The sequence below is a fragment of the Macaca fascicularis genome, chromosome 15, assembly GCF_037993035.2.
Source record: "Macaca fascicularis isolate 582-1 chromosome 15, T2T-MFA8v1.1".
NCBI lineage: Eukaryota > Metazoa > Chordata > Mammalia > Primates > Cercopithecidae > Macaca > Macaca fascicularis.
Genome location: NC_088389.1, coordinates 50,489,019 through 50,560,699, shown reverse-complemented (window position 1 = coordinate 50,560,699; position 71,681 = coordinate 50,489,019). Strand labels below are relative to the sequence as shown.

The following is a 71,681-nucleotide window of genomic DNA, read 5'->3' as shown; positions in this document are numbered from 1 at the left end:
ACCCAGCTAATTTTTGTATTTTTAGTAGAGATGGGGTTTCACCATGTTGGCCAGGCTGGTCTGAGACTCCTGACCTCAAGTGATCCACCTGCCTCGGCCTCCCAAAGTGCTGGGATTATAGGCGTGAGCCACCGCTCTCGGCCATCCATTCACTTTTATCTATCTGTTTACTCATCCATCTAATCATCTCCCTGCTCACTCACTCTTCAGCTACATTCAAGTTCCTAGTCCCCAAAGAGCTTGTTTGATATTTTTGTTATTATCCCATGGACATGGACTCACTACATTGTAGCTATTTTATGATTACTTAATCAGTTGAATTTGCCAAGATTTGGGGGCTTTCTCTGTGCAGTTATTACTGAGGATACAGTAATTAGCCTGAATTGAATCTCCAAGTTTGAGTAAGCATTTTACAGGTGCAGAAATTACAGCTGATTCTTGAACAACGTGGCACTGAACTGTGCAGGTCTAATTCTAGGAGGATTTTCTTCTGCCTCTGCCACCTCTGAGACAGCAAGACCAACCCCCTGCTTCCTCCCCCTCCTCAGCCTATTCAGTGTGAAAATCACAAGGATGAAGACCTTTATGATGATACATTTTCACTTAATGAATAGTAGGTACATTTTTTTCTCTTATTTATTTATTTATTTATTTATTTTTTCCAAACAGGGTTTTGCTCTGTCACCCAGGCTGGAATGCTGTGGTGTGATCACGGCTCACTGCAGCCTCCATCTCCTGGGCTCAAGTGATTCAATCCTCCTAACTCAGCCTCCTGAGTAGCCGGGACTAGAGAAATGTGGCACCGTGCTTGACTACTTTTGTAATTCTTGTAGCGACAGGGTCTTGCTGTGTTGCCCAAGCTGGTTTTGAACTCCTGGGCTCAAGGGTCTGCCCACCTTGGCCTCCAAAAGTGCTGGCATTGTAGGCATCAGCCACCATGTCCAGTGGCTCATGCCACCCAGTGGGTCAGTGGATAGATAGATAATTGTTTTTCTAACTTCATTGTAAGAATACAGTATATAATACATATAACCTACAAAATATGTGTTAATCGACTACATTATCAGAAAGGCTTCTGGCCAACAGTAGGCTATTAGTAATGAAGTTTTGGGGGAGTCAGGATTTTTGTGGATTTTTGACTATGTGGGGTTGTGGGAGAGGTTGGCTCTCACAACTCCTGTGTTGTACAAGGGTCAACTGTAGAGCTAAGTGTGGGAAAAAGCCTTCCAGGCACAAGGAATAGCTAGTGCAAAGTCTTGGAGGTGAGAGCCAGTGTGGCTTACCGGAAGCTGTGGGTAGTTTCTAATGTCAGGGTAGCAGGATGGGAGGCAGAGAGCCTCCAGCAATCAAGACTGGAGAGATGAGAGAAGGCCAGTTGGTAAAGGGTGCTGTGTGTCATGCCAAGAAGTCTAGAGCTGTTGGAGGAATTGCAGCTTGCAGTTGCATCTGAAATTGACTTGACTATTTTGTTTGAAACCAGAAATGGTTGATCTCTCCAGGTTCAGTAGATGGAAGATCTCAGAGACACATTTCATAGACTGGGCCTGGGAACCAGGACTGCTGGACTGTGGGGCCAGTGTTCTCTTCTACCACCCTGTGCTGCCACCCCTCCTTCTGACTCATTCTCCTTTTCCCCATATCTAATCTCTTTCATTCCTCAGTTTCTAATACAGGTCTGTAAATCCAGTCAGAGCTCAATAAATGTTTGTTGAATGACTCACTGATTCCTGTGGAAGACATGTACATGCATGTATGCACGCACATGGGAGGCCTCTTTGAATTTCTTCCACCACTCCAGGCCCAGTTAGAGTTGCACTGGTAGAAAGGGAATGGATTAGCAACTGAAAAAATCAGGCTGTGGACTCTGCGTCGCCCACTGACAGGCCATGTCTCTTGGCCAAGTCTCCATATGCTCTCCAGGCCTCTGCTGCTGCGCATCTATGAGATGGAATTGGTGGCCTCTGACCTGGGGTATTTGGGAGCTGTGGATAAGTCCGTGCTGAGAAAAGGCTTTGTTGCTGTCGAGTGCTTTACATTCACAAGGTAATGTTCCCACTCCTCTCCTAGTTTAGGAGACTGTCATGTTGTATTTCTTTTTTTTTTTTTTTTTTTTTTTTTGAGACGGAGTCTCACGCTGTTGCCCAGGCTGGAGTGCAGTGGCGCGATCTCGGCTCACCGCAAGCTCCGCCTCCCGGGTTCCCGCCATTCTCCTGCCTCAGCCTCCTGAGTAGCTGGGACTACAGGCGCCCGCCACCGCGCCCGGCTAATTTTTTGTATTTTTAGTAGAGACGGGGTTTCACTGTGGTCTCGATCTCCTGACCTTGTGATCCGCCCGCCTCGGCCTCCCAAAGTGCTGGGATTACAGGCTTGAGCCACCGCGCCCGGCCGTCATGTTGTATTTCTTTCGTTCTTGTTTTGTTTTGTTTTTAGACTGAGTCGCTCTGTTGCCCAGGCTGGAGTGCAGTGGCGCAATCTCTGTTCATTGCAACCTCCGTCTCCTGGGTTCAAGCGATTCTCATGCGTCAGCCTCCCCAGTAGCTGGGATAATAGGGGCCACCACCACACCTGGCTAATGTTTTTGTATCTTTAGTAGAGATGGGGTTTCACTATGTTTACCAGGCTGGTCTTGAACTCCTGACCTCAAGTGATCTGCCTACCTTGGCCTCCTAAGGTGCTGGGATTACAGGCATGAGCCACCATGCCTCATGTTGTATTTGGATAATGAAAAAACCCCTCCATGCTGCTGTATCAGTCATGGTCCCAGCAGGGTACAGAGGATACCTTTGGGGGTATTTAATAAAACAACTTTTATGGAAGGTTGGTAGGGCTTGGGAAAACCAAAAAGCATTACTTTGAGACTGATAACAGAGGGCACCTCATCCACTCCCCCTGACTTGAAGGGTCAAGAGGAAGGAGAGAGGGAGAGCAGGGGATATACATACCAGCCTTTCTCCTCACCTCCCATCTCCTGCCGGTGTCTTCCATAGGCAGAATCTGACCAGAAGCCAGGGTCAAGGTTATCATGAATGTAGTCCATGAAGTTCAACTGCCTGGGGCACAGAGCAAAGTGCTGAAATGTGCAGAGTGGATCTGGGGGTCAGATGAGAGGTGTCCAGCACCCCATCCTACTCACATTTGTTCTCCCTCCCCTCCAAAGATGTTCCCATTGCTGTAAGTGCCCTTGCAGACCCGTCTTTATCTGCATCACTCCTACCTGTCAGTCTTTCAGTCAGATCTGCTTCCTCCAAAAAACCTTCCTGGGCTCCTTTCCATCACAGTTTTTTGTTTTGTTTTGTTTTTGAGACAGAGTCTCACTCTGTCATGCAGGCTGGAGTGCAGAGGCCCAATCTCAGCTCACTGCAACCTACAACTTCTGAATTCAAGCAATTCTCCTGCCTCAGCCTCCCCGGTAGCTGGGACTACAGGCACGCGCCACCATGCCCGGCTAATTTTTGTATTTTTAGTAGAGACAGGGTTTCACCGTGTTGGCCAGGCTGGTCTCGAACTCCTGACCTCAGGTGATCTGCCTGCCTCTGCCTCCCAAAGTGCTAGGGTTACAGGCATGAGCCACCGTGCCTGGCCCCATCACAGTATTTGTCATACTGTGGGGATAATTTGTTCTCTGGGAACAGGAACTCTATCTTTCTTTAGTCACCTCAAGCCTGTGCCTAGCACAAGATCCGTGTGGAGCAAACCCTAGAAAGTGTTTGTTGCTCCGAGATGAACTCTGACCTTGAAGCACAGTGCTTCGTTGGTTTCTCCTCTCCTACAAAACTCTTGGCAGTTCCCCATTTTCTGCAAGTCATACAAATCCCAAACCCTTTTCTCTGCTGTCTGAGGAGCCTCACCATCTGCCCTTATTGTCAGATCTCTGACCCCCGGCGCCCGAGACAACCAAAGGGCTGAGTTCGGGGATTCCTATCTTCCATTGCCATGTGTGAGCCCGCTTGTGATTCATTCCCATTTGGCTTGTTTTGGAAATTAGCATTTCTCGGCCACGCACCTGATACCGGGTCACTTAGGCAACTCTGGTAGTTTGGGAGAATCGGAACTGACAACACAACAGTACTTTAAAACACACATTCTCCTCCCCATCCAAACACACTTATCTCCTCTGTTACCCAGAGGATGGGCTGTCCTCTCCAGCTCCGGGCTGAAAAGCTGCTAATTAGCCTCTGCCTGACTAGTTGCCTTGCGTGGGGTACTGGACAGGCAAAAGAGAGGTCTGTGGATTCATTGGTTACTTCTTTCAGTAGCCGTGACCTCAAATGAGAACCTTTGTTTCCTACTTTTTAAAAATTATATTTTTGGGGCCAGGCATGGTGGCTCATGCCTGTAATTCCCAGCACTTGGAAAGGCCAAGGCAGGAGGATCTCTTGAGCCCAGGAGTTCAAGGCCACCTGGGCAACATAGTAATACTCCATCGCTACAAAAAATAAAAAATAAAAAAATGGGGCAGGAGGATCATTTGAGCCTGGGAGATGGAGGCTGCAATGAGCCGTGATTGTGTCACTGCACTCCTGCCTCGGTAACAGTGAAATCCTGTCTCCAAAACCAAATTTTTGTTCTAAATTTTCTTTTCTTGTATTATAGAGGACTAAATGTTACCTGTTTTTTCAAGAAGAGAGTCATATTATCCTCTTTCTGGGCAATTCTGGAAACCCCATGAGGATTTTATGCAGACACTTTAAATGGAATAGCCTTAAGGAAATGGAGTCTGCTGTACTGGAGACATCCTACTTTTTTTTTTTTTTTTTCTTCTGAGGTGAGTCTCGGTCTGTTGCCCAGTCTGGAGTGCAGTGGCACGAACTCGGCTTGCTGCCATCTGGATTCAAGCGATTCTCCTGCCTCAGCCTCCTGAGTAGGTGGTACTACTGGCATGAGCCACCATGCCCAGCTAACTTTTGTATTTTTAGTAGAGATGAGGTTTCACCATGTTGGCCAAGCTGGTCTCCAACTCCTGACCTCAAGTGATCTGCTCGACTCAGCCTCCCAAAGTGTTGGCATTACAGGCATGAGCAACTGTGCCTGGCCTCCATTTCGCATTGCTGTTAATTTTCTTTTCTTCTTCTTCTTCTTTTTTTTTGTTTCTTTTGAGACAGAGTCTCGCTCTGTTGCCCAGGCTGGAGTGCAGTGGTACAAACACAGCTCACTGCAGCCTTAACCTCCTAGGCTCAAGCTATCCACCCACTTCAGCCTCCCAAGGAGCTGGACCACAGGCATGCATCATCACACCTGGCTAACTAAAAGACTTTTTTTTGTATAGACAGGGTCTTCCTATGTGTCCCAGGCTGGTTTCAAACTTCTGGGCTCAAGCAAGCCTGTCTGAGTCTCACAAAGTGCTGGCATTACAGGCATGAGCCACCACATCTGGTCCATTTATTTTCTTAATTATTTATTTATTTTTGAGGGTTTTTTTTCTTTTTTGTTTTGTTTGTTTGTTTCTTTTAGACAGGAGTCTCACTATGTTGTCCAGAATAGTCTTGAACCCCTGGGCTCAAGCGATCCACCTGCTTTGGCCTCCCAATATGCTGGGATTATAGGTGTGAGCCATTGCGTCTTGTCCCATTTCTTAAAGGCAATAGATTCCATTTCATTTGGTCTCTGCTGATGTGGGGCATTGGGTGTGCATATGTTATGTGTGTTGTATATGCAAATCACAAATATTTCATATCCAATGAAAGTAATAGTAGATTTACCAAATATAATATATGCTCATTTCTATGACTTAGAAATTAGACTTACCATCAGATCTCATTATTTAATGCAATAACAAAGACGCCTATGCTATAATATCACAAATTTGGTTTTGAGTATTTTGATGATTGGATTTTTACACAACCTTTTCTTTGTCATCTTTTTTTTTTTTTTTTTTTTTTTTTTGAGACAGGCTCTCAGTCTGTCAGCCAGGCTGGAGTGCAGTGGCGTGATCTCGGCTCACCACGACCTCTGCCTCCTGGGTTCAAGCGATTCTCTTGCCTCAGCCTCACAAGCAGCTGGGATTACAGGCGCCCACCACCATGCCCAGCTATTTTTTGTATTTTTAGTAGAGACGGGGTTTCACCATGTTGGCCAGGCTGGTCTCGAACTCCTGACCTCGTGATTCGCCCACCTCAGCCTCCCAAAGTGCTGGGATTACAGGCATGAGCCACCGCACCTGGCCGTGGCCTCGTTTTATATTTTAAATGACAAATACTATTATCGTTGTTGCTTTCATAGAGTCAATATTCACTTATGTTTACCCTTTTCCTTGCATTTCCATTATTTCATATGGAATTATTTTTCTTCTGCCTGAAGAACCTTATTGCACCTTCATTTAAAAAGCCTGTTTCCTTTTTTTTTCTTTTTTCTTTTCTTTTTGCCTTTTTTGTGAGACAGGGTCTCACTCTGTCCCAGGCTGAAGTGCAGTGGTACGATTTCAGCTCACTGCAACCTCCACCTCCTGGGCTCCAGCAATCCTCCCACCTCAGCCTTTCAGAGTAGCTGGGACTACAGACATGTGCCACCATACCTCGTTAATTTTAAAAATATTTTCAGTAGAGACAGGGTTTTGCCATGTTGCCCAGGCTGGTCTCAAACTCCTGGGTTCAAGCAGTCTTCCTGCCTCAGCCTCCCAAAGTGCTGGGATCACAGTTGTGAGCCGGTGGGCCTCGCCAAAAAACTTTCACTGGGTATGGAATTTTAGATTGGCAGTGTTTTCTGCCCTCGCCCCTTACTCCCAGCATTTAAAAGATGCTCGTATATTGTCTCAACACATTGTTTTGAAAAGAGGTACATCCACAAACACAGACACACAAACCCTAAAATCCCTTAAGAATCCAGTCTTAGATTGGAGAAACACCCTCAGGGGAAACTGCTAGAACCCAAGTTTCTGATTACTGTTAACTACAGATGCTCCAGGAAAAACAGGAAGAAGTTTAGAAATACAAAGCAGGGGAAATTACATAAATATATATACATACATATATATACACGTATACACAGGAATATAATAAAACAAATTTAGAGAAGCAGAGGAAGGAGAGGAAGAGCTCTGGGGCTTCAATCCCATCTGCCTTTGGTTTGTCCTGTGATTTTGAACAAATTCCTTCACCTCTTTGAACTTATTCTCATCTGTGAAATAGAGATAATAGTACCTGCCTTGTGAGATGTAATAATGGTGATAGGAAAGAAATGTGGCTGGGCTTGGTAGCTCATATCCAACATTTTGAGAGGCCAAGGGGGAGGAACTGCTTGAGGTTAGGAGCTCAAGACCAACCTGGACAACACAGTCAGACCCAATTTTTTTTTTTTTTTTTTTTTTTTTGAGACAGAATCTTGCTCTGTCACTCAGGCTGGAGTGCAGTGGTGTGATCTTGGCCCACTGCAACCTCTGCCTCCCACCTTCCAGAGATTCTCCTGTGTCAGCCTCCTGAGTAGCTGGGATTACAGGCACACACTGCCACACCTGGCTACTTTTTTATTATTAGTAGAGATGGGGTTTCACCACGTTGGCCAGGCTGGCCTCAAATTCCTGACCTTAGGTAATCTGACTGCCTCAGCCTCCCAAAGTGCTTGGTTTACAGGTGTGAGCCACTGTACCCAGCTATGAGACCCCATTTTTACAACAAAATTAAAAAATTGGTCCTCTCGTGGAGCACACATGTAGGTCTAGCTACTCAGGAGGCTGAGGCAGGAGGATTGCTTGAGCCCAGGAGTTTGAGGCTGCAGTGAGCTATGACTGTATCACTGAATGCCAACAAGACTGTCTCTAAAAAAAATAAAATGGTGGGTGCTGTGGATCACACCTGTAATCCCAACACTTTGGGAGGCCGAGGCGGGCGGATCACCTGAGGTCAGGAGTTTGAGACCAGCCTGGGCAATATAGCAAGAGCCCATTGTTTACAAAAATAATTTTTAAAAAATTAGCTGGGCGTAGTGGTGCACTTGTAGTCCCAGCTACTCAGGAGGCAACATGGCAAAACCTCAACTCTACACAATACAAAAAAATTAGCTGAGCGTGGTGGTATGGGTCTATAGTTCCAGCTACTTGGGGGGCTGAGGTGGGGGGGATTGTTTGAGCCCAGAAGTTCGAGGCTGCAGTGAGTTAAGATCGTGCCATTGTGCTCCTGACTGGGCAACAAGTAACACCCTGTCTTTAATAAAAAAGATACATGTGATGTGCCTTCTGCTGAGCCTGACCCTGCCTGACACAGCCAGGCCAGTTCATGAAACAGGAAAAGAGGGAAGGAGGAGAGTGAGCTTTGTGCCTTCTGGGAAGTTAGAGGGGTAGGAAGTCACTTCACCTCCACACATGGCAACCTAGGGACAGTCCCCATGAGCCCGAGAGGATGCTGACCACCAGAAGTCTGGAGTGCTCAGAGCTGGCACTCGGGGTCTGAACAACTGAGAAAAATCTGCTTGCTTGAGTGCCAAGACCTGGGCTCTTCAAAGGCCCCTGGTGCCCTGTGGTGGTCAGACTCCGTGGGGCATTGAGGTTAGACTTAGTCTGCTTCTTCTCCACTTAAGGGAAAACAGGCCGTTAATGGGGCTGCAGTGGTCGGGCCTGGAATTTCAAGGTCGTGTGGGCATCTTGTCCTCAACTCACCTGGGCCTGCCTGTGGCTGAGGCCCTGGAGATCCCCAGGCAGCAGGCTCAGACAGGGGTCACATTGGATGATCCTACCTGCTTTGCCGGTGGTCACGGCCGACTCCTAGGGTGAACAGTTTTTAAGAAGGCCCTCTCTCTCAGAAGGCCCATCTCACACTTGCACGCCCTTGAGAATGAGGTCCTCCTTAAAAATTCACTCTGGTTCTTCTCCTGCCTCGCTTAAGTCCAGGCCCTGGGTCAAGGAGTGAGAGGTGAACTCACAAGCCAGCTGTTCCCAGATTTGACTTCACACTGAACCACCTGAAAAGCGTGTGACAATGCAGAATTCCTCCTGAATCAGAATCTCTGCAGGTAGGGCCTCAGAATCTGTATATGTCAATATCCTCTTGGGTCGTTATCACAAGGCCAACCCCAGGCAGATCCAGGGATGGCCGTTGCAGAGAGCCCTGAGATTTAGGTAAATTCTGCAGATCTTTGCAGTTTATGAATCACTTTTCCATGCACAGAACTTATTTGATTTTCACAACATCCAGGGCATTTTTCAAAGAGGAAAATCACATCAGTGATCACGTGGCAGAGCCAGAAGCAGCACTGATTTATTCCATCAATCAGTCATTCACATTTTGCAAACATAGCTTAAATGTCTACTAAGCCACCAACAAGGAAATTGTCACCTAGTAGGGCGTACACACATATATACACATAGACTACTTAAAATACGAGGGCTGGCCAGCACAGTGGCTCACACCTGTAATCCTAGCTCTTTGGGAGGCTGAGGCGGGTGGATCACCTGAGGTCAGGAGTTCGAGACCAGCCTGGCCAACATGGTGAAACCCCGTCTCTACTAAAAATACAAAAATTAGCCGGGCGTGGTGGCGGGCGCCTGTAATCCCAGCTACTCAGGAGGCTGAGGCAGGAGAATCACTTGAACCCGGGACACGGAGGTTGAGTGAGCCAAGATGGTGCCATTGCAGTCCAGCCTGGGGGACAAGAGTGAGACTACATCTCAAACAAAACAAAGCAAAACAGACAAACAAACAAAACTAGGGCTGTGGAGCTCAGAGGAAGGAGAAGTAGGGAGTGTGTTGGGAGGAGGAGACCAAGCAGATTTCTTGGAGGAGTATTTGGGTCGGGGTTTTTTTTTTATTTTGAAACTAGGTCTCACTTTGTTACCCAGGCTAGAGTGCAGTGGCTCGATCTCGGCTCACTGCAGCCTCAACCTCCTGGGCTCAAGCGATCCTCCAGCCTCAGCCCCCACAAGTAGCTGGGACTACAGGCCCGTGCCACCATGCCCAGCTAATTTTTTTTTTGTATTTTTGTAGAGATGGGGTTTTGACATGTTGCCCAGGCTGGTCTTGAACTCCTGAGTTCAAGCGATCTGCCCACCTCAGCCTCCCAAAGTGCTAGGATTACAGGTGTGAGCCATTGTGCCTGGCCTGGGTTGGGTTTTGAAGGTTGAATGTGATTTCCCCATTTGTGGAAAGGCATTCTTGCAGTGGAAACTGCACATACAAAGTTGTGCTTTGTTGGGCTTGAGAAAGCCTTAATGTATTCAAGTAATGATAAATAGGTGAAACAGGGTCTCGCTATATTGTCCAGGCTGGTCTCAAACTCTTGGGCTGAAGCAATTCTCTCGCCTTGGCCTCCCAAAGTGCTAGGGTTACAGGTGTGAGCTACCACGCCCGGTCCCCAGTGCTTCTTAAACATAGTGTGCAAGTAGATTACCTGGGGATCTTGTTAAAATGCAGATTCTGATTTCATATATCTGGGATGAGGCGTTCTGAATTTTTAACAAGTTCCCAGGGGTATGCAAAGGCTACTGGTCCCTGAATTATACTTGAAGTAGAAATATTTTAGGTAGCTATACTTAAAGTCAGTGTGGAAGATCGGCTGAGGAGGGAAAAGACTAGACACAGGATAAATATCAAAAAAGGCACTGGGGGTGGTGGCTTCTTAAGAACACTGTTGCTTCTCCCGTTACTTTTGGAAGCAGCCCCCATCAGCCCTGGGTTATGTCATGCCCTGTATTTTCCCCTCCCAGAACAGGGTAGGAGATGGGAGGGGTCAGAACTCAGCTGTGCACACATCTGTACAGCTGGTGAATTTCGGAAACTGACATCACAATGCTCCTAGGGGATCGTCACAACCTATTGATATTCACTCCATCATGGGACTTGGAACAGTTTTGCTAGCAGAAAATACGACTCTCTTCTACGCTGTGGTAAAATAGTACAACCACAAGCCCAGGATCCATAGAATGTGACCAGCTGTTTCAGTAGTTTTCTGTTACTATTTGTGCAGTCTTCATTCTTGTCATCTCTAGCAGAAGAGTGGTGCCAGTTGCCAGAGGTTTGAGGAAAAAGAAGTCATGGGAGAATTTACATTTGAGAAAATTCCATTCATTGACTTAATTATTTCTGGGAATTCAGAAAAGACCACCATGATCCTTTAGCCGCGAAAACACTTAAGCCAGTTTTGGAAATGCTAGAATCCTGCAGGAGAAACTGTTGAGAAATTCAGTACTGTGCAGTGTTGTAGCCCGAATACTTTGCTAGTATGTGAAGTTTTTGAGATATTGAACTGTGCTATACCAACACAAGGTGAAATTAACCCAAGGTGAAATTAACACAAGGTGAAATTAACACATTATTTTCACCCCTGAAAATAATTACAACCAGAGAGACAGTTATCAATCTCACAGTCATCACCTTGCCACACTTACTCTTACATGTCAATGTTTTTTGTTTTTTGTTTTTTTTGGTTTTGTTTTGCTTTCCTGGTCCTTATTCTTAGGCAGCTTTATTTATTTATTTATTTTTTGGGGGCACTGGCAATTACATTCAATTCCGTGTCCTGCTTTTTCTGCTTAACATTGCAGCATAACTATTTTTCCATGCTGTTACCCAGACCCCATTAGAAAGTTCATGGGCTGTATAATTCACTGGCTAGATGTATCATAGTTTATGTAAACCTTGCTATTGGCCATTTCAGTCACATGATGCCATTAAAAATGGAATGAGCAACATTGTCAGTGGGAGTGTGACATGGTACAACTCTTTTGGGAAAGCGATTTGGCAATCTGTATCACAGGCCTGAAAAATGTTCATTGCCTTAGAGCTCGTCATTCCACTTCTGGGAATCTGTCATAAGGAAATAATCCAAAGTACAGACTTGGATTCATGCACCGAGATTGAAACTATATGTAATAGAGAAAAGTTTGAAACAACCTAAGTGTTTGAATATAGGAGTAGCATTATGTAAATGATTATATACGGCTCAATGGAATATTATGCAGCCATTAAAAATGTTTATGAAAAGTTTATAAATGAAAAATGCTTACATTATGATTGAAGTAAGCAGGACATAATATTTTATGCTATGGTCCCAGCTGTGTAAATACAGGCTACTAAGTATGCAGAGAAAAAGTTTGCAAGGAAACACACCAAAATATTAACAGTAGGTGTTGGGAATAGGAATGATTTTATTTTTCTTTCAACTTCTCATGGCTTTAAGAAAAACCAAAACAACCCCTTTATTTTGTTCTGATGAAAAGTTAATGCTTTCATTGAATAAAATTATAAACATTAAAGAAATATGTCATGTAGAAAGGTAACCCTTGGCCGGGCGCGGTGGCTCACGCCTGTAATCCCAGCACTTTGGGAGGCCGAGGCGGGCGGATCACAAGGTCAGGAGATTGAGACCACGGTGAAACCCCGTCTCTACTAAAAATACAAAAAATTAGCCGGGCGCAGTGGCGGGCGCCTGTAGTCCCAGCTACTCGGGAGGCTGGGGCAGGAGAATGGCGTGAACCCAGGAGGCGGAGCTTGCAGTGAGCCAGGATCGCGCCACTGCACTCCAGCTTGGGCGACAGAGCAAGACTCCGTCTCAAAAAAAAAAAAAAGAAAGAAAGAAAGGTAACCCTTATTCATTGCTCTATTTGCATTTCTCTAACACGTGTTTTCGAAATTAATTTATTATGAGAATATCAGACCAGACTATTTTTGAAGAAGCTGTACATATTCTTTTTGTCTTGTAGAATTGTTTTGCTTTTTTTTTTTTTTTTAAATAGATGTATCCTAAAACAAATTAAGTTCTATATAAGGCAATTGTAGTCAGCATTATGGTATCTAGACTTTTCTATATAAGAGAGAAGAGGAGAACAAGCGCAGCTACTAGGAAAATAGATCTGATTTTGCTTGTTATCAAATAGGCATTACTATCGAGTCTGGAATTTCTTTTTTCTTTTTTTTTTTTTTTTTTGAGACAGAGTCTTGCTCTGTCACCTAGGCTGGAGTGCCGTGATACGATCTCAGCTCACTGCAACCTCCGTCTTCCAGGTTTAACTGATTCTCCTGCCTCACTCAGCCTCCCGAGTAGCTGGAATTACAGGCGTGCGCCACGAAGCCTGGCTAATTTTTGGTAGAGACAGGGGTTTCACCACGTTGGCCAGGCTGGTCTCGAACTCCTGACCTCAGGTGATCCACCCGCCTCGGCCTCCCAAAGTGCTGGAATTACAGGCATGAGCCACCAAGCCAGGCCAAGTCTGGAATTTCTTAGATGTGGAGTAAAGTCAGTCTGTTAACCAGGTCCTTGTTATTCTAGATAATTCTTATTGATTCAAAAATTGTTTTTCTGTGAGTTCCTTCAGAACGAGGTCATATGAGCTTTACATCTCTCTTTCTCCCATATCACACGGGGCTTGCTCAGTAGCAGGCACGTAATTAAACTTACAAAAGGACTGAAAGTTTGACGCATGATTCTTTCTTCTCCAGGAGAAAGGGTTACTGAGAGATCATGTTCACAAATTAACATGCAATAGTGTAAAAAGGTGGCAACATTGAAGAACCTTACTGAATAACCCAGTATGGACCACGTTTTGCAATAGGCACTTAATTTCTCTCAATCCTTTCAATATCTCCTTGAAACAGGTACTATTAGCCCTCAGTTTACAGATAAGAAAACTGAGGCTGAGGTTTGCACAGCCAGTGAGTGGGCAGACGGGCTTTTAATCTATTAATATATCTGTCTGACTCCACAACCTCTAACCTTTCCACGGGGCAGGAGAGGCGCCAGATGAGTGACTCAGGAAATAGGGTCATAGGTCTCCCTCTTCTGAGGCAAGTGTCCTTTCATGCCAGGCAGCTAATCAAAGGTCCCTGTTTTATTTATTATTGCCTGGCTATCTTCTGTTCTGCATTCCATGAGCCAGTAAGCTCGTAAAGAGTGAGGCATTTTCTTTCTGTCTTGTAATCACAGCACATTGGCACCTCTCTGCCCAATTAGAGGATTGATTTCTATTCCTTAGTCTACATGCTGATGTCTGTGCCTGACCAACATAATCCCTCCCCTGAACAATATAAAACAGACCAGGGGCTGGGCGCCATGGCTCAAGCCTGTAATCCCAGCACTTTAGAAGGCTGAGGTGGACCCGATTGCTTAAGCCCAGAGTTCGGGACAACCTGGGCAACATGGTGAAACCCCATCTATATAAAAAATATAAAAATTACCCGGGCATGGGGGCACACCCCTGTAGTCCCAGCTACTCAGGAGACTGAGGTCAGAGGATCTCTTGAGTGTGGGAGGTGGAGGCTGCAATGAGCCATGATTGTACCACTGCATTCCAGCCTGGGCGACAGAGTCCATCCAACCCCATGTCAAAAAAAAAAAAAAAAAAAAAAGCAAAAAACAAAAAGCAGACCAGGATGCTTCCCTACTAAAGAGCATTGAGAAATGATGAGCTTTTCCATCCTTGTCTTTCCTGAGCATATCTGCTCAATGTCACCAGGTAGTGACTGTTCATTCGAAAGACAGGAGAGGAGCAAGCCCACAGAGCTAGATTTGTGGAAAGAGTAACACATTCAAAAGGCATAACTCTGAACTCATTTACTTAAAAAATTTACAGTCGATTTTCATTATTTGTGGCAGCTGTTTTCTGTAGAGTTGCAATGAACACTGAATTACTGAATACTAAACGGTCGCTCCCAGGGGATATCCTGGGTAAGGTCCCTTTGAGTCTCTCGTCACAATGTTTTCACCCACCAATCAATATATAACTGTGTTGTATGTGTGATTCTGTTTAAAGACACCTTATTTAGGCTGGGTGTGGTGGCTCAGGCTTGTAATCCTAGCACTTTGAGAGGCCGAGGTGGGCAGATCACCTGAGGTCAGGAGTTCAAGACCAGCCTGGCCAACATGGTGAAACCCTGTCACTATTAAAAATACAAAAATTAGCCAGGTGTGGTGGCACATGCGTATAATCCCAGCTACTCAGGAGGCTGAGGCAGGAGAATAACGTAAACTCCGGGAGGTGGATATTGCAGTGAGCTGAGACCGCACCACTGCACTCCAGCCTGGGTGACAGAGCGAGACTCTGTCTCAAAAAACAAAAAAATTAAAATAAAGGTACCTTATTTAATATATCTTGTTGATTCATTAACATTGAATTCACAGCCTACAGCAATATAACTAATGCCTGCATAAAGCTTATTTATAATGCACATCACAGCCTTCTTATGCTTGGGAACACCAGACAGCACTTCAGCACTGTTCCTGGAGACCGTGTGAAACAGCCAAATTACCAACAAAAAGCACCAACAGCTGGGTGCAGTGGCTCACGCCTGTAATCCCAGCACTTTGGGAGGCCAAGGTGGGCAGATCACCTGCGGTCAGGAGTTTGAGACCAGCCTGGCCAACATGGTGAAACCCCATCTCTACTAAAAACACAAAAATTAGCCAGGCGTGGTGGTTTGCACCTGTAATCCCAGGTACTTGGGAGGCTGAGGCAGGAGAATCGCTTGAACCCAGGAGGCAGAGGTTGCAGTGAGCTGAGATCGTGCCACTGCATTCCAGTCTGGGGGACAGAGCAAGACTCCATCTCAAAAAAATAAAAATAAAAAAGACAAAACAAAAAGCACAAACATACGAAAAATGCGTGTGGCACTAAATGGGTTGCAAAAAGGACACATATATAATTGGGGAACTGAAACAAGAAGACAGCACCACCTTGCTAACGTCAGCTGGGAAGGTATGTGGGTGACTCAAATGTTTCATTCCTCCTCCCATGTCTGTGAATGGCCATGAAACTGCAATAAGTTTTGATTTTGGGGTTACCAATACATTTTAGTATGGAGGCAAATTCGTAAATATGGAATCCTTGAACAAGAATTGACTCTAATTGCGTCAGTGACAATTGTTGAATTAGACATCTGGTGGGCTATTGCATTTTTTTGATATTTGCAAGGCTGGTCTAAGATAAACCTTAAACTCTAAGATGACAACTTTTTTTTTTTTTTTTTTTGAGACAGGGTCTTGCTCTGTCGCCCAGGCTGGAGTGCAATGATGTGATCTCAGCTCACTGCAACCTCCACCTCTGGGGTTCAAGAGATTCTCCTGCCTCGGCCTCCCAAGTAGCTGGGATTACAGGCGTGTGAAACCACACCCAGCTAATTTTTGTATTTTTAGTGGAGATGGGGTTTCTCTTTTTTCTTTGAGACGGAGTCTCACTCTGTCACCAGGCTGGAGTGCAGTGGCACGATCTCGGCTCACTGCAACCTCTGCTTCCTGGGTTCAAGCCATTCTCCTGCCTCAGCCTCCCGAGTAGCTGGGACTACAGGTGTGTACCACCACACCCAGCTAATATTTGTATTTTTAGTAGAAATGGGGTTTCACCATGTTGGCCAGGCTGATCTTGATCTCTTGACCTCGTGATCTGCCCGCCTCAGCCTCCCAAAGCGCTGGGATTACAGGCATGAGCCACCGCGCCTGGCTGGAGATGGGGTTTCACCACATTGGCCAGGCTGGTCTTGAACTTCTGACCTCAGGTGATCTGCCTGCCTTGGCCTCCCAAAGTGCAGGGATTAGAGGCGTGAGCCACCACGCCCTGCCTAAGATGATAACTTTCTCTCCAATTCCCTAGACACGGACTGAGATCCAAAGTCTGGGTAAATAAGAGAAAGAAGACAGGAACGTCCTTCCTCTCAGTAGCCTCCTCCCATTCCCTCTTTCCTGAATTCTTTTCTTTGAGAGAAATCATATTTAGGTTAAAGACAAAAAGAACAAGAGTGCGTGTAAAGCTTCTGGCCTCACCCAAAAACATTATAAAATGAGCTGTAAATCCAGGGAACACAATGTCTGCACATTCTGCAGCTTTCCAGAAAATCTAGGCCAGGCAACCGGAGGGGGTGGGATAGGACAGTGGGGGATGGAGAATAATTTCTCACTCCTCCAGCGCTAATAGTCTTTGCAATAGGATCCTATTTATTTTCTTTTTCTTTTTTTTTTTTTTTTTGAGACGGAGTCTCGCTCTGTCGCCCAGGCTGGAGTGCAGTGGCCGGATCTCAGCTCACTGCAAGCTCCGCCTCCTGGGTTCACGCCATTCTCCTGCCTCAGCCTCCCGAGTAGCTGGGACTACAGGCGCCCGCCACCTCGCCCGGCTAGTTTTTTTTTGCATTTTTTAGTAGAGGCGGGGTTTCACCGTGTTAGCCAGGATGGGATCCTATTTATTTTCTTAGTCGGTTCCCAAAAGAGCCTGTGGAGTGGGCACACAGCAATTATTGGAGTTAAGCAGAAGGTTGAGCTACATAAAATCATCTGAGTACTTAGCAGCCAGCATCAGAACCCGGGTCTTCAGATCCCACAAACTTGTTTTCTTTCTTTGAGTTTTGAGTTGGAACAAATGGAATCAGTCCCAGATGTTGATATCAGTGCATCTGTGGTTGAGAAGATAAACAGTTCTTTCTAGGCCTTGAGAAATTTGTGAAATCTTTTACTTTTCTACACTTGTTTTTCTTGAACACCTACTATATACAAGAGGTGGGCATTGGGGTCCAAAGGTGAGTCAACTCTGACCTCTACCATGGTGGAATTCTGAATGCCCAATAAAAAGATGATGTGGGCCATACCATAGACATCATGCACCGTCTAATGGTAATTTAGTCAACAACTGACCGCATGCACAATGGTGGTCCCATCAAATTATCCTCCTCCCCTCTCCTCTCCTCTCTTCTCCTCTCCTGATGGAGTCTCGCTTTGTTGCCCAGGCTGGAGTGCAGTGGCACGATCTCAGCTCACTGCAGCCTCCACCTCCCACATTCAAGCAATTCTCCTATCTCAGCCTCCCGAGTAGCTGGGATTACAGGCGCCCACCAACACATCTGGCTAATTTTTGTATTTTTAGTAGAGACTGGGTTTTACCATATTGGCCAGGCTGGTCTTGAACTTCTGACCTCAGATGATCCGCCTGCCTTGGCCTCCCAAAGTGCTGGGATTACAGGCATGAGCCATTGCGCCGGGCCCCATTTTTACTATACCTTTTGTATGTTTAGATGTGTGTAGATACACAGATACTTAGCATTGCGTTATAATTGCCCACAGTATTCAGAAAAGCAACATGCTGTCTAGGTTTGCAGCCTGGGAGCGATAGTTTATGTTATACAGTTTAGGTGTACAGTAGGCTCTACCATCTAGGTCTGTGCAAGTACACACTATGATGTCCACACAATGATGAAATCACCTAACACATTTCTCAGACGTATCTGTCGTTAAGCAATGAATGGCTGTATGTAGTTTTCAATTATCTAGTTGCCACAATAGAACACTGAAAAGAAACAAGCAAAATTAATGTAATACTATATTCCTTTAACCCAATATATCTAAAATATCATTTTCACATGTAATCAAAATGAAAACTTTTTTACTTTTTTGAGACAGGGTCTTTCTTTGTCACCCAGGCTGGAGGGCAATGGCCTGATCATAGCTCACTATAACCTCAAACTCTGGGGTCAAGTGATCCTCCTGCCCCAGCCTCCCAAGTAGCTAGGACTACAGGCCTGCACCACCACACACGGCTAATTTTTTTTTTTTTTTTGAAACTGAGTCTCGCTCTGTTGCCCAGGCTGGAGTGCAGCGGCATGATCTCTGCACACCGTGAGCTCCGCCTCCCGGGTTCACGCCATTCTCCAGCCTCAGCCTCCTGAGTAGCTGGGACTACAGGCGCCCGCCACCACACCCGGCTAATTTTTCTGTATTTTTAGTAGAGACAGGGTTTCACCGTGTTAGCCAGGATGGTCTCGATCTCCTGACCTCGTGATCCACTCGCCTCGGCCTCCCAAAGTGCTGGGATTACAGGCGTGAGCCAGCGCGCCTGACCTTCAGAGTAGTGCTTCTTAAACTCCAGCAGCACCTGCACCTGGCAGGCTTGTTGAAACACTGATCCCTGGACCCAATCCCCAGAGTTTCTGATTCAGTAGCCCCAGAGTGGGGCCTGAGAATGTGCATTTCCAGCAGGTTCCTGGGGATGCTGATGTTGACAGTTAGGGAACCAGTCTTTGTGACCACTGATTGAGTAGATGAGCAAAGTCATCAAACATTCATTCAACAAACATTTTAAGATTAGTAGTCTGTGAGAGATACTGCTTCAGCATTGGGGATACAGCGGTGAACAAGACAAAGGCCCCTCCTTCAGTGGAGCTTCCAGCACGGACATAAATAACGGACATGGTGGGTGCCTCAGGGATCTGAAGTTGACCTGATCAATAATATCCCACTGTCAGCTCTGCAATTCTGATAGCTACAAAGATTACCATCTTTTGGCATCCCAAATTATTTCTATTCCCTAAAAGAAAAATGTGTCCAAAGGGATATGCCATTTAATGAGAACCTACTATATGATAGAATTTGTGCCAGGGGTTTTGCAAATATACCTGCATTGCATTCTGACAACATGATAAGCACCACTACCTGCTTTTTTATAGCAGAGGTGACTGAGTTTCAGAGAGACTGGTTAAATACGTTGCCTATATTTCAACAAACTAGTTTGTGGTGCAGCTGTGGTTTATCCATGGTCTTTTTTTTTTTTTGAGACGGAGTCTCGCTCTGTCGCCCGGGCTGGAGTGCAGTGGCCGGATCTCAGCTCACTGCAAGCTCCGCCTCCTGGGTTTACGCCATTCTCCTGCCTCAGCCTCCTGTGTAGCTGGGACTACAGGCGCCCGCCACCTCGCCCGGCTAGTTTTTTGTATTTTTTAGTAGAGACGGGGTTTCACCGTGTTAGCCAGGATGGTCTTGATCTCCTGACCTCGTGATCCGCCCGTCTCGGCCTCCCAAAGTGCTGGGATTACAGGCTTGAGCCACCGCGCCCGGCCTATCCATGGTCTTTTTGTTGGTTCATGGTATTTCCTCGGTCTGGTCCTCTTAGCAACATTCCCCTACTCCTCCATTTTTTCTAATTAACTCCTCTTAATCACTCTTCGGATTCCTAAGCAAGCACAGATTTTTCAGGAAAGGATTTCTTGACTTTCTGGGTAAGTTTTAGTGGTATATTGATCTCTTATTTAATGTACAGCGAACGTCATATGATAGCTGCTTAATAAGATTTGTTGATTGAATGAAGGAGCTAATGAATTTCAGGGAAGGCTTCTTGGAGGAGGTGCACCTTGCTCCAATGGGCTGAGAAGACAGTCTGTGAGACCAGAGCAAGGAGAGGAGTGGTCTGGAAACTAAAGCCAGAGACAGACTTGAACCTGGAGGTATGAAAGCCTGTGTGGGGGATCAGATATTCTGTACAATCTTGGGGCTTGGTAGGTTTCAAGCGGAGGCCACACTGCGGGGAGACTGTAGGAGTTGACAGGGAATTCTGATTCAGCTATTTCAGGAAATAGACAGCCCCGGAATATTTGAGGGCAGCCAAACCACATATATTATTTGTTTATGTTTCAGAGGAAAAGCTCAACAACTTAGGGTTCTGTGATAGGTGCATGGGGAAGAGGGTAGGGAGGAGGAACTATTGTTAAGGTTCAAGCTCCAAAACTGTATTCCTGGGACCTAGAATCCTAGCTCTGCCCTTCAGAGCATGTGATTAAGGCTGGGAGTGGTGGCTCACGCCTGTGATCCCAGCACTTTGGGAGGCCGAGGCAGGTGGATCACAAGGTCAGGAGTTCGAGACCAGCCTGGCTAACGTGGTGAAAACCCGTCTCTACTAAAAATACAAAAACATTTAGCCGGGCGTGGTGGTGGGTGCCTGTAGTTCCAGGTACTTGGGAGGCTGAGGCAGGAGAATGGCGTGAACCCAGGTGGCGGAGCTTGCAGTGAGCTGAGATTGTGCCACTGCAATACAGCCCGGGAGACAGAGCGAGACTCTGTCTCAAAAAAGAAAAAGAAAAAAAGAGCATGTGATGATGGGGAAGTCACCTAACCATTTTGAAACTCAATTTCCTTCTATGAAAAATAGATTTTTAAAAATCACCTAATTTATTGCATTGTTGTGAGGATTAAATGAGATAATATAGCACTGATGTACCCAGGATGACGTCTGGCACGTGACAAGCACAACAAATACTAGCTATTACCATGAAGATGAGTTTCCTCTTGTCTCTTGTTTCCTTGTCTCTTCTCTTCCTCTTCTTCCTTCCTTCACACATGCCCGTGAGAAGATTTATAAGGGGTTCTGGGCAGAGCCCTGGAACTGGTTCTTGATATCTACACAGATGGGACATCACAGAGGGGCTAAAGGACGGGGCCTGGGGCAGCGGGCTGAGGCGCAAGGTAAAGCAGGTCATAGCCTGGGGCATTCAGATCATTCACCTTTTGGCATCCCAGTTTCTGCATCTGCATCAGGGTCACCATAATCCCAGCTGATTATTGTTGCTACTATTATTATCTCACTGCCTCAAGTTCCTAATCTCCTCCCAGGAAATAATGTAGCAACTGCTGAGGCCAGCAAGGGGCTGAGTCCAAATTAGATGAATACCACAGAACATGCTAATCTGAAGGGAAGTCCCTGCCTGGAGTAGAGGCCGCAGTGCACTCACCTCCACACAAAACCAAAACAAAAAAATCAAGAGAAACAAATGACACTTAAAGCAGGAAAATCTTTCTGAGTTCACTTGGCCGCAGAGCCTTGTAGGGGACGGAATTACGGTAAATCTAAAAATAAGGCCTTGTGTGCTTTTTCATTAAACGCACAAAAGTTTTCTCTTTTCTATTTGCCTAGGGAACAATATAATCCAACAAGCATATTTTGCCTGATTTCTTTGCGTAGGACCCAGAAAAGCTCAGGGGAGAAAGAGTTCCTGAGATTGTAGTTTGTTGCTTGAAGATCAAACCCAGAGAAAGTTATTTTTATACCTAGTCTTTTTTTTTTTTTTTTTTCCTTTCTCCTTTCAACTGTGTGGTGTTTATCCTTAGAATTAGGGGGTTTGTCTTGTTAAACAAAATACTTTTTTTCCCTTGATTTTAAAAGGAATACGTGTTCATTATAGAAAATTAGAAACTACTAAAAAAAAAGGAAGAAGAAAATGACAGCTGTCATTCAAAGCTAGCCATGGTTAATGCTTCATGACTTTTTTTCTTCTAGACTTTTTTTTTCTATGCTTCTTTCATTTATTTGTATTTTTGAGATGGAGTCTCGTTCTGTTGCCCAGGCTGGAGTGCAGTAGCATGATCTCGGCTCACTGTAACCTCCGCTCCCCTGGGTTCAAGTGATTCCTGTGTCTCAGTCTCCCGAGTAGCTGGGATTACAGGTGTGTGCCACCACGCCTGGCTAATTTTTGTATTTTTAGTAGAGACGGGGTTTCACCATGTTGGCTAGGCTGGTCTTGAACTCCCGACCTCAGGTGATTCACCCGCCTTGACCTCCCAAAGTGCTGGGATTATAGGCGTGAGCCACCATGCCTGGCCAATGCTGAGTATTGTCAGACTTGTCAATTTTTCCCTTTCTGGTGGATGAAAATGATATATCTTATATTTTAGTTTTCATTTTCTTGATGTTTTAATAAAGTTGAATGCCTTTTTAAAAAAATCTTTTGCCATTTAAGTTTTCTCCTTTTTTGAAATGTCTCTTAGTGTCTTTTGCTCATTTTTCTGGTAGACTGTTTATCTTTTTTTAAGAATTCTTTATGCGCTCTACGTATTATTCCTCGGTCAGTGTTGTCAGTATTTTCTATCAGTTTTGGCCTTGATTTTTCACTTAAAAAAAAAACAACGCAACTTTATTTCTTTTGCAGATGAGGTCTTGCTCCATCACCCAGGCTGGAGTGCAGTGGTGTGACCATAGCTCACTGCAGCCTCTAACTCCTAGGCTCAAGCAATCCTCCCACCTCAGCCTCCTGAGTAGCTAGGACTACAGGTGCATGTCACCATGCCTGGTTAATTTTTTTTTTTGGTAGCAATGGGGGCTTGCCCTGTTGCTCAGGCTGGTCTCAAACTCCTGGGCTCCAGTGACCTGCCTCCCTTGGCCTCCCAAAGTGCTGAAATTACAGGCTTGAGCCACTGCACTCAATCACATTTTTGAATTTATTAGTTTGATGAAGGTTTATGCTTTTGTGGAGTGTCTTATTTAAGAAATCTTTCCTTACCCTGAAGTTATCAATATCTTCTATATTTTCCCCCAAATTTAAAGTTTTGGTTTTTATATCAGTCACTGTAATACCTGAACCTGATGTGTGTGTGTGTGTGTGTGTATGTCTGTGTTGGCAAAGTAGGGATCAAGATTTTATTATATCTTCCATCTGAATAACTGGTTGTCCATAACCCTTTATTGAATAGTCCATCTTTAACCACCACCAACACACAATGCAAACTCTTTCCTGTCATAGATATTTATAAATGCATGGGTCCATGGATCCGTTTCTGGGCTTAATTCTCCCCCAATTCGTGTATATATCTGTCCATATATCAATACTATATTATCTTAGTTTTTATAATTTTATAACACATTTTGATATTTCACAGAGCAAGTTTACCTACTTTGTTATTCTCCCTCAAAATTGTCTAAATTACAATCACAATTTCTATTAATTGTCTAAATTATTTGCCATTTGTTCTTGATCATTCATTTCAAATTAGGTGTTCAAATTCCTTGGAAAACTCTGCTGATATTTTCATTTCAATTGGATTGAATTTGCAGATCAGTCTGGGAACAGTTGACATCTATGTATCAAAACTTCCTATTCATGAACAGAGTTCCTCTGTCTTCTTCCATTTATGTCTTTTAAAATGTCATTTAACAAGTTTTATAATTTTCTCCACAGAGGTCTTGCACATTTTTTATTAGAATTATTTTTGTTGCCATAATAAGTTTTTTTTTTTTGATACAGAGTCTTGCTCTGTCACCCAAGTTGGAGTGCAGTGGTGGGACCTGGGCTCGATGCAACCTCTGCCTCCTGGGTTCGAGCAATTCCTATACCTCAGTTTCCCAAATAGCTAGAATTACACATATGCGCCACCGTGTCAGGCTAATTTTTGTATTTCTTTTTAGTAGAGATGGTGTTTTACCATGTTATCCAGGCTAGTCTCAAACTCCTGCCTGACTCACCCGTCCAGAGTGCTGGGATAACAGGCTTGAGTCAACGCGCCCGGCCAGTAAGTTGTATTTTTAAAATTACACGTTTAACTGATGGTTATTTGGTTGTAAAAATGTAACTGAGTTTCATTTACTGATAACAATCTTGTTAATTTTCTTATTCTTGCTAAGCATTTACAGTTTTTATTGGTGCTTGACTATTATCTGTAGACAATCATATAATTTGGGAATAAAGAATTTTTGTACCTTTCTTTTATTTGCTGACTATTAGGGAAATTCTTTTAATTAGTCACCATTAAGTATAATGTTTATTTTGGATTTTTGCAAATATTCTTTTTCTAGTTAAGGATATTCCTTTTTTACTTCTTTATTTCTTTTTCTTTTCTTTCTTTCTTTCCCCCCTTTTTTTTTTGAGACGGAGTTTTGTTCTTGTTGCCCAGGCTGGAGTGCAATGGCTCAATCTCGCTCACCGCAACCTCCGCCTCCCGGGTTCAAGCGATTCTCCTGCCTCAGCCTCCACAGTAGCTGGGATTACAGACATGCGGCACCACACCCGGCTAATTTTGTATTTTTAGTAGAGACGGGGTTTCTCCATGTTGGTCAGGCTGGTCTCGAACTCCCACCTCAGGTGATCTGCCCACCTTTGCCTTCCAAAGTGCTGGGATTATAGGCGTGAGCCACCGTGCCCGGCCCTACATGATTTTTTTTTATTTTTTTAAAAAACGCTTAGCAAACTAGAAATAGAAAGAAATGGCGGGGCGCGGTGGCTGACGCCTGTAATGCCAGCACTTTGGGAGACGGAAGCGGGCGGATCACCTGAGGTCCGGAGTTCGAGGGCAGCCTGGTCAACATGGTGAAACCCCGTCTCTACTAAAAATACAAAAATTAGCCAGGCGTGGTGGCACGTGCCTGCAATCCCAGCTCCTCGGGAGGCCAAGGCACGAGAATCGCTTGAACGCAGGAGGCAGAAGCTGGAGTGAGCCGAGATTGCGCCACTACATTCCAGCCTGGGCAACAGACCAAGACTCCATCTCAAAAAAAAAATTAATAAATAAAAAATAAAAAATCATGTATGAGTGTTGAATTTTTAAATAGCTGTTTTTGTGACAACTCATATGATCTTGTCATTTATCTGCCTTAATATGTTAAAATAATGAATGCCCAAAATGCATACCTAATTTAAGCCAAATTTGGGTCATGTGGACTATCTTTTTTTTTCTATGTTTGCTGGCTTTGATTTACTAAAATTTTGTTTGGGGACTGTCTAAGTTCATGTGAAATATTGGCTAATGATGTTTCATTTTTATATTATTTTGCCTCATTTCAATAGCAAAGCTGTACTTTTCTCATCAAATTAGTGGGAAATTTATTCTCCTCTTTCTGTTCCCTGCAAGAGTCTGAAGTGATATGTAATTACCTGTTCCTTGACATTTAATTAGAACTTGTTTTAAGAATTCCTGGGCCTGGGCTGGGTGCAGTTGGTTCATGCCTATAATCCCAGCACTTTGGGAGGCTGAGGCAGGCCAATCACTTGAGGTCAGTAGTTCGAGACCAGCCTGGCCATCATGGTGCAACCCCGTTTCTACTAAAAATACAAAAGTTAATTGGGCATGGTGGCACTTGCCTGTAGGTCAGTTACTTGGGAGGTTGAGGCAGGAGAATCACTTGAGTCTGGGAGGCAGAGGTTGCAGTGAGTTGAGGTAGTACCACTGCACTCCAGCCTGGGTGGTAGAATGAGACTTTATCTGAAAAAGAACAAAACGAAAAACCAACCTCCCCTGCCAAAAAAAAAAAAAAAAAAAAAAACCCAAAAATGAAAAAGAACTGCTGGGCCTGGAAGTTCTTTATGGAATAGGTTTGTAGATTTAATTTCTTAAATATATTTTTAAAATTCACATATGGTTGTGTGCGGTGGCTCACACCTGCAATCCCAGTGCTTTGGAAGGCCGAGGTGGGAGAATCACGTAAGCCTACGAGTTTGAGACCAGCCTGGGCAACATGGCAAGATTCTTTCTCTATTTATAAAAAAAATCAGTTGATACACAATAGTTTTTTTGAATAGATTTAATTACTTTAATGGTTAAAGGAAGAGTCAAGTTTTCTAATTATTTTTTAGTCAGTTTTGGTAGAATTCTTTTCTAGGAATTTTTCCATTTCATCTAATTTTTAAAATGTATTGGCATAAAGACATTCATAGTGTGTTTTATTATCTTTTAAATCTTTGCTCTATCTGTAATTGTTCGTTCCTTTCATTATTCCTAATGTTATTTTTTGAGCCTCACATAATTTTCTTATTGATTATTCTCACCTAAAATTTATCAATTTTATTAGATTTCATAAAGAACCAACTTCATTAAAGCGCTCTAGTTTATTTTTGTTTTCTATTTTACCAATTTCCACTCTCATTTTTGTTACTTTCTTATGTCTACTTTCCTTGGGTTTATCTTGTGGTTATTTTCTTTTTTTTTGAGACAGAGTCTCGCTCTGTCACCTAGGCTGGAGTGCAGTGGTGTTATCTCGGCTCACTGCAACCTCGCCTCCCAGGTTCAAGTGAGTGTCCTGCCTCAATCTCCGGAACAGCTGAGATTACAGGTACACACCACCATACTGGGCTAATTTTTTTGTGTTTTTAGTAGAGACAATGTTTCACCATGTTGGCCAGGCTGGTCTTGAACTTCCAACCTCAGGTGATCCACCCACCTCAGCTTCCCAAAGTGATGGGATTACAGGCGTGAGCCACTGTGCCTGGCCCTATCCTGTGGTTATTTTCTAATTCCTTAAGTTGGATGTTTAGTTTATTACATTTCAGCATTTCTTGTTTTTCTAATCTAAGCTTTTTTTTTTTTTTTTTAGCTTGATTTATTGATTAAGATCAGGTCTTGCTCTGTCATCCAGGCTAAACTGCAGTGGCACAAACATGGCTCACTGCAGCCTCAACCTCCTAGGTTCATGTGATCTTCCTGCTTCAGCCTCCCAAGTGTCTGGGAGTCATGAGCCACCACATCCTGCTAATTTTTTTATTTTTTGCAGAGATGGGTTCTTACCATGTTGCCTGGGCTGGTTTTGAACTCCTAGGCTCAAGAAATCTGTGCATTTTGGCCTCCCAGAGTGCTGGGATTACAGGCGTGAGCCACTGCAACTGGCCATCTAAGCATTTAAAGTAACAGATTTCCCCCTCCGGTGTTGATTTAGTTGTGTTCAATACACTTTGACATACAGTATTTTCATTGACATTCAGTTCTAAATATGTTCTAATTTCCACTTTCATTGCTTCTTTTATTTTTGACTTATTTAGCTACAAGCTCATAAATTTTCAAAAGCATAAGGTTCTCTTTGTTATCTTTTTGTTATTTATTTCCAGCTGAATTGCTTTGTGGTTAAACACAGTATATATGCCATGTTTTTGAATTTTGTTGGATTTGCTTTATAGTCTGGTAGACAAGGTTTCATGTGTTAACTGAAAACCATATGGATGACACTATATATACATTATCCTGACTCCTCAAGAATTCCCAAACACACAATAATGTTTATTAAACAAATGAGGAAACTGAGGCCGAGAGGGGCAAATAGAGAAGGTAGGTGTTAATTCAGGTTGATTTAACTCAAACAGTTTTTTTACTTATATAACTGCTTAATCAGTCATTTGGAAAATAAGATAAAGTAATCTGGGACTATTGGCAAATATGAATTTAAGGGCTGTCTGGGGATTTCCTCTTGTGATATTAGTGCTAGCTCTTTATTTATTTATTTATTTATTTATTTATTTATTTATTTATTTATTTATCCATCCATTCATGATAGCTATTGAGGGCTCCCTGAACTGGACTCTGGACCAGGACAGGAATCAGGCTCTTATCCTTGTGAACTTCATGTGTCCCGACCTGCTTCTTAGCATTGTGAGATTCTTTATTGTTTTTTTTTTTTTTTTTTTTTTGGTGACGGAGTTTCATTCTTGTTGCCCAGACTGGAGTGCAATGGCGTGATCTCGGCTCACTGCAACCTCTGCCTCCCAGGTTCAAGCGATTCTTTTGCCTCAGCCTCCCAAGTAGCTGAGATTACAGGCATGCGCCACCACACCTGGCTAATTTTGTATTTTTAGTAGATATGGTTTTACTATGTTGGCCAGGCTAGTCTCGAACCCCTGACCTCAGGTGATCCACCTAGCTTGGCCTCCCAAAATGCTGGAATTATAGGCATGAGCCACCGTGTCCGGCCGATTATTTATTCTTTTAGTGAGATACAAAAAGAATCTCCTAGCAGTCATGTGCAGGAAAATGTTAAATAAATAGAAGTTGCAAATGCCAGTAATGACCAGGAGCTAATTTCATTCTCTGATTGTTGTGACAGTTCTATTATTATTGCTGGTCATTGTTGCATATTTTTGGCCTCTGCCTCTTCCAAGTCTCTCTCCCTTCCTCGTGGTCCTAGCTACTCCCTCTGGTTTCCATCTCCAACTCTTTTTTGGAAAAGTTCACCTGATCCCATCACTGTGGTTTTCTCATGAGTTAAGGAAGAAATGCCTCGCACCTGTTGAACACTGGCTGTAGTCAGCAGCAGGGAAATTACTCTCCTCACCATTGTTCTTACTTGACATGCCTTCACTGCCTTCTCATTGTCTTCAAATTAAAGCCCAGGCACCTTAGCATGACTCATGGAAACCAGGCTCTGATTTCTCTCAGTCTCAATTCTCACCACCTTCCCACCCTCCCTAGTCCAGCCACAGAAGCGCTTGCAGCTTCCCAGATGCTCTGTGTTCTCTCAACCACAGCTCTTTGCACAGGCTGCTTTGTCTGCTAAGAATGCCCTTCCAGGAATCCAGGCATTGCATCCCAGGACCCAGGCATTCACAAATGACACACCCAGAGGAGCGACTTTAAAGGGGCTTGGCTCTCAGAAGTTTATCCCAGTTGGGCAGAGTGTGTGTGAATCGAATGCTGGACGCTGGCTGCATCTCTAGCCCTAATTTTGCCTCTATTTCTTGTCTTAACTGACCCTCGACTCTCTGCTGAGGACACTGTTTGCCCTTGGCCTTTGAGAGTTAAGGTTTTAAAAAAATCCCTGACTCCAGATGTGGAGGCAGAGGCTGCCTTCTCCTGCTTTTCATTGCCACTTCCAGATCCTTGCACACCTGCCGCTGTTGAGCCTCCCTCTCCTCTCCAAACCTTCACTCACATTTCATGCAGCGACTCTGCCTCTGGGACCAGAAAGTGGGTGGGTGCTTTCTCACGCAGTAGGTGTCTCAACATATCTTCCCAAACCACCTTGCGGGAAAGTTATGCTTACCCCTGCTTTACAGATGGAGAAATTAGAAGCTTAAAGAGGTGAACGTTTGCTCAAAGTCTTGGCCAGGGTTGCAAACTCACACCCACTTCTGAGTCTGTGTTGTTTCTCCTATTCTGTGGTCTTGGAAAGTTTAAGGTTATGTCACTGCTGATACTAAGTGGTGACCATGGGCAAGTCACTGGCCTTTTATGGACCACAATTCTTTTATTTTAAAGCTGGGGAGACCCATATCTATCTTCCCCTTTCATGGGGGTTGTTGGATATTTCAAAGCAACTAGAAAGCTCTTTCTAGAAGACACATGAACTTTAAAAGGCCAGTTGAAAGGTCCAACCCTCTGGCTCACACACTGTCTGTCCAAACTGGGATACACCTCAGAGATGAGCCCATTTAAGGTCACCTCTCTGGGTTTGTCGTCTGTGAATGCCTGGGTTCTGGGATGCAGTTCCTGGATTCTTGGAAGGGCATTCTTAGCGGAGAAACCAGCCTGTGCAAAGAGCTGAGGTCGAGAGAGCATGGAGCATTTGGAAACCTGCAAGGGCTTCTATAGCTGGACTAGGGAGGGTGGGAAAGTGGTGAGAATTGAGGCTGAGAGAGAGCAGGGCCTGGTTTCATTTATTTATTTATCCATTCATGATATCTATTGAGGGCTCTCTGAGCTAGACTCTGGACCAGGACAGGAATCAAGCTCTTGTCCTTGTGAACTCCATGTGTTTTGACATGCTAAAGTGCTTGGGCTTTGAGGACAGTGAGAAGGCAGTGAAGGCATTTCTAGTAAGGATGATGCTGATGAGAGTAATTTCGCTGCTGCTAACAGCCAGTGTTCGTCAGGTGCGAGGCATTTCTTCATTAACTCATAATGCACTCAACAGCAATTGTAAGGGGGATAGATGTTATTCTCATTTTAAGGTGAAGAAGCCGTGAGAAGACTAAGGTTCAGAGATGTTAAGTAACTGACCCAAAGGATACACAGGTGGTCTGTTGCTGATCCAGACTTTAACCCAGGCTATCTGACTCTAGGGGCCACTCTCTTAACCCTGCCCTTCTCCTCACTGGTCGGAGCTGAAGCATTATCTTGTTTGATTTTTCAGTTTACCTTTTTGAAAGTTAAATCTGTGTGAAGGATGAAAGGAGGAGAGACTAGAAGCAGAGAGGCCCATTGGAGGCTCTGGTTCAGACAAAAGAGGACGGTGAGTTTAATCTGAGGAGGGGGGTGACTTTGAAGTTTGGCAAATTCAAGAGGCTTTAGGAAATTTGAATGACTAGTACATTGATCCATTCACTCAGCAGCTACTTAGAGGTGGGATCTTGCTATGTCATCCAGGCTGGAGTGCAGTGGTACAATTATGGTTCACTATAACCTCAATTTCCTGGGTGCAAGTGATCCTCCTGCCTCAGCCTACCAAGTAGCTGGGAATATAGGTGCATGTAACTACTAACAATTTTTTGTAGAGATGGGTTCTGTCTATGTTGCTCAGACTGGTCTTGAATCCCCGGCTTCAAGTGACCCTCCTGCCTTGGCTTCCCAAAGTGTTGGGATTACAAGTGTGAGTCACCATGCCTAGTCATCTGTTTATTGAGCAGCTAAGATGTGCCAGGCCCAGAAATGGCCAGGCCTGGGTTGGGGGGTGGCCCGAAAAGATTGCTGGTCTTTGATTGAGAGGGGGTGAGTCAAAAGTGACCTCACCAGATAAGGAGAGTTCTTCCTGAAGTGAAGGTGCAGCCCACACCACTGCCTGGGGCAGAAGGAGTTGAGGGGAGCTTCCTGGAAGATTCCCATCCTGCAGGTGGGAAGCGAGGGCCATCTGCAAGTGGGGCCACCTGTAGTTTCCACCTGGCTGTGATGGGTTCCTTTTTGGCTCAGGTTGAGGTTTGCCTTGGCATGACTCCTCATTAATTACCCTTGGAGGTAATTCTGCAAATGCCAGTAATGACCAGTAGTTAATCTCTCTCTCTCCTGCTTGCCTCGCTTCTTCATTTGTTTTTTTCTTTAATGGGCCATCCAACCTTGTTGGAATGTTTACCAAAGCAGGCTAGTTAGAGATGTAAATAAATGAATTTACCTTGTCTAAAGGATCTGGAGATAGAATTAAGGTGAGAGGAGTAATTTACAGGTGAATAATTACTTGGAAACCTCAGCGGAGAGACTGCTGGGGTTCTCTAATTATTTCCCTTCTCCCAATTTTCTCTTCTTTGAACTGCCAGCACGGGGGCGTACGGGGGTGGCATGGGGGGCTAGAGATGTTATTCTGGATTTCCCCTTGTGATTGTGAAATTCCTTCTGGGGAGGGCCTTGCCAGGATGTATGGTTGTGACTTGCATGGCACTTTCACACCATGACTTCATTCAGACCCTCAGTGAGCACTCTAGGTGGATGGTATGGCTAGCCCCATTTATGGAAGGAGCAATTGAGGTTCCTACAGGTGAGGTCATTCCCCACAAGCCATACCACGGATCAGTTGCATATTGTGGCTCAGACCCACGTTTCTGACACTCCCCCCGCCCTACAGCTGCCTATAGAGCTTCCTCACCTGCCAGGCTGTTTTCTCCCTTCTCCAGGCAGGCCCTTGCACCCTCCCAAACACCCCAGGCCGCACGTGTCCCTCTGCATGGAGCTGAAACGTTCTTTGGCGAACAACCTGCTCCCTCTTCCCTGTAAGCTGGTGGCCGCGCCCCTTCCTTACGCAGCTCATTTTCCATTTTAAGATTTCCTGTTTGAACTAAAGGGCAAAGATCTCAGCAGTATCAGCCTGGAGCCGGGCTTCTGTGTGTATAAAGGGGAGCCCTGGTCCCTGCCCTCTGTTTGTCCACTGGCCTTATCGACGGAGCCCAAGTCCCAAGTTCAGAGGCTTCAGTTCCTTCCCGATTTGCTGGGTAAAGTCCGGCCCTTCCGTGCGGGCGGCCAGGGCGGGTGGCCAGCCCGGAGCCAGCGGTCATTTATGGCCGGGCAGTGCTTCCGTCCTGCCTGGCAAGCCACTGGCTGCCGCTGACAGACGGAAGATGGAGAGACAAGGACTCTTGGGGGTGCTTTCTCTTTCCCGTCCTTCCCTTTGTCCTCTGCTGAGGGCTGACTCCTCTGGGGCTCTGCTGGCCTGGCAGCCATGTGTCTCTGTCAATAGAGACAGACAGGGAGGAGGTCTGGGCTCCCTGAAGCCTCCTTGAAATTTTATCTTCTTATGGGGTAGATTTGGCTCTCCAGGCCAGCATATACACTCACACTCACCCACATATTCACGCTCAAGCACACACTCCCAGATAAAAACCGAGGCTCTCTATAGCTCAGTGCTTGCTCAGAGACACTGAACTGGCGCCATTTTTATGCAGGATAATAAGAACTGTATCTTGGGAAGAACAGCGTTTTGGTTCCAAGGTCCTTTCATCTCCTATGTCTCATCTGATCTGGAGGAAAATCAAGAGTCATCCAGATAGTTATCACCTGTGTTTTACAGATGAGAGAAACTGAGAATCGATGGCTTCATTTAATCATCCCTTTATTCAACGGGAGTTCCTAGGGCGCTTGCATCCACCAGGTGCTAAGGATTCAGAGGTGAAGTAGGTACAGTCCCTCTTCAGGTTGCTCAGGAAGTCAGTGATTGCAAGGCGGGGCACCAAATGCCAGAAGCAGCACCCTGGGGTGCCATGGGAGGAGGGAGTCAGGGCATGGGTTGGGGCTGGGGAAATGCTCCCATAAAGTTTGTCCAAAACCGCTGTGAAGCACAAGGATACCCGGAGATGGGCTGTAGTTATTGACAGAATGCGCAGGACACATCTACCTTCGAGTCTAGGCACACATTGCGCATGAGGCTCTCTCTGTAGTGAAAGTCAGCCCTAGAGACACAGAGGAGGGGCTTCCTCTATTTGTGAACTGCTTTCTCTCCAGGGCCTAAAATGGAGCACTCAATAAATATTTGCTGTTGAATGGACACATACTACATACACACGTGCACACACAGTGTATTCCACTCTATCTCAGAGCTATAGAACCTACAAGCTGAAGGAAGCTTCTAGAATAGTGCAGATTGATGGCTGGGGGCAGGTCCAGAGCCAGAGCTATGGTGACCTGATTCTAGATCTCATATGCCTGCCCTGAAGACCGTGGGACTAGGTATTGAGGCACCCAAGTTCTGGTCTCTTTTACAACAGCTTTCAATTTTGTGTGACCTAATTTTTTTCCATTGCAAAATAAGGAGGCCCTGTTGGCTGACCTCGGGAAGCCCCCTTTTCTGCTCTAACATTTAGTTAGTCTGGGAATGGGCAAATGGTAGTAGGCAGGAATTTCTCTAAGCTGAGGAGAGTCCTTCTCTTTCCATCCTGATACAGCAGGCTTCTGTCTGCTCTCCCTTGCCAACCCTTGTTGCCAGAGAAATGTTGGCCCCGTGGTCACTGCTGCTGGCCCTCTGGGCTCCTGTTTGCCTTCCCTGCTGCCTGCTGGCATGGAGGGTTGAGGGGCTACCATGTGGCTATTCTCCCACCCCCAGGCCCAGCCTCCCTGTTCACTTCATCAGAACCAGGTGTCTAGGAACTGAACAGTCTGGGGATGATAGGGTGTCACTAGGCTCTTCTAGGCTGTGGTCAGCCCAGAGCCCCAGAGCCTGTGCAGAGTCCTGCCTGGGGACTGTCCCATCTGGCCCGCCCTTCCTCCTTCCCCCTCATGGCTGCCTAAGTGTGGCATGGTCTGCAGTAAATCTCTCTTGAGGCTCAGAGACTTCAGCGATGGCTATGAAAGTCGTGGAGTCCCCATTGTACCCTCAGCCTGCAGCCAGCATCTTTTCTGGGAGGTGGCACTTCAAGAGGTCATGGGGAAGGACTGTCTCCATCAGACCACCCCACCGGGCCGCCTCTCCCGGAACTTTGAGCCTTTCCCAGTGGCATCCATGCCCTTTCCACATGATTTACCTCCCCTCCCCCATGGTGTTGTCCTTTTCTATCCTCTCTCTGGGAGGGAACCCGGGACAGTGGAACTTGAAGTTGGAAAGACCAGGGAGCCTTTAAATCCCAGCCCTTCTGCAAATCAGCAGTATGACTTGAGCCTCAGCTTTTTCATCTATAAAATAATTACTTTTTCCCAGGCTTGTTATGAAGATTCTATGAGATTATAGTGCATTAAAGCTCTGGGCAGGTAATCGTAGTGAACAATACTGTAGAATTAGCTATGTACTAGGCACTGTTCCAGCATTCCTCAACCCTAGGAGGAAGGTACTATTTACTCCCATTTTACGGAGAAGTTAAATCATGGCCCAAGGTGAGGTAACTTGTAGGCGGCAGAGCTGGGGTCATGAATCTAGAAGACTGGCTTGTTTTTGTTTTTGCTTTTTGAGACAAGGTCTCTGTTGCCCAGCCTGGAGTGCAGTGTAATGGCACAATCATGGCTCACTGCAGCCTTGACCTCCCTGGGCTCAGGTGATCCTCCTACCTCAGTCCCCCAAGTAGCTGGAACCACAGGTGTGTGCCACCACACCTGGCTAATTTTTGTACTTTTTATAGAGACAGGATTTCACTATGTTGCCCAGGCTGGTCTCCAACTCTTGGGCTGGTCTCTAACTCTTGGGCTGAAGCAATCTACCAGTCTTGGCCTCCCAAAGTGCTGAGATTACAGGTGTGAGCCACTGAGTCCAGCATTCTGACTCTTAAACAGTTGTTCACAGCCTTAAGATGTGTGTGCTTGCTTAGTGTTTCTTGGGTCCAGTTGCTCCCAACTAATTTGGGAGCTGCGAGCATTTACATTGATGAGACTGATTTTTTTTTTTTTTTTTTTTTGAGATGGAGTTTCACTCTTGCCACCCAGGCTGGAGTGTAGTGTTGTGATCTCAGCTCACTGCAACCTCCACCTCCCAGGTTCAAGTGATTCTCTCACCTCAGCCTCCTGAGTAGCTGGGGTTACAGGTGCCCACCACCACACCTGGCTCATTTTTGTATTTTTAGTAGAGACAGGGTTTTGCCATGTTGGCCAGGCTGGTCTGGAACTCCTGACCTCAGGTGATCCACCCACCTAGGCCTCCCAAAGTGTTGGGATTACAGGCATGAGTCACTGTGCCTGGCCAGATGATACTGATTCTTAAGCCATCTTGGGCGTTTCATTCACCCCTTTTTTCTCCCTTTGTTACCTTCCTACATCCTCTCCACACATCAAGGGCTGGGATCTGGCTCCATTTTCTAGTTCTCTACCCATGAATGGGAGCAAAGTGCCTTAGGCCAAAGTTTTGTTAAGAGGTATAAACTGAATCAGGGTTTGTCTTTGGGGTCTGCCATTTAAAAGGAGGCCAGAAAATGGCCTCTGAGCGAATCAATTCAACAGACACTAACAAGACAGGGCAGAGGCTGCTGCCACAGAACTTATAGCCGGTGGTGTTGCTGGCAGGATCCCCCCACCCAGGCTAAGCTGTCGGGAGCAAGAGGGATGCTTGTCTTAGCTTTAGCACCTGCAAGCCCCAGAGGCCAGGCTGGAAGGGAACTGGGAAACCAGATCAGAGAAAGAGGCTGTGCCCATTTCACAGAGAGGAAGGGTAAGGGGTTAAGGCCCAAACCCAGCACTCAGACTCTTGACTGGGTGATTTCTTTGACTCCTTTCTTCCTTTTACATTTTGTCACTATTTTATTTTATTTTATTTTATTTTTAAATTTAACTTTATTTTTTATTTCCATAGGTGTTTGGGAAACCGGTGGTACTTGGTTACAAGGGTAATCCTTTAGTGGTGCAACCATCACTGAGCAGTATACACGAAACCCAACGTGTAGTCTTTTATCCCTCACCCCCTCCCACCCTTTTCCCCAAGTCCCCGAAGTCCATTGTATCTTTCTTATGCCTTTGCATCTTCATAGCTTAGCTCCCACATAGGACTGAGAACATAGGAAGTTTTTGGTTTTTCATTTCCTGAGTTACTTCACTTGGAATAATAATCTCCAGTTCCATTCAGGTTGCTGCGAATGCCATTAATTCATTTCTTTTTATAACTGCATTATCGCTATTTTCAAAACCCCAGGAGAGAGAAGAAGGCCCCAGCGACCCATGATGGGTGGAAGATAGGGGTCCTGGAAGGACGTTGTTGCCTGTCCTGAGAAGGGGCATGAGGCAGGGTGAAGATGAGGGAGTTTTAGCAGCAGGAGAGGAGATGAAGCGACTTGCCCAGGGACACAGAACTATTCTGCCTCCAGGAAGACAGTATCACTATATCACTTCTCATCTGGCAAGCTGAAGGCTCCTTCTTTTTGAGACAGAGTCGTGCTGTGTCTCCCAGGCTGGAGTGCAGTGGTACGATAACAGCTCACTGTAGCCTTTACCTCCCAGGCTCAAGTCATCCTTCTACCTCAGCCTCCCGAGTAGCTGGGACCACAGCTGTGCACCACCATGCCCAGCTAATTTTTAAATTTTTTTTTTTTAGAGACAGGATCTCACTGTGTTGCCCAGGTTTGAGAGGGCCTTCTGTGCAGAGAGTTTGAGGCAACAAACTAGAAGCAGCACAGTGAGAAGCACTTGTTCTGGGAACGCAGAGCCTTGAGTTTGCTACCTGGCTCTGCCACAGAGTCACTGCACGGTCTAGAGTGTTGCTCTTCCTATCTGGACTCACCTGTCCCAGCTGCATAAAGATACCCCGTCCACTGACCACACATCTCCAGGCAGATCCAGGCTCAGGCTCAGTCAACCATGCTCATGTTCTTTTTTTTTTTTTTTCCTTGAGACAGGGTCTCGCTCTGTTGCCCACGCTGGAGTGCAGGGTAGTGGCACGGTCACGGCTCACTGCAACCTTGATTTGCTGGGCTTAAATGATCCTCCCACCTCAGCCACTAGAGTAGCTGGGACTACCAGCACGCACTACCACATGTGGGTAATTTGTAAAAATTTTTTGTGGAGACAAGGACTCACAGTGTTGCCCAGGCTCATTCCCATGTTCTTGCATTAGAGATCAGGGTACAGGAGTCGTTCTAGGCTGGGGAAGAGAAAAATCTTTATTTTCTCTTTTCCAATCATTTAATTCTTCTGTGAGTCTGCTCCTGTAACATCTACTGCAGGTGACAGTTTCCTTTTAGCTTCTAACAAGAAATGCATCGTTTCCTTCTTGTGACTTGAAATAGAAAAAAGAAGACAGGGGTAGTAATAGAATGCCTTACCTAGGACAGAGGTGAGATCGAAAGGGGAACCTCAATTCTAAGGCAACATTGGTTGTAAGTCACATTTTTAATTCAATACTTGCCTTTATGGGGCAGGGCAGCAGGGAGGGGAAGGAAGATGCATAGTCACCGGGCACATCTGTGGTAAGTTGTAGCCAGACTTCAGAAATGGCCAAATATGAAAAAAAAAAAAAATAGGTGTGTTAGGATGGAGGAAATATGATATTTACTTAGAAATGAAAATCGATTGCCTTTAACTTATGATAAGATAATTACGTTCCCCTGAGTCATTGTCATGCATTTGTGTTCATAAACCTCCCTCATTAAGTAGTAAGGGTACGCATTTTATCTTAATTCGTTTTTTATAGGGCTGTGAATTCCTGCATTTATCTACCTTTGTTTTCCTGTGTAGACACAAGGCTGCCCGGCCTCCCAGAGGTGAGATAACTTATTATCTAGCAACTATTTCCCTGGAACCCAGCCTGAGCTGAAGTGGGCTTTCATTTCTCCTCTTACTGCCTTGCAGTGTAACTTTGGGTACACTTTATCTGCCTGCCTCTGATTTCTGGTCGGGGTGAAGTTAATATATTAAATCTCTCATAGGGCTATTGAAAGGGTCAAATGAGATACAGTTATACCACTTCTATGAAGGAGGAGCCGATGCTGTCTAAAGCCCATGCATGAACTCAGCCATTCCTCTCTACTGTCTCAGTTAACAAGAATGGCCCATGTAAACATGAATTGGTGTTGGGTTGTTAATGTGATCTCCTGAGAAGGGGCAGGAGAAAGTCTCTGAGAATGGAGCCAATTCTGATGGAGGCTCAGAGATCGCGTTGCCTGGGTTCAAATTTTTGCTTGACAACTCACCAGCTGCATGACATTGAACATACCGTCATGTAACTCTTTGGGTCTCGGTTTTTCCATCTGCAAAATGGGAGTAGTAATAGTATGTACATGATAGAATAATTGTGAGGATTCAATGGGAATATCAAATGTGTGTATAGAATTTAGTGCAGTCAATAAGAGCTCTATTATTTTTTAATCAAAATATGTGCCAGACATTGTACTAGACACTTTACATATATTAGCAGCTGACACCAGTAGGTTCCCCTAAAAGCTTGAATCACCTCTCTTGGGTCTGATCTTTGCGGAGGATCCTGGGTTAAGATGGGAACTTCAGTGATTGCTGGAGAGCTCCATAAGGCGGCTCAGTATTGTCAATCTCTCCTTGGGCAAACCTTACCTTGGTGTCAGAAAAGGTCACTTCTAATAGCAGAGACCCTTTGAAACTCCTTAAGTTTAAGGGAGGCAGGCCAGTACCACTTCTTGGATACTTTCTAGGTTCCCAGCATCTCAAAATACTTCATATACTTCAGCTCAGTCAATCCTTGTGAAAACTCCACAGTGCCAATGTTATTGTCCCATTTTGCAGGTGAGGGACGTCATAGTGTGCGGTTGTTAAAGACCATGGGCTCTGGAGCTATACTCCTTGGATTCAAATCCAAGCTTTTCCATCAGCTAATTGTATGACCATGGGTACTTCTAAGATCTGTGCCTCAGTGTACTTTTCTGTTAAATGGGAATAGCAGCCACATTTCATGGGTGATAGTGGAAATTCCATTAGCTATGTAATGATTCCCCATAAATGGTAGCAGGAGGCTGATGCTGCTGGAGAAAAATGATCAGAAAGGAGAAGTCCAGGCCAGGCACAGTGGCTCACGCCTGTAATCCTATCACTTTGGGAGGCCGAGGCAGGTGGACCACCTGAGGTCAGGAGTTTGAGACCAGCCTGGCCAACATAGTGAAACCCCGTGTCTACTAAAAATACAGAAATTAGCTGGGCGTGGTGGCGCACCCCTGTAATCTCAGCTACTGGGGAGGCTGAGGAAGGAGAATCACTTGAACCTGGGAGGTGGAGGTTGCAGTGAGCTGAGACTGCGCCATTGCACTCCAGCCTGTGTGACGGGAGCAAGACTCCATCTCAAAAAAAAAAAAATGGAGAAGTCCTACATGTAGGCGCTTAGCCAGGAAGAAGTGAAAGTAAGTCTGCCACCTGGAATCCAGATAGGCTTGACTCTAAAGCTTATGCTGATCAACAGTATTGTGTTTTCCTCCTTAGCTGAGCTTTCCTAACCAAATAAGTTCTAGACAGAGCCCAGAGGCTGCTGAAAGGCCATCTTGAGAGATGGAAGGCAACAGTAGCCGCTCCTACGGAGCTACTTCTCAAGGACCTAGCAAAGACCTAATGACTCACACTTGATCAAGGAAAACAGTTCACAAACCATCACAGGCTAATTCTTGTGGTCCATGCAGTGCAGGCATTCAGGGAAAATGTGTCTGGCTTGTACCACTGATGAGAGAATTATGTGGCACATTTGCTCTTTTTTATTTTTTATTTTTTTTGAGATGGAGTCTAACTTTGTCGCCCTGGCTGGAGCGTAGTGGTAAGATCTCAGTTCACTGCAACCGCCGACTCCCAGGTTCAGGTGACTCCTGTCTCGGCCTCCTGAATAGCTGGGATTACAGGCACCTGCCACCATTCTCGGCTAATTTTTGCAGTTTTGGTAGAAATTGGGTTTCATCATGTTGGTCAGAGTGGTCTCAAACTCCTGACCTCAAGTGATCCGCCCGCCTCAGTCTCCCTAAGTGCTGGGATTACAGGCATGAGCCACCATGCCCGGCCACATTTGCTCTTATTATTATTATTATTTTGTCACCCAGGCTAGAGTGCAGTGGTGTGATCTCAGCTCATTGCAACCTCCATCTCCCGGGCTCAAGCAATCCTCCCACCTCAGCCTCCTGAGTAGTGAGATGACAGGTGCACACCACCACACCCAGGTAATTTTTTGTACTTTTTGGAGAGACGGTGTTTTACCATGTTGTCCAGCCTGGTTTTGAACTCTTGAGCTCAAGTGATCTGCCCGCCTTGACCCCCAAGGATTACAGGTGTGAGAAACTGCACCTAGCCTGCACATTTGCTACTTTTGTAGACTCTTTTAGGGGATGTCTGTCCTTCGAGAGAGAGAGAGAGAGAGAGAGAGAGAGAGAGGAAGAATATGTAATCCAGGATGGAGGAATAGACTGCAGCCAGCATGTCAGGAGGGGATGGATGGAGAAGGCAAGGAATGATATTTGGGTACCTGCTCTATGTCCAGCACAGAGCCTGGTGCTTCCCTGATTGGATAGGTACTGTCTCCCCACTACCCCATAGAATAACTCAGGGAGCTGCAGGGCATTGTATAAGGCCATACACAAAGAAGTGGTGGAGTGACTGTTTCAGTCCTCCTGGTCTGATTTCAGTGTCTTTAACACCCCAAGACCTTTTCCACCCATGCCCCGAGCACATGCTGGTCTCTGCCTGGAATTTCTCCCATTCTGGGCATACTGCTACATTCTAAAAAATTCTTTCTTTAAGCTCCACGTTTGCCTCACAGTTTCACCACACATGCAATTATTTATTTGCCTTTAAGCTTGGGGGGTGCGTGGCGGGCAGATTTCCACAGTGAAATGTAAATGACAAGACAGCAAGGTATTGTCAGTCTTGTTCATCCTGTGTCCCCAGCACCTAGAACAATCCTTGACCCTTAGTAAGTATTTAATATTTCCTTAATTAAAAAAAATAAGAGCAGCCTGGCAGAGTGGCTCACACCTGTAATCCTGGCACTTTGGGAGGCCGAGGTGGGCAGATCATGAGGTGAGGAGTTTGAGACCGGCCTGACCAATATGGTGAAACCCCATCTCTACTAAAAATACAAAAATTAGCCGGGTGTGGTGGTTCACCTGTAGTCCCAGCTACTCAGGAGGCTGAGGCAGGAGAATCGCCTGAACCTGGGAGGTGGAGGCTGCAATGAGCTGAGATCATGCCACTGCACTCCAGCCTGGGTGACAGAACGAGGCTCCATCTCAAAATAAATAAATAAATAAATAAATAAGAGCAAAGAATCTGACCCAGAGTCCAGTTTTATTAAAGATATAATTGATTGGCCGGGTGTGGTGGCTCACGCCTATAATCCCAGCACTTTGGAAGGCCGAGGTGGATGGATTACCTGAGGTTGTGAGTTTGAGACCAGCCTGGACAACATAGTGGAACCCCATGTCTACTAAAATTACAAAATTAGCTGGGCATGGTGGCGCATGCCTGTAATCCCAGCTACTCGAGAGGCTGAGGCAGGAGAATTGCTTAAACCCAGGAGGCGGAGATTGCAGTGAACCGAGATTGGGCCATTGCACTCCAGCCTGGGCAACAAGAGCAAAACTCTGTCTCCAAAAAAAAAAAAAAAAAAGGGATATAATTCACTGACCACACAATTTACCTAACAGTATATAATTGAATTTTTTTTAGTATGTTCACAAAGTTGTACATTTTCATCACCCCAAAAGGAAACCTTGCATTCACTAGCAGTCACTCCTTATTCACCTTCGCCCCCAGTCCCTGGCAAACTTGATCTACTTTCTGTCTGTATGGATTTGCCTGTTCTGGACATTTCATATAAATGGAATCCTGTCATATGCCCATCAGTTGGTGGGGATGTGGGTTCTTTCCATTTTTCAGCTATTGTGGATAATGCTACTATGAACATTCGCATACACGTGTTTGTGTGGACATGTGTTTGCATTTCTCTTGGGTATATCCCTTCATCTTGCTTCATTTATTGATTGATTGATTGATTGATTGATTGAGACAGATTCTTGCTCTGTTGCCCAGACTGGAGTGCAGTGGCATGATCTCGGCTCACTGCAACCTCCGCCTCCTGGGTTCCAGTGTTTCTCCTGCCTCACCCTACCGAATAGCTGGGATTACAGGTGTGTACCACCACACCCAGCTAATTTTTGTATTTTTTAGTAGAGTCGGGGTTTTGCCATGTTGGTCAGGCTGGCCTCAAACTCCTAACCTTAGGTGATCGGCCCGCCTCCTCCTCTCAAAGTGCTGGGATTACAGGTATAAGTCACCGTGCCCAGCCTACCACCTTGCTTCTTAACTCTCTTTTGACAGTCAATGATAGAAGCCTCTCATTTGAATGGGCACAGCCTGGCCTTCTGGGAGGAGCTAATCTGCCTTGCCTCCTATTCCAACTGCGTCTACTCGGGATTTACCCTCCAAGGACATCTCCAAAAATGCTGGGGCTGGGGGAATCTGAAGCCTTCCCATCCGTGTGGCCTGGCAGGCATGCTAGCCTCTTGGCTTGGAGTCACCACTTACAGTAGCACCTCATCTTTCCTCTTTATAGAGGGAGAACAAAGATCAAAATGGCTTGCCCCCAGACTAAAAGAGGCACAGCATTTTAATGATTAACACTGTAACCTTGTTATTGGCCTGCGCAGGCCTCTTGCCATCAGTGAGGCAGGAACAGCCCTGCTGCCTCTTGCTCTAAACCCCAGGGGAAGGGTAATTTAATAAAGATTCAGTGCTTCCCTGTGCCAGTCCCAGCACGTACTTCCTCCTGCCATTGTGAGATTGCTTGGTAGGTTCTGGGCAGTTCTGAAACTCTCCACTGTGACCCACAGTGCTTGAGCCTTTTTTTTACCTGCCCCCAGGTGCTCTGCGGGACACTCTTCATCTCTTATCTCATTTTGATTCTTCCAGTCACCCAGCCAAGCAGCTGGACCTATTTCCATTTTACACATGTGGAAGATGAATCCAAGCTTTAATCTTTCATTCCCCTGCTAGACCAAGGAATCCAGAAATACCTAAAGAAACATCTTGAAGTAAAAGATGCTGCCACAAAGCCAGCAGTTCAACTACTTCTTTGTCTCTTCCTTTTGGGGCGATTTTCCTTTCACTTTACTTGTTCTTGTAAAGAATCTTCCTACCTCTCCATTGCCCCTTCCCTCCCACCCACTCTACCCCTGTCATTCTCCTTAGTTGATCTGGAGTGGATGCAGTGGGACTTACATTTGTTTTTTTTTAGCATAATTCAGTCTTCAGCCTTTCATTGAGGTGATGACTTAACCGGTTATAAATTCAGTCATTCATTTCATGCTCATTTCCTGTGCTCCTTCTATGTTCAACACCAAGCTCCACGCTGTGGATTCAAAGGTGGTTGTGGTGTGGTCCAGGTCTTCAAAGCCCTCATAATCTAGTGGGGAAAGAAGAGATGCAAGCAAGCAGTTTCCAGTTAACATGACGAGAGCTCCTAGAGAGGGATTCACACTGTGTTGCAAGAATACAAGAAACAAAAATCAACCTGAAGATAGGCCGGTCGCAGTGGCTCACATCTGTGATACCAGCACTTTAGGAGGCCGAGGCAGGTGGATCACTTGAGGTCAGGAGTTTGAGACCAGCCTGGCCAATATGGCGAAACCCCATCTCTACTAAAAATACAAAAAAAAGCCGGGCGCCTTGGCTCACGCCTGTAATCCCAGCACTTTAGAAGGCCGAGGCGGGCGGATCACGAGGTCAGGAGATTGAGACCATCCTGGCGAATACGGTGAAACCCCGTCTCTACTAAAAATACAAAAAAATTAGCTGGGCGTGGTGGCGGGCACCTGTAGTCCCAGCTTCTAGGGAGGCTGAGGCAGGAGAATGGCGTGAACCTGGGAGGCGGCAGAGCTTGCAGTGAGCGGAGATCGTGCCACTGCACTCCAGCCTGGGTGACAGAGCAAGACTCCGTCTCAAAAAAAAAAAAAAAAAAAAAAGTATATGTGTATGTGTTTATATATCTATATATACACAAAAAAAAATTAGCTGGACATGGTGGCGCCTGTCTGTAGTTCCAGCTACTTTGAAGGCTCAGGCAGGAGAATCGCTGGAACCTGGGAGGCAGAGGTTGCAGTGAGCCAAGATTATGCCACTGTACGCTAGCCTGGGTGACAGAGAAAGACTCTCTCAAAAAAAGAAAACAGAAACAAAAACTAACCTGAATAAATCATGGATGACCTCCCAGAGAAAGTGTCACTAGAGTTGGGAACTGAAGCACAAATTGGAGTTTATTTTTCTCTTTAATTCCTTTAAAGACCGTATCAGTGGTGTAGACCCCCGTGCTTCCAGTCTCCTGCATTTAAACAGACATTCTCCATATCACATACCTGGCCTTTCCTGACAATAGCTGTTGAGACCAGAGATTGACCTCAGGCCCCAAGTAAGCTGATTCTTAGGTAGGCTGGAGATCACTGATTAGTGGCCTGACTTGAAAAGATGAGCTCAGCCAATCAGATTCCTTTTTCGGGAAATTAGACTTGGGAACAGAGGGATGGATCTAGTTGGTGCTGGTGCTGCATTTGCAAACATACAAGGTAGAATTGGGAAGCCACGATGATTGTGTACCAGTGAAGGTGTAGGGATACTAAAGCAACAAGGAAACCGGAGATGCCTAGGGAGAAAGCAGAGATGTAGCGAGGGCTGGAGGGTCCAGTGACTTCAGAAACAGAGAAAACAGAAGCTGCCGGGGGTTGACAATGTTTCTTAGTCCCCACTGTGGCCCTCTAATTCCCTTCCTGTCCTGGAATGTCTGCATGAGACCACTGATCAGCTCCACATACATCCCCCGCTTTAAAAATGAGCTTAAATGAGCCTTGGTTCTTGAAACCCAGGGTCTTAGCTGTAACAATATTCCAAAAATGTTTTCATGGAAAGCAGGGCTTTTCTAGTTGGGTAAGAAGAGGTGATAGTGGAACATTCTAAAATAACCAACATTAGCTCTGAGGGGGTGAGAGGTTTAGTTTGGCTGGGCCTAGAGTCAGCGATGGGGCTGGTAAAATCTGGAGCCAGAGTGGGAGGGCTTTGAGAAGACACCTTCATCTTCGTAATTTATGGTGAAATTGCAGTAACAACAAGTAAGTTCTACGAGTAACACTAGTAAATCAGGATGCACAAGACTGGCCTTTGCCAGGAATAAGCCCATCCATTTCCCTTTTATTCCTGGCCTCACTTTATAGGTAGTTCTCATCAGAGGCATTTTATCTTGGCTGAACTTTTGGCAATGGCAAAGCTGAGGGAAATGCTTTTTTTTTTTTTTTTTTTTTTTAAAACAAGCCTCCACCTTTTTACAGGACTCTCTTGCCAGCAGTTTTTGTTATCAGGAGTTGGGAGATTTCATAGTTCTCATTTGTCATTGAACTGGAGTGTTTTCCTGTCCTGCCTCTTCCCAGGGGTGTTGACCTTGGAAAAGTGACTCAGTCTCCTTGAATCTCATTTTCTTTACTTGTAAATGAGGGTAATTATATTTACCCAGCTGAATTCTAGGGTGGTGCTTTTCCAACTTTCTCTGGGGAACCACCAGGGTTTTTTTTTTTTTTTTTTTAATTCATTTATTTATCTTTTTTTTTTTTTTTTTTTTTTTGAGACAGGGTCTTGCTCTGTCGCCCAGGCTGTAGTGCAGTGGTGTGATCTTGGCTCACTGCAGCCTCCACCTCCTGGGTTCAACTGATTCTCCTCCCTCAGCCTCCCAAGTAGCTGGGACGACAGGTGCATGCCACCACACCTGGCCAATTTTTATATTTTTACTAGAGATGGGGTTTCACCATGTTGGCCAGGCTGGTCTCAAACTGCTGACCTAAAGTGATCCGCCTGCCTGGGTCTCCCAAAGTGCTGGGATTACAAGCTTGAGCCACTACACCCGGCCTATTTATCTTAATTTTTTATTTTTCAATCCATGATGAACCAATACAAGCATGCAGCTTGGGCCATATGCAACCTGAGTTCAACAACACCCAGACTGGTCTAGACCCCGTTTCAGAAGATAAGTCTGCTAGTCACGTGCTTGAATGTTATGGCAATGTTAAAACATTAGAAAGGTTTCTGGCCAGGCACAGTGGCTCACGCCTGTAATCCCAGCACTTTGGGAGGCTGAGGTGGGTGGATCACAAGGTCAGGAGATTGAGACCATCCCGTGAATGGTGAAACCCCGTCTCTACTAAAAATACAAAAAATTAGCCAGGCACAGTGGCGGGTGCCTGTAGTCCCAGCTACTTGGGAGGCTGAGTGGGAGAATGGCGTGAACCCGGCAGGCGGAGCTTGCAGTGAGCCAAGATCGCACCACTGCACTCCAACCTGGGCGGCAGAGCAAGACTCCGTCTCAAAAAAAAAAAAAAAAAAAAAAAGAGAGAGAGAGAGAGAGAGAAAAGAAAGGTTTCTAACTGGTTGCTTTCAATTCTGTATTTATTATTGTGATCTAGAAATGAGTAGTTCACAGACCAGCATCAGTCTATGGACCAGACTTTGAGTGACACTGCCTTAGTAGTCTTAAGAAATCAAATCAAGGCAACCTACGGGATAGGGCTTTGGGACTGAGGGTGCGCTTTATATGTAGCATATGTGAACCATGTTTATGGGGTCATAATGTAACGCCGATCTCATGTTTCCTGAATGTTTGTAACTCTTTCTTTGTCTTCTCTGGTTATATTCTTAGGCTGACAATGTTTTCTGGTATGTCCCTTTCTCTTTGCTTGTGACTTGGCGTTCTGTTCTGCACTGGAACACAGTATGTCTGCATGCAAAGGCTGCAGGTTTCAGAGTCAGGGTTGGAGCTAGAATTTTGGCTCTGACATTTTCTAGCAATGAGATGTTGGACAAACTGATTGTCCCTCAATTTCTGTATTAATTTAATTTAATTAATTTATTTTTTTGAGACAGGGTCTGATTCTGTCACCCAGGCTGGAATGCAGTCGTGTGATCTCGGCTCACTGCAACCTCCATCTCCTGGGCTCAAGCCATCCTCCTACCTCAGCCTCCTGAGCAGCTGGGACTACAGATGTTCACCACCACACCTGGGTAATTTAAAAAATTTTTTAGAGACAGGGTCTCACTTTGTTGCTCAGGCTGGTCTCCAACTCCTGAGCTCAAGTGATCAACCCAGCTAGGCCTCCCAAAGTGCTGGGATCACAGGCTTGAGCTACTGCCCTCTTTTCTATTAACAGAGTGCTGATAATACCTAGCTGGTGGCTATTGTGAGAATTACATGATCTAATGTGAAAAACCATGTCTTGTGTCTGGTAGGTTCCCAGTAAAGCAGCTCGCTTTGCTCTTGTACTCTGATGACATTTTTTTTCTGTCTTATATTCTGTGTGATTTGGAGGCTCAGGAAGTGGCACAGGCAGGCTAATAAACCATGGTGGCAGCAGCATCATAGATCGTGATGCCAGCATAGCCCCCATACTTTGCTGACGCCCCAAGAGGAGCCAGAATCAAACACTGTAGGTGACCTAAGTGCTGAATCCCTCCCCTTTAATAGTCTCTCTGCCTCAAGGGACCCCTGGAGCCCACACAGTCACAGAGTCCCAAAATGTCCCTGCTGATGGGGCGTGGGCTATTTGGCACAGATGCTGTTAGGTGCCTGTCCTTTGCTTAGGACATTCTTCCCAGCTGACAGAGCCCTAGTTTAGTCATGGAAGGTGTCTGTGTCTCCAGCTCAGGGGTGAATCTTGATTACTTTAACCAGTAACTGCAATCCCATGTTCCCTTATCAGTAATGAATTTTGGGGTGGGTGTGTCTCTCAGTATGGCCTGAGACTTAAAGTCAAACTCCTAGTCTCAAGTGATCCTCCCTCCTCAGCCTCCTGAGTTGCTGAGACTACAGGCACATGCCACCACACCTGGCTAATTAAAAAAAAAAAAAAAAAAAGGCCAAGTACGGTGGTTCACACCTGTAATCCCAGCACTTTGGGAGGGCAGATCACAAGGTCAGGAGTTCAAAATCAGCCTGACCAACATGGTGAAACCCTGTCTTTACTTAAAATACAAAAATTAGCTGGGCGTGGTAGCATGCACCTGTAATCCCAGTTACTCAGGAGGCTGAGGCAGGAGAACCGCTTGAACCTGGGGGGTGGAGGTTGCAGTGAGCTGAGATCGTGCCACTGTACTCCAGCCTGGTGACAGGGTGAAACTCTGTCTCAAAACAAAAAAACAAACAAACGAACAAATAAACCAAAACAAGAACAAAAAAAACAAAACAAAACAAAAAACAAAAAAAATTAAAGCAGGGAGCTGATGGGAGGTACCTGGAAAAGGTTTCTTCTACTCTTACAACTGGAAGATTCAGTCTTCTTCTGCCTCTGGATGTTTTTCTGTCCAGATGTGATGTCTAGAACTACGGCAGTCCTCTTGTGACCATGAGGGGAGCCAGTCTGAGAACAAAGTTGGTATGTTGAGACATGGAAAAAACATGGATCCTAGAAGAAGATATTGAACCTACCTCTGGCCTTTATGGCGTTTAAATTGGACAAAATGAACTTGTAATCATTGTGCTAGCCTTCTGCATCAAAATCCTCAAATAAAATGTGCGGAAATGGGTTTGCCGGTACTGTGCAATGCTGAAGGCCGAGTGGTGTTTGAGAATTCCTGGGCATGGACTCTGCTTTCTTTCTGCAGTTGAGGAAATGGACTCATTCATGTTGTGTTTAAACATTCCCTTGAATAGAAGCCATAGATGTTAGAGTAAATTCTATTCTAGTGACATGAGCAATGAGTAAGAAAGAGCAGTGACATAGCCCTTTGAATCTCATTAGAAGCCTCAATAAGATGTGTGCTGTGATCTGCACCTGCCTGACTGACATGTTATTCTGAATTCAATAATATTCTCTACCTTTGGATAATTAAAGTGGGGTCTTACTCTAAAGGGTAAGGATGTGTAGGTGTGTGTTTGTGTGTGGCCTCTTCTGTAACTCACCTGAAACCCCTGTAGTTGTTCTATTTGAGGTAATAAATTTCCTAGTAATTCTTCTTCTTCTTTCTTCTTTCTTTTTCTTTCTTTCTTTCTAGAGACAGGATCTCACTCTGTCACCCAGGCTAGAGTGCAGTGGTGCAATCATAGTTCACTGCAGCCTCCAACTCCTAGGCTCAAGTGATCCTCCCTCCTTAGCTTCCTGAGTTGCCAGGACTACAGACACAAGCCACCACACCCAGCTAATTAAAAAAAAACAAAAAACAAGCAAAAACACTTTGTGTGTGTGTGTGTGTGTGTGTGTGTGTGTGTGTGTATGTGTGTGTGTGTAGAGCTGGGGTCTTGCAATGTTGCTCAGGCTGTCTCAAACTTCTATACTCTAGTGATTCCCCACCTCAGCCTCCCAAGGTGCTGGGATTGCGAGTACGAGCCACCATGCCTGGCCTAAATTTCCTAATTCTTTAAGTCACTTTAAGTTGAGTGGTTTATTCTTCGCTCTTGAAAACACCTTAATTGATATATGTTCCAACTGTGAGTGCTTGGCCAATGGGTTCAGGGTTAACACTGGGGTTAGGGACGTAGGAAAGTATATGCTTTCTAAATTTTGCTTTAAGGTTTCACAGTGAATCTGAGAGATCATGTTTGAAATAATCCAGTCCATTCCACCCTTCATTCATTTGTTTATTTGAACCTGTTGAGTGCTTCTCATGTGCCAACCACTGTGCCTGGCACTGGGAATACATTGGAGAAGGGGTCTTGCCTTGGGGACATCATGATCTAATTGACAAACACTTTGGTGGTTCTGCCAGCTAAACTCTCTTACAGGATTCTCAGTGTCTTGGAAACCATTTACGTGTCCCTTCAGAATTTTTTTTTTTTTTTAGACAGTCTCACTCTGTTGCCTAGGTTGGAGAGCAGTGGCACAATCGGGGGTCACTGCAACCTCTGCCTCTTGGGTTCAAGCGATTCTCCTGCCTCAGCCTCCCAAGTAGCTAGGATTACAGGCACCCACCACCACGCCCAGCTAATTTTTTGTATCTTTAGTAGAGATGGGGTTTCGTCATTTTGGGCAGGCTGGTCTCGAACTCCTGACCTCAGGTGATCCATCTGCTTTGGCCTCCCAAAGTGCTGGGATTACAGGCTTGAGCTACTGTGCCTGGCCCACTTCAGGATTTTTAATTCATCTGAGATGTGCCAGGGAAGGAGAGACTTGTTTCTATTGTCATTAAAAAACCCAGGTATATGTGGCCCTGGTTTCAAAAAATGTGTCCATTGCGTTGGTCAGCAAGAACATCACGTTGGGAAGTATAATAGCCATAGCTTTTCTTTACATAGCTAAAACACAATAAGTATTTACATTTGAGGCAGAAAGTAGCCACATATTAAATATCTGGGTCTCAGATTATGGGTTATTGGTTTTCAAATGGGCATTTTTTCAGCTTTATGATCCACCCTAGTGACTGTGGTGATACTTCTCATTACTTCTGTGCAGATCCTGATGTACATTGACTGGCTCTTGTGTCCTTATCTTATCCAAAGCATTGTAGAAGAGAACAAATACATCTAATCTTCAGGACAGTGCCTTTGCAGGTGGACAGGGATAGCATATCAAGCACTGAAGACTTTGAGCCTGGGAAGCTTTGAGCTTGTGATGTCTTCAGGGAAATGAACATGTGACTTGCAATAAGTCTGTTTTTATTTTTATTTTTTATTTTTATTATTTATTTATTTATTGGATATGGAGTTTTGCTCTTGTCACCTAGGCTGAAGTGCAGTGGCGTGATCTTGGCTCACCACAACCTCCGCCTCCTGGGTTCAAGCGATTCTCCTACCTCAGCCTCCTGAGTAGCTGGGATTACAGGCACATACCACCACGCCCAGCTAATTTCATATTTTTAGTAGAGACGGGTTTTCTCCATGTTGGTCAGGCTGGTCTTGAGGTCCCGACCTCAGGTGATCTGCCCACCTCAGCCTCCCAAAGTGCTGGGATTACAAGTGTGAGCCACCACACCCGGCCTGGTCTTCTTTTTCATTTCTCTGAAACTTGTGCTTTTGCTTCTCAGAGGAGAGCCCCAGTTAGGACCTGGCCCTTTTTTCTCATCCTGCATGTTGAGACTCAGAAAAGAATAGTTGAACCAGGCAGGAGAGAGAAGGGCTTTTGGTGGATGGGGGATGGCAGTTTTGTCAAAGTATAGACATGTTCATTTTTCTTTTCTTCAAGCTCAGGTGAGGAAACCCAGGTAGGTTGTGAGATGGTATGAAGTGTATGTATTCATCATGAGGGCCCCCACGGGGGTGGAAGGCAGGAGCTGAACTCCTCCCTGGAGTTCAGAGCTGGGGTTGATTACACGGAGCGAGGATTCCTGGTAAGTGTAGAGTCCATGCTCTACCCTTGACAATTGCTCCTTCTCTTCTTTGTACGTTTCACTTGTATTGCTTCTACCACATCATAAACAGTTTATTGTATTTCCATTCAATTAAACCCAGGTTTATGGAACTAGGTTCGGCGATAGGTACAAGGGACATTGAAATGAATCAGACACTAGTCCTCATGGGACTCATGAACTAGGGGCAGAGACTGACAGATTGACAGCCCAGAAAACTCAGTATCTAAGTGTCCCCATAATGAGACACACAGGGGCTGAGAAAGCACAGAGATGGGGCTTCTCGCCAGCCATGAGAGGTCATGACGACTTGGGGAACAGTTAGTTCAGTGTGACTGGAGCTGAGTGTCTGTCTTATTTCAGGCTGCTATAGCAAATTACTATAGACTGGGTGGCTTAGAAAACAGATTGATTTCTCACACTTTTGGGGACTGAAAATCCAAGGTCAGGCTGCCAGCATGGTCAGGTTCTGCCAAGGTTCCTCTTCCAGGTTGCAGACTACCAACTTTCTGTTGTAGCCTCTCACATGGCAAAGAGAGGGTGGAGAGAGTTCTCTGGGTCTGCTGACTTTTTTTCGAGACAGAGTCTCTTTCTGACACCCAGGCTGGAGTGCAGTAGTGCGATCTCAGCTCACTGCAACCTCTGCTTCCCAGGTTCAAGCGATCTTTGCCTCAGCTTCCCGAGTAGCTGGGACTACAGGCACATGCCACTGCACTTGGCTAATTTTTGCACACGCAGGGTTTCGCCATGTTGGTCAGGCTGGTCTCGAACTCCTGATCTCAAGTTATCCGCCCGCCTCGGCCTCCCAAAGTGCTGAGATTATAGGCATGAGTGGTGATTCATTTCTTTCTATACTTCTTTGCCCATTAAAGCTCTTTTCCTTGCACACAGTTAACAATAAAGACACAGTCAGCAACAACCAGATCAAGGCACAGAATAATATGAGGCCTGATTAAAGTTTTGTTGCTCTCAATTCTTACTGCTTGATGATGATATTGTTTGAGTGCTTACAATGTTCAAAGAAGCTTTGTAAGAATTATATAAGATAGATACCATCATTATCTTTTTTTACATTATCTGTTTTTACATATGGGAAAACTGAGGCTTGGAGTCATTAAGTGTTTTCCCCCGAGGTCACACAGGTAGTGGTGGAACCCATTCCCTTATCCTTATAATGTAATGATGATTAGCATTATGCTTTTCTTGTAATTGTCATTATCATTATTAAATTTATGGATCAAACATTTATCCTGGGTCTGAGCTGTGTACCTCTGAATCCAGGATCCCACTGTAACTTTACAACAGCTCTAGGAAGTTGGCATGATTCCTATAACCCAAACATTCTGCAGCCTTTCGTTCTGAATCTGGTCATTTTGCATAACTCCACATTGCCTGTTTATTGTAAAATCAACTTGTAAGGAAATAAAAAGCACTAATGAAATAACCCTCGATCTATATGACTTCCACATCACCTGTTTGTTTTTACATCCTCCCCTCCTATAGTGCTCCATATGGGTTTAGATTTTGATTACAGGTATATGTTCGTTTTTAAATATAGGTACAATCTGTATAATGTTATATCCTTCCTTTAGTAGTTAACATTATTTTATATTCTATATTAGCACATTTTTCTTTTTCTTTTTATTTGTTTATTTATTTTTTCTGAGATGGAGTTTCACTTTTGTTGCCCAGGTTGGAGTGCAATGGTGCAATCTTGGCTCACTGCAACATCTGCCTCCCAAATTCAAGTGATTCTCCTGCCTCAGCCTCCTGGGTAGCTGGAATTACAGGCACCCGCCACCACGCCCAGCTAATTTTTTATATTTTTAGGAGAGAAGGGAGTTTCACTATGTTGACCAGGCTGGTCTTGAACTCCTGAACTTGTGATCCGCCCACCTTGGCCTCCCAAAGTGCTGGGATTACAGGCATGAGCCACCGCACCCAGCCTATTTTGGGACATTTTTCTAATACTTTATAATTTTCTCTGGCTGTAGTATCTACCTTGTGGATATGCCATTATTCACTTACTTAAAGATGGCTATTTTTTGAACGTTTTAGATTATGGTGACTATCTGTGTCTATATTATTTTGAAAACTTCTTCTGAGTTGACTTCTCAATATAAATTGTCAGGAGAGGAGTTAAGTTAAAATGTAGTCAACATGTATTAGTTGAGCACCTGGTTGCTCCAGGCTATGTTCAGTAGCTGGAGGCACAACTATGAATGGGAGAAACATGACCCCAGTTCTCCTCAAGCTTACATTGCTCTGGGGGAGAAGGAGACCAAAGGGATAAGCAAATAAACAAACAAAATAATTATGGGCCTGGTGCAGTGGCTTACACCTGTAATCCCAGCACTTTGGGAGGCTGAGGCAAGAGGATCACTTAAGCCCAGGAGTTCAAGACCAGCCTGGGCAACATAGTGAGATCCTGTCTCTACAGAAGATTTAAAAATTAGCTGGGCATGATGGTGAATACCTGTGGTCCCACCTACTCGGGAGGCTGAGGTGGGAGGACTGCTTGAGTCCAGGAGGTCGAGGCTGCAGTGAACCATGTTCGTGCCACTGCACTCCAGCCTAGGCAACAGAGCGAGACCCTGTCTCAAAAACAAAAATATGCACAAAAACAAAAACAAAATAATTATGCCTTGTGATAGTGCTGTGAAAAGATAAAGTGATGGGATAGAAAATAACTGGAGGAATCCGCTTGGATAACTTTCCTGGCAGCCACTCTGAGAAAGGGTCATTTGAGCTGAGATCAGAGAATGAGAATGATCTGATCATTCTCATGAATGAATGGCCATTCAGAGTGATCCCCCGAGAGAGAGCGCTCACGTGCAAAATGGGCACCTGAATATATGGAGTGGGCTTGATCTGTGAGCAGTGTATAGTATACAGACAACCACACGTTTCAGTGTAATCGCTTGCTCCAAAAATCTGGATTCTGTCTAGTGAAATTCTTTAATTCTTCTCTCCTGACTCCTGTGTGGCCTCCTGATGTATTTCTCTGTTTTCACTTTTGTCCCTCTTCAATCAATTTGCCACTCAGCAGCCAGCATAACTGTGTAAGTGTGGATCATGCATGAGCTGCAAGTTTGAGAAACCCCATCATAACCCTGTCTCAAAAAATAATTTTAAAAAACGCATTTAATGGCTTATATAGCTGAAAAGTCCGGGTACCTCTGGATCCAAAGGGTCAAACAATAGCTCAGGACTTTCTCAGCTCTGCTTGCCTCTGGGAGTTACTCTCAGGCATGCTGTCCCCCTGTTGTAAGATGGGCACTAGTAGCTCAGTTTGCATCTTTACCAACAGTTCTGGCTGAAGTCTTGTTTATTGGCCTGGTTGAGCAACATGCTGGGAGTGAGTTGGTGAATTAGTTGGGATGATGGAGAGGCGGGGGGAGGCAGTAATCAATTAGCCAAGCATGGATTTCTGGTTCTGCAGAGGGAAGTCAATACCATCCAAACCTCATAGGATGAGGGTAGTGGAAGGGTAATTACTGAAAGGAAAATAGCATTCTACTGCCAGAAGAACGGGTGGAATGCAGGGCAGGCAAATGCAAGATGATCTCCACCGTCGTCTCCACCTCTGTCTCCATCTCCACTTACATTTACCTCCATATCTACAGAGAGATTCACCTCTCTCACTCATTACATGTAGCCACACTGGCTTCCTTTCTCATCCTGGGACCCCTGAACTCCTATCTGTCTCCAACACTTGGCACATGTACCTTCTCTCTGCTCGGATCGCTCTTGGAATGACCCTTCAGCTCTTAGCTCAAATGACTTTTTCTCAGAAGCTTCCTTGGCTGTCTTTCCCTGGCTGTCCATTCAGGTGGGACTACTTCAATTCATTTCTTTTTCTAAGAAACAGGATCTTTTTATTGGCCAGGATGGTCTTGAACTCCTGGGCTCAAATGATCCTCCCACCCCATCCTCCTGAGTAGCTGTGACTACAGGCATACACCACTGCTCATGATCCCCAATTAATTTCTGTTCCATCACCTTGTCTGTCTCTTTGTTTGCCCCTTTGGTCTCTGTCTCTACCACCAGTATAAGTATATAAGCTTGGAGAGGATAGAAACTGTGCCTGTCCTGTTCCTTGTGGTTTCTCTAGCTCCTCAGACACCTGGAACATAACAGGTGCTATGTTTAGAGTAAATATGTATAGAGTAAAGGAATGAATGGATGGACATTAGTGTCTTTGGTCTTCCTGGATTGTGATGAAGTCACTGGATTAAATAGCATAGATTTAGACCAGGGTCCCAAATTCAGAGACCAGGAGCCACCAGAGCTTAAGCTTTATTGTTGTTATTGAGTCAGGGTTTCCTAGAGGGACAGAATATATATATATATATATATAAAATATGGAGTTTATTAAGCATTAACTTACATGATCACAAGTTCCCACAGCAGGCTGTCTGCAAACTTGAGGAGAAGGAGTGCCAGTCTGAGTCTCAAAACTGAAGAACTTGGAGTCCAATGTTTGAGGGCAGGAAGCATTCAGAAGGGAGAAAGATGTAGGCTAGTCAGTCTCACCTTTTCACATTTTTCTGCCTGCTTTAGATTCACTGGCAGCTGATTGGATTATGCCCATCAGATTAAGGGTGGGTCTGCCTTCCCCAGCCCACTGACTCAAATGTTAATCTCCTTTGGCAACACCCTCACGGACACACCCAGGACCAATACTTTGCATCCTTCAGTTCAATCAAGTTGACACTCAGCATTAACCATCACAGACGGAGTCTTGCTCTGTCGCCCAGGCTGGAGTGCACTGGCACGATCGCTGCTCACTGTAACTGCACTTCCAGATTCAAGCGATTCTCCTGCCTCAACCTCCCAAGTAGCTAATTTTTGTAATTTTAGTAGAGATGGGGTTTCATCATGCTGCCCAGGCTGGTCTTGAACGCCTGGCCTCAGGCGATCTGCCCACTTTGGCCTCCCAAAGTGCTGGGATTACAGGTGTGAACCACTGCACCTGGCCCAGGGCTCAAGCTTTGACTTCAGAAGTTTTAGTTCCGAGTTTTGTTTTTTTTCCTACCTTGAACAAGCCAGTAGACCTTTCCTGTGCTTCAGGTTTTTTCCTAGCATCAGCACGAAGATCCTTACCTCCTGGGAGTAGGGGGAGTGGTGGGAATCAAAAGTGATGTGAGGTGTGTCTGGGTTTTATAATCTGAAGGGTGTTATGCTAGGGCTTGTTATTGCCAATAGATGGCGGAACCGTCTGGGGGTGGGATCCCAAGCCACCCCCACTTTGCACCCTTTCCCCTCTGCCTTCCTTGCATATCTGGTTTCTAGCTCTCTTATATCCTTATATATTAATCAGTTTATTTGCCAAATAATCACTGAGTGGCTGCACTATTGCTGCCCCAGTACTAGGTGCTGTGTTATGGTGGTGAGCAAGTCTTGTCTGGGGAGTTGTAGGGGTGTGTTTGTGTGTGTGTGTGTGTGTGTGCGCGCGTATGTGTTCGCGCCTGTGCATGTGTGCAGTAGGGAGAGCAGAGACAGGAATGAAGGACCCCTCTCCAACCCCAGCAATCTGTTGTCTTTTTTTTTTTTTTTTTTTTTTGAGATGGAATCTTGCTTTGTCACCCAGGCTGGAGTGCAGTGGCACCATCTCAGCTCACTGCAAGCTCCGCCTCCTGGGTTCACGCCATTCTCCTGCCTCAGCCTCCGAGTAGCTGGGACTACAGGCACGCACCACCACGCCTGGCTAATTTTTTGTATTTTTAGTAGAGACGGGATTTCACCATGTTAGCCAGGATGGTCTTGATCTCCTGACCTCGTGATCCGCCTTCCTCGGCCTCCCAAAGTGCTGGGATTACAGGCATGAGCCAGAGCGCCCGGCTTTTTTTTTTTTTTTCCGAGACAGAGTTTCACTCTGTTGTCTAGGCTGGAGTTCAGTAACATGATCTTGGCTAACTTCTACCTCCTGGGTTCAAGCGATTCTCATGCCTCAGCCTCCAGAGTAACTGGGGTGGTGGGCATGTGCCACCATGCCCTGCTAATTTTTGTATTTTTAGTAGAGATGAGGTCTTACCATGTTGCCCAGGCTCGTCTCAAGCTCCTGGCCTCAAGTGATCCATCCACCTCGGCCTCCAAAAGTGCTGGGATTATAGGCATGAGCTACCACATGTGGCTAATTTTTGCATTTTTAGCAGAGACAGGGTTTTGCCATCTTGGTCAGGCTGGTCTGGAACTCCTGGCCTTATGTGTTCTGCCTGCCTCGGCCTCCTAAAGTGCTGGAATTACAGGCATGAGCCACCTTACCTGGCCATGAGGTCGTCTCCAGATTATTCTGCCTGTTTATTTGCAAAAAGGTGGTGACCCCTGGCTTTCAATGATAATTGTGTGTGTGAAGAACTGGCAGGTCATCAACTGTAATTTTTTTTTTTCTTAATTAAAAAATTAAGATGATCTTCAAAGGCACAGAATTAAAAACACCAGGAATGAGAATCACTAGGTTTCTCATTTAGTGCGGACACAATGGTTTGCTTCCTCTGATTTCTCCCCAGAGGCCCAGGGTATGGAGCAACCTCAGGCCAGCCTGCTCGGCTCTTCCTCATTTGGCCAGGGCGCTTACTGAGTGTGAAGCCTTCTTCCAGGGCTCTTCATGTGAACAAACTGCACGCAGCCCTCGATTTCATCACTGCCTGCAAGGGCTCAGGACCCTCCAAGCGTGCCTTTCATCTGGGTAGTCTTTATTCTTTTATACCCTTCTGTCTGTCATCAGGATGTGGGCCTGATAACGTAGTTCAGAACACTCTAGAGGTTTCGTCAGATGCCACTTTAGCTTTCTGGTGAAGACTCAAAGAATATATGCCTGGCTGAGGCTGGCACATGTATCCTTGTGGCTATTTTGGTCATTGGCTTTTGGGGAAGTGTGCTCCCTGTAGGGGCCTCTCTGAAATCTCCATACTAAGGCATGGATGAGAAAAACAAAAACCTTCCCAGAGCAAGCTGAAGGGTGAGAAAGAAAGAATTTTTTTTTTTTTTTTTTGAGACAGAGTCTCGCTAGGTTGCCCAGGCTGAAGTGCAGTGGCGTGATCTCGGCTCACTGCAAACTCTGCCTCCCTGGTTCAAACGATTCTCCTGCCTCAGGATTAGCTGGGATTACAGCCATGCACCACCACCCCTGGCTAATTTTTGTAGTTTTAGGAGAGATGGGGTTTTGCCATATTGGCCAGGCTGGTCTCGAACTCCTGACCTCAGGTGATCTGCCCACCTTGACCTCCCAGAGTGCTGGGATTACAGGCACAAGCCACTGCTCCTGGCCAGAATAACATTTTTATTCCCCCTAGTCCTATCCTTTTCTGTCTGCTCCATTTGCCCACGTACCTTTTGGTGGCTGTCATTAAAGGCAGAGGCTCTGCTTCTTTGGTTCATGAGTTATTTGCAGAAAACTTGCTTTGCCTCAGTTCTAGATTTGTTCAACATTGGGCCTTTGGCTGGAATTCCTATCTTCAGTCTTTCTCTTGCTCCTGTCCCTCATATTGACTAATTTATTTAGGTTCCCCCAGCTCAGTGCTTGGAGTTCCCCCAGGACCTGCCTTGGACTCCATCCTGCTGGCCTTCCATAGGGTTCTCCAGTTCCAGAAGTACTCTGCAGGCCTCAGTCCCTAGCCTGGACTTGCTTACTGGGTTCATCCAAGATTCAGATGCTTACCATGGACCCAGATGCTGACCAGGCACCTGGAGGTTTGTTTGATCTGGTTGGTTCACACTGGGGGCAGCTTGTTCTTAGGATTCCTTTCCCTGAAACCCCAGAGGGCTTGATTCCCTACCCTTCACCCCCAACAGGTGTCCAGCATGCCTGTTGCCTGTGCTGAGGCAGTAAAACAATTCTTCAGTGCTATAAACTCAAGGGTTCACCTGTTGAAGGTCAGTGTGTTCAGAGATGTTTTTACAGCCAGTAAACATAGCACCCATTTACAGTGGAGCACATTGGGTTGTAAATTATTTCACCGATAGCACTAGCCCCTTATTGACAGAGAAATGGGGGAAATTACACAACCACTCTGCATGGTGAGAAAATGCAGTTCTGGTGATACCCATGGACTGCCTATATCATTCTACTGATGAATTATTTCTTTTCTTTTCCCACCCCCAGCCTGTTCTTTAACATTGGATTTTGGCTACAGACCCAGGCCACATCTGCTCAGTTTTTTTTTTTTTTTTTTTTCTCCGCTGGTACGATGGCCTTTGAGAGGCATTCATTTTGCCTAAGCTGGCTATGAGATGGGTGTTTCCTAGATGTGAGACTCTATCATTGATAACTAGTGACCTTTGGGACTTAAAGGTATTTCAGGAATTGATGGGGACTACTCATGTGCTGTCTTCTGCTTTGGGATGACTTCTAGGAGCCCTGGCCACTGCTACCATAGGCAAAGACCGGGTGTTCCTGCCCATGACTATGCAGAGGGAAAGCCCCAAATCACCTGCTAGCAAGCATATTCTGTTGCTTGGCGCCTTGTTCTTTATTCTATTTGCCCTTTAAGCTGGGCCCAGGAGACTGAAAACTTGGAGAAGGACTGAAAAATTACAGATCAGGGAACTGAGTGTCTGGTAGCTCCTGGGGAGTGGGGAGGCCATTGGATAGGAAGCCAGATACAGATTAGAAAACTAGAACTGCTATTGTCCAGCTAAGCTCACTCGAACACGTCACATCTCCCTGGGCCTCAGTTTCTTCATCTGTAAAATGGGCCTAACAGGGTCTACCTCATAAGGGAAGAGTAAAATGAAAATGCCTGCAAAAGAGCTTGGCATGCCGTATCACAGACCACACAGGCTCTGGGCAAGCCGTCCAGGGCCACTCAGCAGTTCCTCCCCCTCTCCTCATCCTGAGAAGGACTGATGGGACAGAAGACGACCCTGGACACTCTCTCAGGGTCCCAGTGCTTGTGAGGCTGGGCATGGTGTGACATGCCCTGGAGCGTGGGGCACTCACACATTGTGAATGGGCACCTGGCCAGCCAGCCTGCCACACTGTGCTTCAGTGGCTTAACAAGAGCCCTATCACAAATCTCCCCTCATCTTCCTCTGTTAGAGCTCTGACTTACCCATGGTTTCGGTTGAATTGACCTGGGGGTTCAGGGCAAAGCCAGACACAGAGGAATGGAGAGCCACTGGGCCACTGAGTGCACAGGTGCTGGCCCTTCCAACTCAATCAGTTTCACAACCCTGGCGGAAGGCGCCAGAGGCTTGTAAAAGACCAGGATGTTTCTATAGGTGTTTGCAGTAAAGGGCTTTCCCATTCCCAGACTTCAGTTCAAGACTGGTTTGGGTCTGGGAGTTTCTCACTTTCCCTAATTCCTGAACAAACAAAACAAATGCATTCGAGCTTCTGGCTGGATCCCCTCCACACACACAGTGGAAGAGAGAAACTATGATCCACAAGCACCTGCCATGTCATCTGTGACAGCGCACTGATCCTGACAGCGGCCCCCACCCCCAGGCTGGAGTGAACAACCCTCATGCAGAGGGAACCAAGGCCCATGGAAGTGGACTGACTCCCGAGGTCACGCAGTCAGGAGGTGGCAGCTGGCATCTGAACTGAGGACTTGAGCCCCCAAACCCTATACAACTTTACTGCTTCTGAGGCTATGAAGCAGAAAGATTGAAGCAGGGCCTGAGAAAAAGGCCAAGTGGATTAGTAAGGAGGCTGGGGAGGGGAGGAAAAGGGAAATATATAAATAAATGCACACAGTTATTGCCTCATCAAGGCAAATGAAGTTTGCTCATGTGGTGGAAAATTGTGAAACTTGGCTATGAAAGCTTTATGTTAGATAGATTGTGAGACCCACATGGTGAGAGTTCTCCCAGCACACCCTTTTCTCTCCCAGCCTCGAATCAGAGACCTAGTTGGTGGTTCATGCTTTTCCGCCCAGCTTGATCAGATTTATTGAAACAACAGTTTTTCTTATTCAACCACCTCTTCTTGGAAGTTCCACAAACTTACACAAGCCATCCAGCCACAGGAGGCAAGGGGCAAAGTGAAACACTCTGTAATTTTAGTGCCTCCTTCAGCGCCTCTTTGTTGGAGGAGTTATTGCCATCTCCATTGCTCAAATGAGAACGCAAGTGCAGAGAGCTTATGATGTTTGTCCAAGAACAGCTGACAGTGGTGAAGCCGGACTTGGAGCTCAGCTCTGCCAGATTCTGGAATGCATCTCTTTCCATAGTCCTTGTCTGAGGCCTGCTGAAAAATATGGCGTTCCCATGTATTCTCCAATTCAATTGTCATGATAACCTTAGAAATTCAGGTATTATTGTTAGTGCCTCCATTTCACAGAGAGTAATTTCATCAAGGAGGTTAAATGCTTTGACTGAGACCTCACAGCTTTTGAGTGCATGGTAGAACTTGCACCTGAATTTCTTAGACTTGAACTTCTGATTTTTTTCATTATACTATATTTAAAGAGCAAAATCCCTCATCTTTCCATCTGCCCATCCATCCATCCATCCATCTTTCCTTCCATCCATCCATCCACTCATTCATCCATCCATTCACCCACCCACCAACCCTATCATCTTTTCAGTGCCTACTTTGTAGCAGGTCCTATACTTGGTCTAGGTAGAGTAATATGGTCATGAAAACTTTCATTTGTCTCCAGAAGCCTGTAGCCTTTAAAAGAACAGATATCCAATTATAAGATATAATGCTGAAATAAGTGTGGCAGTAGAAATATGTAGATTGAGGGAGACTAGGTCTGCTCAGTTGGTTGGGAGAGGTGGTGATACTCTGCCCCTGCTTGTTGAGTACTTTGTTTTGAAAAGCATGTTTTGCATGTATTTTTCAAAATCTCCTAATTGAATGAGGCACCTGCCTCTGTGGCATCCTTGTGGGCAGTGGTTGAGCAGGAAGTCATCCTCTATGCGAATTAGGTTAATTTGGTGAAAATGAAATGAATAGCTGTGTAATCCGGGGTGATGGAAATCCCAGGGGGCACAAAGCTAAACTTGTGGCAGAAGCTGCTAATTGAATTGCGACCTTGGGTTCTAGCTGGTTACATAAACCATCTTCAGGTGAGAACTAACCAGAGCTTACCCAGCTGGCAGGGGCTGGGCTGCCTCTTCTCATTAGGATCCTGACTGCATTTCTGTAACTGCCCAGACTTGTTGAAAGGGCTCCTTTTCTTTTCTGGAGTTCGCATGTCCTAGGAGGTCCTCGGAGGACTCTGAGTGGACTTCAGTGACCTGTGAATCCTTTAAATTAGAAGCAAAATTCATGTACATGTATATGTTTCCTGAAGGAAGGGCTATAGCTTTAATCAGTTTCTCAAGATAGTTCCTGAGTGAAATAATGTAAATAACGAGGGACGTGGTTTCTGGTTCCCACCCAAGTAGAGTTTTGATTCAGTAAGTCAGGAGTGAGACCGAGGGCTCTTGATTTTGTCTTTACATTTCCAGGGGATTCTAATGCTCAGTCAGTCTTGGGAATCATTGATTGAATTAGAACTCTACTCAAACTTTAATGAGCCTATGAAGCCCGTGGGGAACTAGTTAACATGCAGATTCTGATTTGGTGGGACAGAGATGGGGCTGAAGATTCTGCGTTTGTAACCAGTTCCCAGGTGATTCTGCTGGTGGGTGAACCACACTTTGAGTAGTAAGAACCTAAAGGCATGTTTGTGCTCGGGTCAGTCATAGGATATTGGTTAGATTCAAGACATGTCTAATTCTTTTGTTTGGGATTGAGATTAAGCACTCAAGCCACTTCCATATGAGGAACACTATTAGAGGGAAGTTAAGAGATTTAGGGAATGTTGAGTACTTCACGGCCAAAAGTTCCATTTCCAGTCTCAGTATGGGTTGTGTAAAGAGTAAGTCTGAGGTTAGACAGATTTCAGTGTCAATACTGGCCCCAATATTGATCACTTATGTGTATTATTTGGAATGAATCAGCTATAAGTAACAGAAAGATTGACTAACAGTGGCTTAAACCAATAGTGGCTTATTTTTCATACATAACAATAAGTTATTCAGTAGTGTTGGAATCCTTGGGTCAACTGCCAATCACTGAGGACCAGGGCCATTTTGCTCTTCTGCTCCACCTCTCTAGTATGTTGCTCTTGTAGGAGAAGAGAACACTGTCAGCATCTTAGGCAGGAAGAAGGATATATTAATTGGAATAATATTGCCTAGCCATCCCTAGCTGCAAGGAATGTTGGAAAAAAATTATGAACATTTCCAACTTCTATTCTGGAAAGCAGCAAGAGAGAGAGAGATTTGAGAAATGCTGTTGGGTTACCTCATAATACTGTCTTCTACATCACATGATTGTAGGCAATTTGCTGAATCTTTTTGAGCATCAGTTTCTTCATTTGTAAAATGGGAGAATAGTTCCTTCTAGCAGAGGTTCTCAAAGTGTAGTATGTGGTTCCCAGACCAGCAGTAACAGAAACCTGAGTACCACCCCATACCTACTAAATCAGAAACTCTGAGGGTGGAGTCCGGCAATCTGTGTTTCAACAAGCCTTCTAAGCTATTCTGATGTGCATTCCAGTTTGAGAAACACTACCTTCAAGATTGCTGGGAAGTCTAAGATGATTGCTTAAGGCGTTCGACATTCAGAGAGTGCTCATAACACGTAGCCTGGGAGTCCATATCTCAGACTAAAACAGTGTTGGAGTCTTTTTTTTTTTTTTTTGAGATGGAGTCTCTGTCTGTCACCCAGGCTGGAATGCAGTGGTGCGATCTTAGCTCACTGCAGCATCTGCCTCCTGGGTTCCAGCAATTCTCCTGCCTCAGCCTCCTGAGTAGCTGGGATTACAGGTGCCCGCCACCACGCCTGGCTAATTTTTGTATTTTTAGTAGAGATGGGGTTTCATCATGTTGGTCAGGCTGGTCTCGAACTCCTGATCTCATGGTGGCTGGTCTTGGCCTCCCAAAGTGCTGGGATTACAGGCGTGAGCCACCGTGCCCGGCTAGAGGCAAGTCCCAGCTACTCCCCCCAAGTAGCACTCCACCATACCCAGATAATTTTTGTACTTTTAGTAGAGGCGGGGTTTCACCATGTTGCCCACGCTGGTCTCGAAATGTTGGAGTCCATTTTCTGAGTCCTGACTTGGAATAAGAAGTTTAGAAATTATTCAGTAAAGAATTTCCAAGGTTTGTTCTGACTAATGTCCAATCTTCCAATCCCTAGGATCCTTTGGAGAGCTGCTCACTGCGGCCTCAACCTCCACCTGGGCTCCAGTGATCTTCCTGCCTCAGCCTTCTGAGGAGCTTGGACTACAGGCGTGTGCCACCATGCCCGGCTAATTACAATTTTTTGTTGTTGTAGATTGTAAACAATCTCACTATGTTGCCCAGGCTGATCTTAAACCCCTGAGCTCGAGCAGTCCTCTAGCATTGGCCTCCTAAAATGTTGGGATTACAGGCATGAGTCACCACACCTGGCCTTCTTTCATTGTTGAGGCAGCCAGCATTCAGTTTCAGAAATGATCCCTATCTCAGTATAATGGGAGAAGACAGTGTAGACAGACCATTGCTCTGCAGGGGCCAAGGGCCTTAAGGTGGCACATACACAGACCAGTGGGGGCCCAAGCAGGGTGGAAACCCCTCTGTTGGGGCAACCAAGGAGGCTTTTACTGCATGGAAGCTTGAGTACTGAGCCATTCAAGTGGAGCTCCTGCTAGCAAATTCCCTCCTGGATCTTTGGAATCCAGGCCAGATAGAATGATGATGATGGTTAAGTGTATGAATCACTGAGTCTGGCCAGGTCCTGCTTAAGTGCTAACTTATTTCATCTCATAGAATCTTCACATCAAACCTAGGAGAAAGATAACTATTATCATCTCTAATTTACAAAAGTGGGAACTGAGCTACCAAATGGCTAAGTGGTTTGCCTAAGAACACACAGTACTGGGCAGATGGAGGAACCAGGGGACTTAGAAAGGCCTTGCCAAGAAGATGACAGTTGGACTGGCCTGGAGGGACTGGCCTGGAGAGGAAAAACATATACAGTGTGGCCACAGGCAAGCCTGAGTAGATGATGCTCACCTCTCCCTGTGGCCAAGCGCAGGCTGTGGGCAGGTGGTGAGGAACAGGTGGGAGATGCCTGTCCCAGGGAGGACAGGCCAGTCCTAGAAGGGCCTTGTGTGTCCTGAGCCAAGAAGCTTGACTTTTGCCTCCTAAAACAGACGTTGACTCAGTCAGGAGAGCTTGAGAAATCTCTCTCCAGGAGGCTGTGGGAGGTAGATTTGCCTTGATTGGCCTGGTCTCCCTTCTGCCCTCTGGGTCTGACTTTCCCCCTTGATCTTCTCTTAACAGTGGGTAGTTGTGACTCTCCTAGGGTTCTGGGTGGCCAAGGAGGCCCATCTCACCAGACCTGACCCTGAGAAACTTGACCAGCAAGGCTTTCAAATCTGGTGCGTGATTGCTACTACGACAAGAGTTCCCTTCTAGCAGGGCCTGCAGCTGCTCTGTCCTCCTGGATGGAGAATCTGACTCCAACTCAGCTTCCCAAACCACACACAATTCCAAGATGAGACTGGTCTTCCTCTGGGGGACCAGGGAGAAGCGTGGTAATTTAGACTCTCAAAGACTCTTCCTAAAAAGCTGGGCTGTTAAGGAATCCACTCCAAGTGCAGGCAGCTGGTGGAATAGAGAGAACTAAGGTTTTGACATCAGATGAACTAGAATTTGAATACTGGTTTAGTCCTGTCTAGCTGTAGGGATTTGAAGGAAAATACAGTTTTTCTTTCAGAAAACCAGGACAATAATAATATACTAGATTTGCGAGGTTAAAGATATAGAAAGTATAGATAACTAGGAGTTGTTGGGAGATTGGAGCTACTGTTCTTTGTTTTGCATTATTATTCTCAGCAGAGCCACATACAGGGTGTCTGAAGAAGCATCCCTTTCCTTGGCCCCGGAATGTGAGTAGAGTTTATTAGGGTCCCCCTGGCTTTTGGGTCCACCCAGTTTCTTCTGCAGACAAATGTTTGGACTGAACTTCACCCTCTGTACAATGAGGAAGCCTGTTTTAAAGGCCTCACTTGTCAAAAAAACAGCCATAAAACAGACTTAATGAGACTTCTGGATGCAGCCAGGGCCGTGTGATTGGCTGCTCCAGGACAGGCAAGGCTGGAATTCAGGGTCTGAACGTACTGGTCGGCTGCGCTCCAGCTCCGGTCTGTCCTGGTGGTGTTCCGTGTGCTCTGTCCGCCTCTCCTTTAACTTCCCTGATAAAATGCTTACTTGGATATTGTTCTGAGATGATTGATTGTTAAATGCCCTGCAAATACAAAACTAGGCTGCTAAGTCACACTTGAGAGAAGTCCAGGAAATCCTCTAGTTGAATGTTACAGCCGGCTTCTTCTGAATAGAGGCACAGCAGCAGATTCCACCTAGCCAACCCGTTTGCTTTTTAAATCGGGAGACTGAGGCCCTGAAAGGGAAAGGCACTTGTATATTATGTATATTTTATTGCAACTTAAAAAAAGAGAGAGAGAGAGAGAGATGACTAGACAAGGCCCTCATAGACCAGGAGGATGGCAGACTCACTGGATTCATGCTGATGGGGGGCCTCTCTAAGCTCTTTTCTACCTTTCCTGCTCCTTCCCCTTTTATTCCCCACAGATAGCAGTTTGTCCTGCTAGTACCAAATGTGGATGATGGCATATTCTTTCCCTTTTACAGAAATATTAAATGCCCCCAGGTCACACAGCTGTGTCGTCTGGGTGGTGGCTGAACCAGGATTCCACCTCAGGTATGTCTGATGGCCATCACGATGCCATTGTAAAGCTGAGCTCATTGACTAATGCTTAGGAAGTGGAGGGCCTTATATTCTAGATTCCAACCTTCGCCTACAACAAAGGAAACTGCTGGTATTTTCCCATTGCTAGTGACCTCTGCTTTCTTGTGATCAACAAGTAAGCAAGTCAAGTCCATTTGTTAAGCTCTGTGACCCTTTTCATTGTTAGGAAAATTTGCACTTCAAAGTGAGGGAGTTTTGGGGGATGGTTGGCCTCTTTGGGACGGAGAGGGTGAGGACGGCTGTTTTCTTGTTCAATTGGCAGCCCTGGGTTAAATTTCTAATTTTCTTCCTCACCCATTTGCTCCCTGTTTCCTATAAGCTTAGCCCTTTTCCTGGCACATAGTAGGTGTTCAATAAATATTTGCCGAATGATGAATAAACTGCTTTGTGTGAACACATTAATTCCTCATTCAGATGTTAGCTCCTGCTTCTCAGGGATGGGGCCTTCTCTGTCCTTCCAGCCTGCAGGGTTTAGGACAGTGCCCTGGCTGGAGAAGGCATTCTGTGTGTACATACTGGAAGAGTGCATACATGGATAGCTTTTTAGGCTGCTGGTGCTGAATCACCCAGCTGAACTTGAACCATATACAAATTTGGGACCTGCTTTTGGAAACGTTCTCATCTTTGTACATTTATAAAGGTGTTCGTGTATTTCTGACCTTGCAGCCACCGGACCTCAGCAGCAGTCATTGTTAGCTATAATGAACTCAGCTCTCTGAGAGCATCCCACAGGGCTCATGATCTCGCTGGAGGAACACTGGAAACCAGGGGAGGTCTGGGAGGCAATGCATTGTCAGGTAGATGGGCCCTCAGTCAGGAGGAAATGCAGGCAGTGCCTATAGGGTAGTGCCTACCACACAATGCTCGCCCCCTGAATGTGTTGTGCTAATATTAATGAAAATTAGTTAGAAAGAATTGAATTCTGTTGTGAGAATGGGAGATCATCACCCCTCCTCTAAACTCTTAGCAAGTGTAACATCAGCAATATTTTTTTTTCCATGTAATAAGTCAGAGGTAGTCTAGTCCAGGGTTGGCATGTGACATAGTGTTGGAGCGCCAGGTTCCTCCTGTGTTGTTATTCTCAGGGTCACCTCATGGTCCAAGGTGTTTGTTGCAGCTCCAGTCATTAAATCCGTATTCCAGAAAGCAAGAAGAAGGAAAGGCAGAGATAAGTGAGAGCGTACTTGAGGCACACTCCCTGGAAATTGTATACAACTTTTCCAAGTCTATTCCATTGGTCAGAACTTCATTGACTGGCCAAACGTAGCAGCAAGGAAAGCTGTAATATATTCAGGGTGGCTAAGTACTCAGCAAATATCATGGGGTTCTTTTGAGAGAGAACGGGAGAACCAATACTGGAGGGCAATTAGAGTCAGTAGCACAAACCTGAGCTTCCCTCTCCTCTGTTCCACCCTGTCAAACCTCTGGGCCCAAGAAGTTAAGTATTATCCTCAATGTGGTTTTAAGACACCTGAGACTCAGAGGAGTGAATGGCTTGCCCCAGGTCACATAGTTGGGTATTGAAGGAGCTGAGAACTGAATCCACATTTGCCTGGAGTATGAAACCTGAGTTATTTGTGTGACTTGCTTTTTGATAGAAGTGATATTTTCCTATGAGCAGAGAAGGCAGCTCTACCTGTTTGTGAGCTACGTTAGTGTCCCCATAACTTAAGAAAATGGTCATGCAGTTGTGTGCTCATGCCACCAATGTTTCTTTACGTGCCCACAATGTTTCATTTATCCTTCTCCCACTTGGCAATCTGGTAGCATCCCAATACCGCTTTTCTTCTTCATCTCTGTATTTCCTGCATTCCTGCAGGGTCCAGCACAGAGCAGATGCCCCATGCATTGTTGTTGAGTGAATTCATTAATTAATAAAGCTCAATCACAGCACCATTTGATACCCTGGGCATTCTCAGGACTCAGGACTATGTGTCCCGAAGAACCAGACCATTCTACATGCATCAGACACACAGTGGCCTCAGAAACCCAGTCCCTCCTGTGCCATCTAGGTTCTTGTCCAGTCTCGCTGTGCCAGGTACCCAGTTGGGTCCAGGGAATCCAGGAAGGGAAAGAGGTGCTACCTGCACTTTGCTAAGGGGGTCATAATTCCAGCTGACCCACAAAATAGCCTTTTATAGGAAGTGGTAGTCTCACTTTCCTGGTGGGGAGACCGGGACTCAGAGTAGAAATGATTTTTCAAAGGTCTTCCAGCTAATAAGGGGTGGAGCCAGGAAGCCTGTTGGATCCCAAATCTTTCATCCGTCATGCATCATTCACTTATTCCTTTTTCTTTTTTTTTTTTTTGAGACGGAGTCTCACTCGTCACCCAGGCTGGAGTGCAGTGGTTTGATCTCGGCTCACTGCAAGCTCCACCTCCTGGGTTCACACCATTCTCCTGCCTCAGCCTCCCGAGTAGCTGGGACTACAGGTACCTGCCACCATGCCCGGCTAATGGTTTTTTTTTTTTTTTTTTTTTTTTGTATTTTTAGTAGAGACGGGGTTTCACCATGTTAGCCAGGATGGTCTCGATCTCCTGACCTCATGATCCGCCCGTCTCGGCCTCCCAAAGTGCTGGGATTACAGGCATGAGCCACTGCGCCTGACCCACTTATCCCCTTTTCAAATCCTTACAGATTTGACAAGCCAATCATGCAAACAGGTGCTTAGCGTCACCCATAGCAGCAAAGACCTGGGAGCTGGATAAATGACAGTTAGAAAACCTGGTTTGCCCTGGTCACATATTACCCAGGCACTCCTTTTTGATTCCTGCCTCCCAATGTCAACACACATACACACACACACACACACACACACACACACGTATTTTTCTTCAGCTTCCAGGCTTTCTGCTTTTATTTTCCCAGCAAACTCAATCATCCCTTGCAGTGAAGTTAATGGGACTTTTACCCTATCCCTTCAGTGCCTCCGTCCCCTGGCACCTTTCCTTTTGGCAAACCTTCCCTGGTAGCCAAGGGCTGTGTGAAGGGAAGGCACCCCCAGGCTAAGGTGCACATGGGAGGCTGCGCCGTGAGTCAGCCTGGCTGGGAAGGGGAGCCTCAGGCTTCCCAGGTTACAGGGGCCTCCAGCTCTTGAGGGTGATGAATCTCCTGGCTCACTTCAGCACACACATCAGGGGCAGCCTTCAAGTCTCGGGGCTGCCCTGCATTGTTGCAGGGGGCTTTTCCATCAGTCTGTTATTGCCTCAGTCCCAGAAGGGCGGCACATAGTGGGAACTCCTTTCACAGCCAGGGAGAGGAGGGCCTTCCAGTTTAAAAGAAGGATCTGGATTCAGAAAGCTAGCGAATGCCAGAGGAGGCTTTGGTCTCCTCCAGGCCTGCATAGCTCATCCGTTTACGTTTTCAGAAAGCCCTTCATGGCCAGATCCTTTCCTACCCGCACCGCGCCCTCCTGCTCTCCTGCTGAGTTGGGAGGCTGCTGGCTTTCTTTTTGTTCTTGGAACCCCCATGCTTGCTCAAGTCCTAGGGCCTGTGCTCCAGGCGGTGCCTGCCTGGAAATCTCTTCTCCTATCTTCATGTGACTGGCTCCTTGTCACCCAGATCTCGGCTTAATGACCTTTTATCAAAGGTCTTTCCAGGACCCTCAGTAGAGTAGCTACCAGGGTCCTCTCCATCGTAACGTGTTTTTTTTTGTTTTGTTTGTTTTTTTTTTTTGAGATGGAGTCTCTCTCTGTTGCCCAGGTTGGAGTGCAATGGCGCAATCTCGGCTTACTGCAATCTCCACCTCCCGGGTTCAAGCAATTCTCCTGCCTCAGGCTCCTGAGTAGCTGGGACTACAGGTGCCCACCACCATACCCGGCTAATTTTTGTATTTTTAGTAGAGATGGGGTTTCACCACGTTGATCTGGGTGGTCTCGAACTCCTGACTTCATGATCCGCCCGCCTTGGCCTTCCAAAGTGCTGGGATTACAGACATGAGCCACCACGCCTGGTCACGTATATCTCTTTTATGCATTTTAAAAATTGTCTGCCTCCTCCCCTTAGTAGAAATCTTATGAGCACAAAGACCCCTCATGAAGATAGGATGCTTAGAATCATGGTTCAGAGCAGGAGTCAGCTGACTTTTCCTGCAAAGGACTAGAGAGTATCTATTTGAGGCCTTGAGAGCCTAAAGGAGCTCTGTTGCAACCACTCAACTCTGCCACTGTTGTGTGAAAGCAGCCTCAAAGTAAACAAATGGCTGTGGTCATGCACCAATAAAACTTTATTTAGGCCAGGCGCAGTGGCTCAGGCCTGTAATGCCAGCACTTTGGGAGGCCAAGGTGGGTGGATCACCTCAGGTCAGGAGTTCAAGACCAGCCTGGTGAACATGGTGAAACCTCATCTCTACTAAAAATATAAATTTAGTAGGGCGTGGTGGTGGGCGCCCGTAATCCCAGCTTCTCCGGAGGCTGGGGCAGGAGAATCACTTGAATCCAGGAGGTGAAAGTTGCAGTGAGCTGATGTCACACCACTGCACTCCAGCCTGGGGTACAAGAGCGAAACTCCGTCTCAAAATAAATAAACAAAAATAGGAAAATAAAACTATTTATAAAAACAGATGGCCTATAGGCTGTAGCTTGCAGATCCCTAGTTCAGAGCATTGGTTGGTTCTGGAGAAGAAAAGCCGAATTCTACCTCTGCTCTTCTTTATCTTGGAGTCTTGA

The 71,681-nt window shown here is 45.7% G+C and overlaps 2 long non-coding RNA genes across 5 annotated transcripts; one reads left to right on the top strand and one right to left on the bottom strand.

Annotated features, from left to right (window-relative positions):
• Positions 1 to 19,469: 19,469 nt before the first annotated feature.
• On the top strand, positions 19,470 to 47,823 carry LOC123569168 (uncharacterized). The gene is made up of 4 exons (XR_006692752.3): positions 19,470 to 19,886; positions 30,260 to 30,358; positions 37,643 to 37,712; positions 46,846 to 47,823. It is a non-coding gene; the product is annotated as an uncharacterized lncRNA (long non-coding RNA).
• Positions 35,775 to 49,017, bottom strand: LOC107127615 (uncharacterized). Of its 4 annotated transcripts, none has more exons than XR_010581479.2 (5): positions 48,878 to 49,017; positions 48,210 to 48,335; positions 44,132 to 44,266; positions 43,168 to 43,351; positions 35,775 to 37,434 (listed from the first exon to the last, which is right to left on the bottom strand). It is a non-coding gene; the product is annotated as an uncharacterized lncRNA (long non-coding RNA). The 4 variants fall into 4 exon arrangements; XR_012425035.1 differs by lacking the exon at positions 48,878 to 49,017 and adding an exon at positions 48,404 to 48,520; XR_006692753.3 differs by lacking the exon at positions 44,132 to 44,266.
• Positions 49,018 to 71,681: the final 22,664 nt, after the last annotated feature.